This window comes from Leucoraja erinacea, unplaced genomic scaffold (genome assembly GCF_028641065.1).
Source record: "Leucoraja erinacea ecotype New England unplaced genomic scaffold, Leri_hhj_1 Leri_165S, whole genome shotgun sequence".
Taxonomy (NCBI): domain Eukaryota; kingdom Metazoa; phylum Chordata; class Chondrichthyes; order Rajiformes; family Rajidae; genus Leucoraja; species Leucoraja erinaceus.
In genome coordinates this window covers 169013-241101 of record NW_026575957.1, presented here as the reverse complement: position 1 = coordinate 241101, position 72089 = coordinate 169013, and the positions used below count along the sequence as shown (strand labels likewise).

At 46.5% G+C, this 72089-nt stretch overlaps 2 protein-coding genes across 4 annotated transcripts in view; both read left to right on the top strand.

Moving 5' to 3' along the window:
• The first annotated feature begins 19138 nt into the window (after positions 1 to 19138).
• LOC129716084 (CD166 antigen-like) lies at positions 19139 to 47623 on the top strand. The gene is made up of 9 exons (XM_055665964.1): positions 19139 to 19162; positions 22149 to 22251; positions 23931 to 24113; positions 27214 to 27341; positions 30636 to 30768; positions 33981 to 34019; positions 37974 to 38009; positions 41064 to 41193; positions 43993 to 47623. Exons 1-9 carry the CDS (start codon positions 19139 to 19141, stop codon positions 44069 to 44071), a joined length of 855 nt encoding a protein of 284 aa, XP_055521939.1. The 3' UTR covers positions 44072 to 47623.
• Positions 47624 to 53608: 5985 nt separating this feature from the next.
• Positions 53609 to 72089, top strand: part of LOC129716085 (zinc-binding protein A33-like) — a 19427-nt gene continuing 946 nt past the window's right edge. Inside the window, exons 1-6 of one of the 3 annotated variants that reach the window (XM_055665967.1) lie at positions 53609 to 54116; positions 60073 to 60270; positions 65046 to 65068; positions 65179 to 65288; positions 70580 to 71220; positions 71751 to 72089. The exon at positions 71751 to 72089 is cut by the window's right edge and continues 946 nt beyond it. In XM_055665967.1, coding sequence (XP_055521942.1) covers positions 53766 to 54116; positions 60073 to 60270; positions 65046 to 65068; positions 65179 to 65288; positions 70580 to 71133 — 1236 coding nt within the window. In that variant the 5' untranslated portion in view covers positions 53609 to 53765 and the 3' untranslated portion in view covers positions 71134 to 71220; positions 71751 to 72089. Of the gene's footprint in view, positions 54117 to 60072; positions 60271 to 65045; positions 65069 to 65172; positions 65289 to 70579 lie in introns of all 3 variants that reach the window. The other 2 variants (XM_055665965.1, XM_055665966.1) reach the window with 2 other exon arrangements.

Genomic DNA, 72089 nt, shown 5'->3' with positions numbered 1-72089 from the left:
CAGACATGATTTACCTTTCATAAATCCATGCTGACTTTGTCCAATGATTTCACCACTTTCCAAATGTGCTGCTATCCCATCTTTAATAACTGACTAGCATTTTCCCCACCACCGATGTTAGACTAACTGGTCTGTAATTCCCCAGTTTCTCTCTCCCTCCCTTCTTAAAAAGTGGGGTTACATTAGCCACCCTCAAATCCTCAGCAACTACTGCAGAATCTAAAGAGTTTTGAAAAATTATCACTAATGCATCCACTATTTCTGGGGCTACTTTCTTAAGTTCTCTGGGATGCAGCCTATCTGGCCCTGGGATTTATCGGCCTTTAATCCATTCAATTTACCCAACACCACTTCCCGGCTAACCTGGATTTCACTCAATTCCTCCATCTCATTTGACCCCCGGTTCCTTGCTATTTCAAGCAGATTATTTATGCCTTCCTTAGTGAAGACAGAACCAAAGTAGTTATTCAATTGGCCTGCCATGCCCTTGTTCCCCATGATCAATTCACCTGTTTCTGGCTGCAAGGGGGATGATCAGCCATGATGACATTGAATGGTGGTGCTGGCTCGAAGGGCCGAATGGCCTACTCCTGCACCTATTGTCTAATGTCTATTGCCTCCAGCATTATTCTATACTTCGATTTTTCCAGCATCTGCAGTTCCTTCTTAGTAAGTGTTCAGATCTTGTTCTGGTGCATGCAGACTTGAAACGCAGCGTCTCAACTCGAAAACGCGACCATTCTTCTGCTTCCACAGATGCTGCCTGACCCACAGCATTCTTCCAGCAGTTTAACTTTTGCTCGGGATTCCAGCATCTGCAGTCGCCACAGTCAGGCTCAGCTGCAGATCCACACTCTGAAACTGCACGACACCGCCATCACTTGCTTAGATAGCAGTACTACAAGCAGGATAGAACCAGTGGCCCAGATAATAAATATCACACTCTCAATGTTGATAAATAGAAACATAGAAATTAGGTGCAGGAGTAGGCCATTCGGCCCTTCGAGCCTGCACCGCCATTCACTATGATCATGGCTGATCATCCAACTCAGTATCCCGTACCTGCCTTCTCTCCATACTTCCTGATCCCCTTAGATTCAGATTCAGATTCAATTTTAATTGTCATTGTCAGTGTACAGTACAGAGACAACGAAATGCATTGTCACAAGGGCCACATCTAACTCCCTCTTAAATATAGCCAATGAACTGTGGCCTCAACTACCCTCTGTGGCAGAGAGTTCCAGAGATTCACCACTCTCTGTGTGAAAAAAGTTCTTCTCATCTCGGTTTTAAAGGATTTCCCTCTTATCCTTAAGCTGTGGCCCCTTGTCCTGGACTTCCCCAACATCGGGAACAATCTTCCTGCATCTAGCCTGTCCAACCCCTTAAGAATTTTGTAAGTTTCTATAAGATCCCCCTCTCAATCTCCTAAATTCTAGAGAGTATAAACTAGAGAGAGCCATGATCATATTGAATGGCGGTGCAAGCTCGAAGGGCCGAATGGCCTACTCCTCCACCTAATTTCTATGTTTCTATGTCAAGATGGGAGGGAATACATCGGAGTCCCTCACCCTGAGCACAGGATCGCCCCAGGGTTGCGTCCTCAGCCCCCTATTGTACTCCCTGTACACACATGACTGTGTGGCTAGTTTCAGCTCCAATTCAATAATTAAGTTTGCTGATGACACTGTGGTGGTGGGCCTGATCTCAGACAACGATGAGAGGGCCTACCGGGAGGAGGTGGCTGATCTAGCACTCTGGTGCCAGGAGAACAGCCTCCTCTTGAACATCAAAAAAACAAAGGAGCTGATCATGGACTTTAGGAGGGCACATCATCCGAGGACGTACACTCCATTGAGGATAAATGGGGATCCTGTGGATAGGGTGAACTGTTTTAAATATCTGGGAGTCCACATCTCTGAGGATATGACATGTGCATCACACGCCTCAGCACTCGTGAGTAAGGCAAGGCAGCGCCTTTACCACCTCAGGCAATTGAGGAAATTCAGAGTGTCTCCGAGGATCCTCCAGTGCTTCTACGCAGCGGTGGTGGAAAGCATCTTGTCCGGGAACATTACCATCTGGTTTGGGAATTGCTCTGCCCAGGACAAGAAGGCTCTGCAGAGAGTAGTGCGTTCGGCCGAACGCACTATGGGAACTTCACTCACCCCCCTGCAGGAACTATACAACAGGAGGTGCAACTCCAGAGCCATGGGAGACCCCTTCCACCCCTGCAACGGACTGTTCCAGCTGCTACGGTCAGGCAAACGCCTCCGTTGCCATGCGGTGAGAACGGAGAGGTTGAGAAGGAGTTTCTTCCCAGAGGCAATTCGGACTGTAAACGCCTATCTCACCAGGGACTAACTCTACTGAACGTTTTTTCCTTCCATTATTTATTATGTAAAAGAATATGTGTGTTATGATTGTGTTTATAATTTGTTTGGTTGTTTTGTTGTTTGTCTTTTGCACAAAAGTCCGCGAGCATTGCCACTTTCATTTCACTGCACATCTCGTATGTGTATGTGACAAATAAACTTGACTGACTGACTGACTGACTGACTTTATGTACGTATTGTTAGATCTATGTACCATTGTATGTAGCATGTTAGTACCTGCACTGATATAAAGCACTTTGATTAACGAGAGTTGATTTTAAATGTGCTATAGAAATTAAATTGACTTGTCTTGACTTGACTACAGATACATGATAAGGGAATAATGTTTAGTGCAAGGTAAAGTCAGTAAAGTCTGATCAAGGATAGTCCGAGGGTCACCAATGAGGTAGATAGTAGTTTTAAACCTGGGTTTTAGGATGGACGGTGATTTTGAATTAGATAAACAAATAGGCGCAGTGGTTAAGTCCAGCTTCTTTCACCTAAGGAAGCTGGCAAAGGTGAAGCCCATTCTCGAGCGGCAGCATTTTGAAACAGTAATCCATGCCTTTATTTCATCTCGGCTGGATTACTGTAACGTGCTCTACTCTGGAGTCTCACGAGCTTCGTTGGCTCGTCTCCAGTTGGTCCAAAATGCTGCCGCTCGCCTTTTAACCGGAACTCGCAAGAGGGAGCACATTACGCCAATTTTGGCCTCCCTTCACTGGCTCCCAGTGCACTTTCGAGTTCATTTTAAAATTATTTTATTTGTTTTTAAATCATTGAATGGCCTCGCCCCGCCTTACCTCTCTGAGCTGCTCCACCTATATGCTCCTACCTCAGGTCAGCTGCTCCTTGAGGTACCAAGGTCTAAGCGGAAGCTCAGAGGGGATAGAGCCTTTTCTGTTGCTGCTCCGGCACTCTGGAACACCTTGCCGCTACAGATCAGACAGGCCCCTTCACTGTCCATCTTTAAATCCTCCCTAAAAACTCACTTTTATTCACTGGCTTTCGACACTGGCTGAGACATTGTTCCTGTTTTAGTGCTTTTAATGTCTTTTAATTTTTACTGTTTTTATAGTCCTGTCGTCTTAATGGTTTTAGTAGTTTGTAATAACTTTTTGTTGACTTCCCATGTACAGCACTTTGTGGTAACTGATGTTGTCTAAAAGCGCTTTATAAATAAAGTTGTTATTATTATTATTATTATTATTATTATTCAGGACTGCTCTCTGGTTGTGGTAGGATGGTTCAGTTCCCTGATAACAGCTGGGAAGAAACTGTCCCCGAATCTGGAGGTGTGCGTTTGTTTTCACACCAAACTAAACTGTGAATGGCCTAATTCTGCTCCTATCACTTATGACCGAATACACCTCCGATCCCAAAGCTGAGTAAATCGGTTTTATTAATGATCTGGATGAGGGAATTGAAGGCAATATCTCCAAGTTTGCGGATGACACTAAGCTGGGGGGCAGTGTTAGCTGTGAGGAGGATGCTAGGAGACTGCAAGGTGACTTGGATAGGCTGGGTGAGTGGGCAAATGTTTGGCAGATGCAGTTTAATGTGGATAAATGTGAGGTTATCCATTTTGGTGGCAAAACGGGAAAGCAGATTATTATCTAAATGGTGGCCGATTGGGAAAGGGGGAGATGCAGCGAGACCTGGGTGTCATGGTACACCAGTCATTGAAGGTAGGCATGCAGGTGCAGCAGGCAGTAAAGAAAGCGAATGGTATGTTGGCTTTCATAGCAAGAGGATTTGAGTATAGGAGCAGGGAGGTTCTACTGCAATTGTACAGGGTCTTGGTGAGACCACACCTGGAGTATTGCGTGCAGTTTTGGTCTCCAAATCTGAGGAAGGACATTATTGCCATAGAGGGAGTACAGAGACGGTTCACCAGACTGATTCCTGGGATGTCAGGACTGTCTTATGAAGAAAGACTGGATAGACTTGGTTTATACTCTCTAGAATTTAGGAGATTGAGAGGGGATCTTATAGAAACTTACAAAATTCTTAAGGGGTTGGACAGGCTAGATGCAGGAAGATTGTTCCCGATGTTGGGGAAGTCCAGGACAAGGGGTCACAGCTTAAGGATAAGGGGGAAATCCTTTAAAACCGAGATGAGGAGAACTTTTTTCACACAGAGAGTGGTAAATCTCTGGAACTCTCTGCCACAGAGGGTAGTTGAGGCCACAGTTCATTGGCTATATTTAAGAGGGAGTTAGATGTGGCCCTTGTGGCCAAGGGGATCAGAGGGTATGGAGAGAAGGCAGGTACGGGATACTGAGTGGATGATCAGCCATGATCATATTGAATGGCGGTGCAGGCTCGAAGGGCCGAATGGCCTACTCCTGCACCTAATTTCTATGTTTCTATTTTTCTATGGTATTGATCAACTTTTAGTCACTGGAGTTTCAGTCAAAATTGAGATAATCTTCCCAAAACATTCACCACATTCATTCACTGTAAACTTATCTCTTTGATTAATCTTTGGCCTTTCATCTTTTATGACCGTCATATTTGCTCAGTTACCTTACATCAAATGTCCTTTGATCATTTTATGATGTGGAGGGTGAATCAGAAATTCACAGCAATTTTACTTATCGGTTCCGTTTGTGCCCGGCTTTGTCGAAGATCTTTGCAGACTTCATCAACGTCACTCCAACTTTGATATTTGCAGAGATAACATAATCTTCTTCATCTGCAACAACTAACATAGAGTGATACAGTGTGGAAACAGGCCCTTCGGCCCAACTTGCCTACACCGTCCCAACATGTCCCAGCTACACTAGTCCCACCTGCCTGCGTTTACATAGAAACATAGAAATTAGGTGCAGGAGTAGGCCATTCGGCCCTTCGAGCCTGCACCGCCATTCAATATGATCATGGCTGATCATCCAACTCAGTATCCCGTACCTGCCTTCTCTCCATACCCCCTGATCCCCTTAGCCACAAGGGCCACATCTAACTCCCTCTTAAATATAGCCAATGAACTGTGGCCTCGACTACCCTCTGTGGCAGAGAGTTCCAGAGATTCACCGCTCTCTGTGTGAAAAAAGTTCTCCTCATCTCGGTTTTAAAGGATTTCCCCCTTATCCTTAAGCTGTGACCCCTTGTCCTGGACTTTCCCAACATCGGGAACAATCTTCCTGCATCTAGCCTGTCCAACCCCTTAAGAATTTTGTAAGTTTCTATAAGATCCCCTCTCAATCTCCTAAATTCTAGAGAGTATAAACCAAGTCTATCCAGTCTTTCTTCATAAGACAGTCCTGACATCCCAGGAATCAGTTTGGTTCACATCCCTTCAAACCTGTCCTATCCATGTACCTGTCTAACTGTTTCTTAAATGTTGGGATAGTCCCAGCCTCAACTACCTCCTCTGGTAGCTTGTTCCATACACCCACCACCCTTTGTGTGAAAAGTTACCCCTCAGATTCCTATTAAATCTTTTCCTCTTCACCTTAAACCTGTGTCCTCTGGTCCTCGATTCCCCTACTCTGGGCAAGAGACTCTACCTGATCTATTCCTCTTGTGATTTTTCACCTTTATAAGATCACCCCTCATCCTCCTGCGCTCCATGGAATAGAGTCCCAGCCTACTAAACATCCCCCTATAGCTCACACCTTATAGTCCTGGCAACATCCTCGGAAATCTTCTCTATCTTTCCAACTAATGAAAGGATGACACACATCAGTGCTGCAAAGATGGAAAATTCTCAAAATCAGAAATTGAGAGAATGACGAAGGGCATGGTGGCGTAGTGGTAGACTTACTGCCTCAAACACCAGAGACCTGGGTTCGATCCTGACTACGGGTGCTTGTCTATAAGGTGTTTGTAGATTCTTCCCTTGACCAGCGTGGATTTTATCCGAGATCTTCGGTTTCCTCCCACACTCCAAAGACGTGCATTCCATTGAGGATAAATGGGGATCCTGTGGATAGGGTGAACTGTTTTAAATATCTGGGAGTCCACATCTCCGAGGATATGACATGGGCATCACACGCCTCAGCACTCGTGAGTAAGGCAAGGCAACGCCTTTACCACCTCAGGCAATTGAGGAAATTCAGAGTGTCTCCGAGGATCCTCCAGTGCTTCTACGCAGCGGCGGTGGAAAGCATCTTGTCCGGGAACATTACCATCTGGTTTGGGAATTGCTCTGCCAAGGACAAGAAGGCTCTGCAGAGAGTAGTGCGTTCATGCTTTAGCCTCCATAGTACCCCATTCCTGCCTTCTCCCCATATCGCCATATCTCCCCATTATATATTTGGTTGGGTTAATCCATAAATGGTGTGACAATCATATTACAACAACATAAAAAGAACTGGATGAAAAGAAAATTTACCTCCAGGATTAATCATTAAAATCACTAGTATATTCACTCTTTGATCCAAAGTTCATACCAACACCTGTACAATTACAATTACGTGGTTTCCCAGCCGAGGCCAATGAAATGTTAATCATTATTAGTTTAGTTTAGTTTTGAGATACAGCGTGAAAACAGGCCCTTCGGCCCACCGAGTCCGTGCCGACCAGCGATCCCCGCACACTAACACTATCCTACACACACAGACACACACACACACACACACACACACACACACACACACACACACACACACACACACACACACACACACACACACACACACACACACACACACACACACACACACACACACGAGGGAAAATCTTACATTTCTACCAAGCCAATTCACCTACAAACCTGCAAGTCAAGTCAAGTCAAGTCAAGTTTATTTGTCACATACACATACGAGATGTGCAGTGAAATGAAAGTGGCAATGCTCGCGGACTTTTGTGCAAAAGACAAACAACAAAACAACCAAACAAATTATAAACACAATCATAACACACATATTCTTTTACATAATAAATAATGGAAGGAAAAACGTTCAGTAGAGTTAGTCCCTGGTGAGAAAGGCGTTTACAGTCCGAATTGCCTCTGGGAAGAAACTCCTTCTCAACCTCTCCGTTCTCACCGCATGGCAACGGAGGCGTTTGCCTGACCGTAGCAGCTGGAACAGTCCGTTGCAGGGGTGGAAGAGGTCTCTCATGATTTTGTTTGCTCTGGAGTTGCACCTCCTGTTGTATAGTTCCTGCAGGGGGGTGAGTGAAGTTCCCATAGTGCGTTCGGCCGAACGCACTACTCTCTGCAGAGCCTTCTTGTCCTTGGCAGAGCAATTCCCAAACCAGATGGTAATGTTCCCGGACAAGATGCTTTCCACCGCCGCTGCGTAGAAGCACTGGAGGATCCTCGGAGACACTGAATTTCCTCAATTGCCTGAGGTGGTAAAGGCGCTGCCTTGCCTTACTCACCAGTGCTGAGGCGTGTGATGCCCATGTCATATCCTCGGAGATGAGGACTCCCAGATATTTAAAACAGTTCACCCTATCCACAGGATCCCCATTTATCCTCAATGGAGTGTACGTCCTCGGATGATGTGCCCTCCTAAAGTCCATGATCAGCTCCTTTGTTTTTTTGATGTTCAAGAGGAGGCTGTTCTCCTGGCACCAGAGTGCTAGATCAGCCACCTCCTCCCGGTAGGCCTTCTCATCGTTGTCAATAAATGTCCACTCGTATGGGCGGGAGTCGATGATGAGTGCAAGGGTCCGCGTACCGTACGTTCGGATGTCGCTACCATTAACGGCAGTGAGCACGAGGCCTCGCTTACCAGCACGAATGTCCCTTAATTCTGTCCCTTAATTCTGAAGTCATGTCCTCTTGTTTGAATCTTCCCTATTCTCAAAGGGAAAAGCTGATTCACATCAACTCTCATCATTTTGGAGTCTATCCCTCTCATCATTTTAAAGACCTCTATCAAGTCCCCCCTTAACCTTCTGCGCTCCAGAGAATAAAGACCTAACTTATTCAACCTATCTCTGTAACTTAGTTGCTGAAGCCCAGTCAACATTCTAGTAAATCTCCTCTGTACTCTCTCTATTTTGTTGACATCCTTCCTATAATTGGGCGACCAAAATTGTACACCATACTCCAGATTTGGTCTCACCAATGCCTTGTACAATTTTAACATTACATCCCAGCTTCTATACTCAATGCTCTGATTTATAAAGGCTAGCATACCAAAAGCTTTCTTTACCACCCTATCTATATGAGATTCCACCTTCAAGGAACTATGCACGGTTATACCCAGATCCCTCTGTTCAACTGTATTCTTCAATTCCCTACCATTTACCATGTACGTCCTATTTTGATTTGTCCTGCCAAGGTGTAGCACCTCACATTTATCAGCATTAAGCTACCATTAACGGCAGTGAGCACGAGGCCTCGCTTACCAGCACGAATGTCACGCCCAGTCAGAGAGAGGACGCTGACGATTGCACCGTGGTCCGCTAGGAAGCGGCGGCCGGATTGACAGTCGCGTACGTGGCGGCGGTTGTTTGGGCCGTTGGTGATTGCCGCTACAGACGATCGGCCGAGGCATTTCCCTGAAACGTACAGGGTTTGCAGCAGCGCCGGGCCTCCGCGCCATAGCGGAGGTGATAGTAACACCAACGGTTCCTACCGCGAGTCCCGGACATGTACATCAATGATCTGGATGATGGGGTGGTAAATTGGATTAGTAAGTATGCAGATGATACCAAGATAGGGGGTGTTGTGGATAATGAAGAGGATTTCCAAAGTCTACAGAGTGATTTAGGCCATTTGGAAAAATGGCTTGAAAGATGGCAGATGGAGGTTAATGCTGATAAATGTGAGGTGCTACACCTTGGCAGGACAAATCAAAATAGGACGTACATGGTAAATGGTAGGGAATTGAAGAATACAGTTGAACAGAGGGATCTGGGTATAACCGTGCATAGTTCCTTGAAGGTGGAATCTCATATAGATAGGGTGGTAAAGTAAGCTTTTGGTATGCTAGCCTTTATAAATCGGAGCATTGACTATAGAAGTTGGGATGTAATGTTAAAATTGTACAAGGCATTGGTGAGACCAAATCTGGAGTATGGTGTACAATTTTGGTCGCCCAATTATAGGAAGGATGTCAACAAAATAGAGAGAGTACAGAGGAGATTTACTAGAATGTTGCCTGGTTTTCAACAACTAAGTTACAGAGATAGGTTGAATAAGTTAGGTCTTTATTCTCTGGAGCGCAGAAGGTTAAGGGGGGACTTGATAGAGGTCTTTAAAATGATGAGAGGGATAGACAGAGTTGACGTGGAAAAGTTTTTCCCACTGAGAGTAGGGAAGATTCAAACAAGGGGACATGACTTGAGAATTAAGGGACTGCAGTTTAGGGGTAACATGAGGGGGAACTTCTTTACTCAGAGAGTGGTAGCGGTGTGGAATGAGCTTCCAGTGAAGGTGGTGGGGGCAGGTTCGTTTTTATCATTTAAAAATAAATTGGATAGTTATATGGATGGGAGGGGAATGGAGGGTTATGGTCTGAGCGCAGGTATATGGGACTAGGGGAGATTATGTGTTCGGCACGGACTAGAAGGGTCGAGATGGCCTGTTTCCGTGCTGTAATTGTTATATATATGGTTATATGGTTATATGGTTTATATGGTTAATGGCACCACCATCTTGATGCTTTTGTCGGCCAGATTTCGTCGGCCCTTTCGGCGAGCTGCAGCGGATTAGTGATATCCGCAACCACGAGCATGAGGTGGACATCGTCCGGCATTTGTTCGAGGGACACCTGCTCGAAAAGCAGGCACTGGCGGTGGCCGTCCATTAACGCGAGCATCTGGGTCATAACCATATAACCATATAACAATTACAGCACGGAAACAGGCCATCTCGACCCTACAAGTCCGTGCCGAACACAACGTTTTTTCCCCTTAGTCCCACCTGCCTGCACTCGTACCATAACCCTCCATTCCCTTCTCATCCATATGCCTATCCAATTTATTTTTAAATGATACCAATGAACCTGCCTCCACCACTTCCACTGGAAGCTCATTCCACACCGCTACCACTCTCTGCGTAAAGAAGTTCCCCCTCATATTACCCCTAAACTTCTGTCCCTTAATTCTGAAGTCATGTCCTCTTGTTTGAATCTTCCCTATTCTCAAAGGGAAAAGCTTGTCCACATCAACTCTGTCTATCCCTCTCATCATTTTAAAGACCTCTATCAGGTCCCCCCTTAACCTTCTGCGCTCCAGAGAATAAAGACCTAACTTATTCAACCTATCTCTGTAACTTAGTTGCTGAAACCCAGGAAACATTCTAGTAAATCTCCTCTGTACTCTCTCTATTTTGTTGACATCCTTCCTATAATTGGGTGACCAAAATTGTACACCATACTCCAGAATTGGTCTCACCAATGCCTTGTACAATTTTAACATTACATCCCAGCTTCTATACCTATGACCTCTGGTTCTTGACTCCCCTACTTTCGGTAAAAGACCCGATCTATTCCTCATAATAGGTGCAGGAGTAGGCCATTCGGCCGTTCGAGCCAGCACCGCCATTCAATTTGATCATGGCTGATCATCCAGAATCAGTTCCCCGTTCCTGCTTTCTCCCCGTATCCCGTCATTCCGTTAGCCCTAAGAACTATATCTCTGTAACTTAGAGGAATCTCATCTCTTCCAGATGTAATGTTTCAAACATATTTGATATCCACATTTTTATTGTTGGTGTCGGCGCATTTTTCCAAAATTTAAGTATAAGCTTTTTTCCCCATTATTAGCCCGTAATTAAATAAATTCTTCTGAAACACGTTTAGTTCAGGGTTACCTTCCGATATTCCAAAAATAATCCATTCTGGTTTTGGTACCAGTTTTATTTTGATTAATTTTGAAAAAATATCAAATATTTCATACCAGAATTTTTGGATTTTTGTACAAAAAATCTTTCAGACTTTAAAAAAAATTGTTTACCGTTTTTTGGAAAGGTGTATGCGTGTTCAGTAAGATTAAATTGTTTATATTTTCAAAGGACGGCATGTGGGATAGGAATGAGACTGCATCACGTCTGCCATGAACCATGCGATTTGTAGAACAGGATCCAACACGTTGAGACAACCCGCATGGTGAAACACACAAACACTAGGACAAAATGAGCAAACAAGATTGTACCCGCTAGCAGACCCAGTGATTCACTTGAATTAAATTGTTGTCTTGGCTTAGTTTACAGATACAGTTTACAGTGGATAAATGTGAGGTTATCCATTTTGGTGGCAAAAACGGAAAGCAGACTATTATCTAAATGGTGGCCGATTGGGAAAGGGGGAGATGCAGCGAGACCTGGGTGTCATGGTACACCAGTCATTGAAGGTAGGCATGCAGGTGCAGCAGGCAGTAAAAGAAAGCGAATGGTATGTTAGCTTTCATTGCAAAAGGATTTGAGTATAGGAGCAGGGAGGTTCTACTGCAGTTGTACAGGGTCTTGGTGAGACCACACCTGGAGTATTGCGTACAGTTTTGGTCTCGAAATCTGAGGAAGGACATTATTGCCATAGAGGGAGTGCAGAGAAGGTTCACCAGACTGATTCCTGGGATGTCAGGTTACACAAAAAAGCTGGAGAAACTCAGCGGGTGCAGCAGCATCTATGGAGCGAAGGAAATAGGCAACGTTTCGGGCCGAAACCCTTCTTCAAACTGATCGGGGGCGGGGGTGGGTGGGCTGTCTTATGAAGAAAGACTGGATAGACTTAGTTTATACTCTCTAGAATTTAGGAGATTGAGAGGGGATCTTATAGAAACTTACAAAATTCTTAAGGGGTTGGACAGGCTAGATGCAGGAAGATTGTTCCCGATGTTGGGGAAGTCCAGGACAAGGGGTCACAGCTTAAGGATAAGGGGGAAATCCTTTAAAACCGAGATGAGGAGAACTTTTTTCACACAGAGAGTGGTGAATCTCTGGAACTCTCTGCCACAGAGGGTAGTTGAGGCCACACAGTTCATTGGCTATATTTAAGAGGGAGTTAGATGTGGCCCTTGTGGCTAAGGGGATCAGGGGGTATGGAGAGAAGGCAGGTACGGGATACTGAGTTGGATGATCAGCCATGATCATATTGAATGGCAGTGCAGGCTCGAAGGGCCGAATGGCCTACTCCTGCACCTAATTTCTATGTTTCTATGTAACAGGCCCTTCAGTCACCGAGTCTGCCCCGACCAGCAATCACGCACTCTAAAACTATCCCACACAAACTAAGGACAATTTTACATTGATGCCTAACCAATTAACCTGCAAACCTGTACGTCATTGGAATGTGGGAGCAAAGGCATGCAGGTAACAGGGGAAGAAAGTACACCCAGAGATCTACCGACTGACCAAATGGTGCCAGCACAACAACCTGGCCCTCAACACCAGCAAAACCAAGGAACTGAGTGTGGACTTTTTTTTTTTTTTTTTTTTTTTTTTTTTAATCAAAAAAATTATTCAATTATTAAAAAATAATATTTACACTACAATAAAACAAGCCAGAACCCACCACCATAAATACAATACAAACATATATCCATACTAAACTATTATACAATTATGATACAATCCTTATTGAGGATACATTCTCAACACCCTGCGGAGCCCAGCGGTCCCGGAACTCCCTCAGGGTTGAGTGTGGACTTTGGAAGGGGTAGGATGGGGACCCACAGTCCTGTTTATATCAACGGGTCGATGGTGGAAAGGGTCAAGTGTTGTACTTCCGGTGGCGCTGGTGCCAGCAGCCTCCACCTACAGCCCGGTATCTTGTTGTTTGTTTGTTTATTTAGTTATGTTGATGTGTGTTTTTTTGTGTGTCTTTATGTGGGGGAAGAGGGCACGGTGCGGGGGATACCGTCCTTCAGCCGCTTCCTGGTGAGGACGCGACTATTATTCGAGTCCCCCCCACAGCGGCCTACCTACCTGGATTGGCGCGGCCTTTCCTGCCGGGATCGACCGCAGCTCCAGCTCCAACGGGATCCCACCCCGAGCCACATTTTCCCATCTCCACCCCTTCTGCCTTTCCGCAGAGACCGTTCCCTACGTCACTCCCTGGTCAACTCGTCCCTTCCCACCCAAACCACCCCCTCCCTGGGTACTTTCCCCAGCAACCGCAGGAGATGCAACACCTGTCCCTTTACCTCCCCCCTCGACTCCATCCAAGGACCCCGACAGCCTTTCCAGGTGAGGCAAAGGTTCACTTGCACCTCCTCCAACCTCATCTACTGTATCCGCTGTTCAAGATGTGGACTCTTATACATCGGCGAGACCAAGCGCAGGCTCGGCGATCGTTTCACGGAGCACCTCCGCTCAGTCTGCCCAAACCTACCTGATCTCCCGGTGGCTCAGCACTTCAACTCCCCCTCCCATTCCCACACTGACCTTTCTGTCCTGGGCCTCCTCCACTGTCAGAGTGAGGCCCAGCGCTAATTGGAGGAACAGCATCTCATATTTCACTTGGGCAGCTTACACCCCAGTGGTATGAATATTGACTTCTCTAACTTCAGGTAACCCCGGCATTCCCTCTCTCTCCATCCCTCCCCCACCCAAGTCACACCAGCTTCTCGTTCTCACCCAGCAAACAGCTAACAACGGCCAGTTTCCTTCACCATCGTGACTTTTTTGCGTATCTTTCATTCAATGTTCCTTAACTCTCCACATCATCGTCTATATCTCTCATTTCCCTTATCCCTAAACAGTCTGAAGAAGGGTCTCGACCCGACACGTCACCCATTCCTTCTCTCCAGAGATGCTGCCTGTCCCACTGAGTTACTCCAGCTATTTGTGTCTATTTTTGGTTGAAACCAGCATCTGCTGTTCCTTCTAACCACAAAATCCTTGATTGGAACGGGTGTCAAGGGTTATGGGGAGAAGGCAGGAAAATGGGATGAGGAGTCAGAGATATAACTATATAGCATAGAATAATTACAGCACGGAAACAGGCCATCTCGGCCCTACAAGTCCGTGCCGAACAACTTTTTTTCCCTTAGTCCCACCTGCCTGCACTCATACCATAACCCTCCATTCCCTTCTCATCCATATGCCTATCCAATTTATTTTTAAATGATACCAATGGTCCTGCCTCCACCACTTCCACTGGAAGCTCATTCCACACCGCTACCACTCTCTGAGTAAAGAAGTTTCCCCTCATATTACCCCTAAACTTCTGTCCCTTAATTCTGAAGTCATGTCCTCTTGTTTGAATCTTCCCTATTCTCAAAGGGAAAAGCTTGTCCACATCAACTCTGTCTATCCCTCTCATCATTTTAAAGACCTCTATCAAGTCCCCCCTTAACCTTCTGCGTTCCAGAGAATAAAGACCTAACTTATTCAACCTATCTCTGTAACTTAGTTGTTGAAACCCAGGCAACATTCTAGTAAATCTCCTCTGTACTCTCTCTATTTTGTTGACATCCTTCCTATAATTGGGCGACCAAAATTGTACACCATACTCCAGATTTGGTCTCACCAATGCCTTGTACAATTTTAACATTACATCCCAGATCAGCCGTGATTGAATGGCGGAGTAGATTCGATGGGCCGAATGGCCTGACTCTACTCCTATAAGTTGTGAACTTGTGAAACTTTGAAAACCGCAGACTGGATGCTGGCTCTTGAAGTAACAGCATCAGCAGTGGCCTCGTAGATCAAAAAGCTATTTAAATATTTGGCCAAATTGCACTTCCTGAATCATGCTGTCACAGACATGGCTGAATAGTTAGCATTTTCATTTTACTGATTGCAGGGTCTAAAACAAAGACAGTCATTGTGGAAGTTGAAACATACTAGACGCAATAAAACTCGGCCATTAAACTCAGACTGAAGTACTTGTAAACATTTGATGCCTGGGTGAAAACAACACAATCATAAAACTATAAAGACCTTAACGACCTTAGAGGCTTGCCCTGGTAGGGAATTGAAGAATACAGTTGAACAGAGGGATCTGGGTATAACCGTGCATAGTTCCTTGAAGGTGGAATCTCATATAGATAGGGTGGTAAAGAAAGCTTTTGGTATGCTAGCCTTTATAAATCAGAGCATTGAGTATAGAAGCTGGGATGTAATGTTAAAATTGTACAAGGCATTGGTGAGGCCAATTCTAGAGTATGGTGTACAATTTTGGTCGCCCAATTATAGGAAGGATGTCAACAAAATAGAGAGAGTGCAGAGGAGATTTACTAGAATCTACAGGTGGACTTTCTGTGTTTGTGCTTTTTTTAAATTCAATTTCAATTTTATTTTTAATATGTTTTATTATTTATTTATTATTTATTTTTATTTTTTTGTGATTTTTTTTATGATACTGCCTGTAAGGGAAATTCATTTTGTTGTCTCAAATTGAGACAATGTCAATAAATTTGAATACAATACAATACAATACAATACAATACAATACAAGTATGTTGCCTGGGTTTCAACAACTAAGTTACAGAGAAAGGTTGAATAAGTTAGGTCTTTATTCTCTGGAGCGCAGAAGGTTAAGGGGGGGGGACTTGATAGAGGTCTTTAAAATGATGAGAGGGATAGACAGAGTTGATGTGGACAAGCTTTTCCCTTTGAGAATAGGGAAGATTCAAACAAGAGGACATGACTTCAGAATTAAGGGACAGAAGTTTAGGGGTAATATGAGGGGGAACTTCTTTACTCAGAGAGTGGTAGCGGTGTGGAATGAGCTTCCAGTGGAAGTGGTGGAGGCAGGTTCATTGGTATCATTTAAAAATAAATTGGATAGGCATATGGATGAGAAGGGAATGGAGGGTTATGGTATGAGTGCGGGCAGGTGGGACTAAGGGGAAAAAAAGTTGTTCGGCACGGACTTGTAGGGCCGAGATGGCCTGTTTCCGTGCTGTAATTGTTATATGGTTATATGGTTATAAGGTTTAGCACAAAGATCTTAGAGCTCTAAGATCTTTGGTTTAGCATTGTGTAGGAAGGAACTGCAGATGCTGGTTCAAACCGAAGGTAGACACAAAATGCTGGAGTAACTGAGAGGGACAGGCAGAATCTCTGGAGAGAAGGAATGGGTGACGTTTCGGGTCGAGACACTTCCTCAGACTGGTTAGGGGATAAGGGAAACGAGAGATATCGAGAGATATGTAGTTTTTGTTATTTTTTGTTATTTTTTGTTGACTCACTGTCACCGTCGCGGAGCTGGCCGAGTCCGGAGCGGGTGGAGCGGTGGTGGAGCGCTGCTGCTGCTGCTGCTGCTGCGGCCCGACCGGAGAGTCGGAGACCTCAACGGCAGGTCTGTGGACGGCGGCACCGGGAGCCCGCGGGTCCCTGGAGGGAGACCGCTTTTCAGGGCTCCTGCAACGGCGACTTCTCCCGCCCGAGTTGCGGGGTCGAAGAGCTCCTGGAGCGGGGCCTGACATCACCGCCCCGCGCGGCTTGGAATGGCCGCGGGACTCTGTGAGCGCACGCCGGGGGCTCTAACACCAAGACCCGGTGTGCGACCTCGCACCACCCGGCGTGGCTTTAATGGCCGCGGGACAATCGCCATCGCCAGCCGGGGGCTTTGACTTTGACTCTGACATCGGGGGGGGGAGAGAGAGTGCAGTGGAGAGATAAGTTTATTTGGCCTTCCATCACAGCGATGTGATGGATGTTTATGTAAACTATGTTGTGTCTTGGGTCTATTTGTTTGTAATGTATGGCTGCAGAAACGACATTTCGTTTGGACCTCAAGGGGTCCAAATGACAATTAAATGTATCTTGTATCTTGTATCTTGTATCTTGTGAAACTTCCATTATTTATTATGTAAAAGAATATGTGTGTTATGATTGTGTTTATAATTTGTTTGGTTGTTTTGTTGTTTGTCTTTTGCACAAAAGTCCGCGAGCATTGCCACTTTCATTTCACTGCACATCTCGTATGTGTATGTGACAAATAAACTTGACTTGACTTGACTGATGATGTAGAGGGGAAAAGGAACAATGAATGAAAGATATGCAAAAAAAGCAACGTGCAGGAAGGAACTGCAGGTGCTGGTTTAAACTGTAAATAGACACAAAATGCTGGAGTAACTCTGCGGGACTGACAGCATCTCTGGAGAGAAGGAATCGGCGACGTTTCGGGTCGAGACCCTTCTTCGGGGGGGCAGGAAAAAGAAAGGAAGAGGCGGAGGCAGTGGGCTGTGGGAGAGCTGGGAAGGGGAGGGGAAGGAGGGAGAAAGCAGGGACTACCTGAAATTGGAGAAGTCAATGTTCATACCGCTGGGGTGTAAACTACACAAGCGGAATATGAGGTGCTGCTCCTCCCATTTACGGTGGGACTCACTCTGGCCATGGAGGAGGCCCAGGACAGAAAGGTCGGATTTGGAATGGGAGGGGGAGTTGAAGTGCTGAGCCACCGGGAGATCAGGTTGGTTATTGTGAACCGAGCGGAGGTGTTGGGCGAAACGATCGCCAAGCCTACGCTTGGTCTCACCGATGTAGAGCAGCTGACACCTAGAGCAGCGGATGCAATAGATGAGGTTGGAGGAGGTGCAGGTGAATGAGCTCCTTGGTCTTCTTGGAGTTAAGGGCCAGGTTGTTGTCAGCGCACCATGCTGCTAAGTGCTGGACCTCCTCCCTGTAGGCCAGCTCATCGTTGTTGCTGATGAGGCCAATCACCGTTGTATCATCTGCATACATGTTGGACAGAGTCCAGAACCAGGGGGCCACACACAGTTTAAGATAAAGGGGTAAGCCATTTAGAACTGAGACGAGGAAACACTTTTTCTCACAGAGTGTGGTGAGTCTGTGGAATTCTCTGCCTCAGGAGGCGATGGAGGGCGGTTCTCTGGATGCTTTCAAGAGAGAGCTAGATAGGGCTCTTAAAGATAGAGGAGTCAGGGGATATGGGGAGAAGGCAGGAACAGGGTACTGATTGTGGATAACATAGAAACATAGAAATTAGGTGCAGGAGTAGGCCATTCGGCCCTTCGAGCCTGCACCGCCATTCAATATGATCATGGCTGATCATCCAACTCAGTATCCCATACCTGCCTTCTCTCCATACCCCCTGATCCCCTTAGCCACAAGGGCCACATCTAACTCCCTCTTAAATATAGCCAATGAACTGGCCTCAACTACCCTCTGTGGCAGAGAGTTCCAGAGATTCACCACTCTCTGCGTGAAAAAAAGTTCTTCTCATCTCGGTTTTTAAAGGATTTCCCCTTTATCCTTAAGCTGTGACCCCTTGTCCTGGACTTCCCCAACATCGGGAACAATCTTCCTGCATCTAGCCTGTCCAACCCCTTAAGAATTTTGTAAGTTTCTATAAGATCCCCTCTCAATCTTCTAAATTCTAGAGAGTATAAACCAAGTCTATCCAGTCTTTCTTCATAAGACAGTCCTGACATCCCAGGAATCAGTCTGGTGAACCGTCTCTGCACTCCCTCTATGGCAATAATGTCCTTCCTCAGATTTGGAGACCAAAACTGTACGCAATACTCCAGGTGTGGTCTCACCAAGACCCTGTACAACTGCAGTAGAACCTCCCTGCTCCTATACTCAAATCCTAGCCATGGTCACATTGAATGGCGGTGCTGGCTCGAAGGGCCGAATGGCCTCTACTCCTGCACCTATTGTCAATCTAGCTCTCTCTTGAAGGGACTACAGATGCTGGTTTACACAGACGGTAGTGAGGTGTAAAGGTGAGGGAGTTTGATTCGGAGTGGAAAGGGTTAACCTACTCAGGGCTGCCCTGCTAGTGCCAGGCTCGACAGTCTGCAGGAGTTCCGGCTGATAAGGAGCGGTGATCTCCAAGTGAAAATGCAAATTGCAACGCAGTGTAAACTCAAGGCAAGCTCCTCGGCTCCTGTCAGCATGGCCTCCGCTCCTGCTCTGCTCTGCGCAGTTCTCATCTCAGTTTATGCTCCTCCTGTCTCTGCCCAAGGTAAGCCCTTCATTGTCAATGTCCATCTCTTTCCCTTTGTGCTGGGCGCAACTTAGAGATGCTGGTTTTTCACCGCCACAGTAAGGCACAAAGTGCTGGTGTAACTCAGCGGGACAGGCAGCACCAAAGCTCATAGAGCGGAGATCTCTGTGCAGCATCTCTGGAGAGAAGGAACATATAACCATATAACAATTACAGCACGGAAACAGGCCATCTCGACCCTTCTAGTCCGTGCCGAACACATAATCTCCCCTAGTCCCATATACCTGCGCTCAGACCATAACCCTCCATTCCCTTCCCATCCATATAACTATCCAATTTATTTTTAAATGATAAAAACGAACCTACCTCCACCACCTTCACTGGAAGCTCATTCCACACAGCTACCACTCTCTGAGTAAAGAAGTTCCCCCTCATGTTACCCCTAAACTTCAGTCCCTTAATTCTCATGTCATGTCCCCTTGTTTGAATCTTCCCTACTCTCAGTGGGAAAAGCTTTTCCACGTCAACTCTGTCTATCCCTCTCATCATTTAAAAAACCTCTATCAAGTCCCCCCTTAACCATCTGCGCTCCAAAGAATAAAGACCTAACTTGTTCAACCTTTCTCTGTAACTTAGTTGCTGAAACCCAGGCAACATTCTAGTAAATCTCCTCTGTACTCTCTCTATTTTGTTGACAGCTGACATCTCAATAGACAATAGACAATAGGTGCAGGAGTAGGCCATTCAGCCCATTCAATTTGACCATGGCTGATCGTCCCCAATCAGTACCCCGTTCCTGCCTTCTCCCCATATCCCCTGACTCCACTATCTTTAAGAGCCCTATCTAGCTCTCTCTTAAAAGCATCCAGGGAACCTGCCTCCACCGCCCTCTGAGGCAGAGAATTCCATAGACTCACAACTTAAAACCGAGATGAGAATAACTTTTTTCACACAGAGAGTGGTGAATCTCTGGAACTCTCTGCCACAGAGGGTAGTTGAGGCCACAGTTCATTGGCTATATTTAAGAGGGAGTTAGATGTGGCCCTTGTGGCTAAGGGGATCAGGGGGTATGGAGAGAAGGCAGGTACGGGATACTGAGTTGGATGATCAGCCATGATCATATTGAATGGCGGTGCAGGCTCGAAGGGCCGAATGGCCTACTCCTGCACCTATTTTTCTATGTCTATGTATTTTCACATTCTGCTTGGAGTGTGTGGTGTACTGACCAGATTCCATTCAACTCCGACTATTATGCCCCCGTCCCACTTAGGAAACCTGAACGGAAACCTCTGGAGACTTTGCGCCCCACCCAAGGTTTCCGTGCGGTTCCCGGAGGTTTTGGTCAGTCTCCCTACCTGCTTCCACTACCTGCAACCTCTGGCAACCACCTGCAACCTCTGGCAACCACCTGCAACCTCCGGGTCAGGGATTGCCCATCAGGGATCGAAGGGCCGAATGGCCTTCTCCTGCACCTAATTTCTATGTTTCTATGTTTCTCGGTGAGAAAAAGTGTTTCCTCGTCTCCGTTCTAAATGGCTGACCCCTTATTCTGAAACTGTGGCCTCTGATTCTTGACTCCTGAGTCTTGACCTGCTGAGTTGCTCCAGAATTTTGTATCCTTTCGTGTTTTAATCCGAACTGCAGTTACATAGAAACATAGAAACATAGAAAATAGGTGCAGGAGGAGGCCATTCCGCCCTTCGAGCCTGCACCGCCATTCATTGTGATCATGGCTGATCGTCACCAATCAATAACCCGTGCCTGCCTTCTCCACATATCCCTTGACTCCATTAGCCCCTAGAGCTCTATCTAACTCTCTCTTAAATCCATCCAGTGAAAGTAAAAGACATCCACCCTGTCCCACTTGGGAAACCTGAACGGAAACCTCTGGAGACTTTGCGCCCCACCCAAGGTTTCCGTGCGGTTCCCGGAGGTTGCAGGTGGTTGCCAGAGGTTGCAGGGAGTGGAAGCAGGTAGGGAGACTGACGAAAACCTCCGGGAACCGCACGGAAACCTTGGGTGGGGCGCAAAGTCTCCAGAGGTTTCCGTTCAGGTTTCCTAAGTGGGACAGGGGCATAATAGTAATAGTCGGAGTTGAATGAAATGTAGTCAGCACACCACACACTCCAAGCAGAATGTGAAATTACATAGACATAGAAAATCTCACCAAGACCCCGTACAACTGCAGTAGAACCTCCCTGTTCTTATACTCAATTCCTTTTGCTATGAATGCTAACATACCATTCGCATTCTTCACTGCCTGCTGCACCTGCATGTCTACTTTCAATGACAGGTGTACCATGACACCCAGGTCTCGTTGCATCTCCCCTTTTCCTAATCGGCCACCATTCAGATAATAGTGTACTTTCCTGTTCTTGCCACCAAAGTGGATAACTTCACATTTATCCACATTATACTGCATTTGCCATGCATTTGCCCACTCACCCAGCCTATCCAAGTCACCTTGCAGCCTCCTAGCATCCTCCTCACAGCTAACACTGCCTCCCAGGAATCAGTCTGGCGAACTTTCTCTGTACTCCCGCTATGGCAAGAATGTCTTTTCTCAGATTAGGAGACCAAAACTGTACGCAATACTCCAGGTGTGGTCTCACCAAGACCCTGTACAACTGCAGTAGAACCTCCCTGCTCATATCCCCTGACTCCGCTATTTTTATGAGCCCCATCTAGCTCTCTCCTGAAAGTATCCAGAGAACCGGCCTCCACCGAATTCTCTGAGGCAGAGGTGGAGACGAGGAAACACTTTTTCTCACAGAGAGTGGTGAGTCTGTGGAATTCTCTGAGGCAGAGAATTCCACAGACTCGCCACTCTCTGTGAGAAAAAGTGTTTCCTCGTCTCCGCCATCCTATAACAACTACGGAGGCACAGCGGTAGAGTTGCTGCCTTACAGCGCTGGAGTACTAAGTTCAATTGTAAAGTTGGCGTGAAGATATGTTGAGCTTTCTCGACGGCCAGCCTCTGATTTTCCCATTTTTTTCCTCCCAGATTGGGACGTGCATCTCTGACGATGGCCACCCCATCAGTAACATTACTTGGTACAAGGATGGCAAAGAGGTGGTTGCCAGCAGGAACGGTGAGAAACCAGCTGGTGAGATCACTACCTTCATAGCAAAGAAAAGGCTTTCAGTTGCACCAGTCTTTCACAACCTCAGATATATCATAGAAACATAGACATAGAAATTAGGTGCAGGAGTAGGCCATTCGGCCCTTCGAGCCTGCACCGCCATTCAATATGATCATGGCTGATCATCCAACTCAGTATCCCGTACCTGCCTTCTCTCCATACCCCCTGATCCCCTTAGCCACAAGGGCCACATCTAACTCCCTCTTAACTATATACACAATGAACTGTGGCCTCAACTACCCTCTGTGGCAGAGAGTTCCAGAGATTCACCACTCTCTGTGTGAAAAAAGTTCTTCTCATCTCGGTTTTAAAGGATTTCCCCCTTATCCTTAAGCTGTGACCCCTTGTCCTGGACTTCCCTAACATCGGGAACAATCTTCCTGCATCTAGCCTGTCAAACCCCTTAAGAATTTTGTAAGTTTCTATAAGATCCCCCCTCAATCTTCTAAATTCTAGAGAGTATAAACCAAGTTTATCCAGTCTTTCTTCATAAGACAGTCCTGACATCCCAGGAATCAGTCTGGTGAACCGTCTCTGCACTCCCTCTATGGCAATAATGTCCTTCCGCAGATTTGGTTTATGTTTCATAACGTCCTACCCATGTACTTGTCGAATTGTTTCTTAAATGATGGGATAGTCCCAGCCTCCACTACCTCCCCTGACAGCTCGTTCCATACACCCGCCACCCTTTGTGTGGAAAAATTACCCCTCAGATTCCTACTGAATCTTTTCCCCCCTTCACCTTAAATCTGTGTGTCCTCTGGTCCTTGATTCCCCTACTCTGGGCAAGAGACCTATTCCTCTCGTGATGTTGTACACCTCTATAAGATCACCCCTCATCCTCCTGCGCACCATGGAATAGAGACCCAGGCCTGCTCAACCTCTCCCTCTGGCTCTGATGAAGTCGAATTTTAGTTAAAAATATAAGAAGATATTAAATTGGCTTCTGGGCTAGCTTACAGCTTATATGTAGTCTCAAATTAGGCTTGCCTTAGGTTGCGGGGTGTGTGAGATAATAAATCCTATAACATTGTCTCCCAAGTGACAGGCAGAGAGAAGGAGCTAGAGAGATATCTTTGAAGTAAGATGCCATAAACCAAATGACCAATGTTTATGGGGGAGGAGGTAATAAAGGAAGAGAGCAATAGCTAGTCACATCTTTGTAAACAAATGGCCTATGTTTATGAGGGACCAAGTGACATGAGGAAGCAGCGAACAAGCTAGGGTGGTCTATTTGGAGATAAAATGACCTAAAGCAAATGGCCAATGTTTTTAGTATATCTTGTACCATGTAAACCAAAGGTTTGATGTGATGCATTCTGTGGAAACCTTTTCCTGTACCTCTGACCATGACTAATGTCTGTGGAATGTGCTAAGGGGACAAAAAAACCCTATTTAAGGCAATATAATTCTGTTGTTCAGAGAAGGTGGCTGAGCACAGTCTAGTGTCTACATTGGTCACTTAGCTGGAATGCTCGCTCCCTTCCATCGGCCGATGTTAAGTAAAGTTTTGAACTGTTTGTGTGGTGTCTGTTTATTAAGAAGTGAACCTGGTTTAGTAGTTATAAAAGTAGCTTTTTTAGCTCAAGAGTGCTTTAAAACAATGTCATGCTTGTTGTAATGCTCTGCCTCTGTAATTTCAGAAGCGCAGGTCAAAGTCCACATTATAAAGAACCAGAACACACAGCTTTACACAACGGAGTCGACACTGTCCTATACTCTGACAAAGAAGGATGTCAGTGCGGTCTTTGAGTGTCTAGTGGTCTTTCCTTCCCAAGGAGGGTGCGTGGTGCAGAGGACCAGGTCCATTCGGGTCGACGTGCACTGTGAGTGTCTATTAGTTCCGGGACCGCTGGGCTCCGCAGGGTGTTGAATGTATCCTCAATAAGGATTGTATCATAATTGTATAATAGTTTATTATGGATATATGTTTGTATTGTATTTATGGTGGTGGGTTCTGGCTTGTTTTATTGTAGTGTCAATATTATTTTTTAATAATTGAATACATTTTTTTTTTTTTTTTTTGATTAAAAAAAAAAAAAAAAAAAAGTGAGTGTCAATTTTGCCCACCCCTTGTCAGTCCCAAGAACGCCCTTCCCCCTGGCAGACCAATTCCTGCACCTGCCTTCCACCAACTGTACACAACAGCTGACAATGGGTGGCACGGTGGCGCAGTGGTAGAGTTGCTGCCTCACAGCGCCAGAGACCCGTGTGTTTGCACCAGTTTGTACATTCCTCCCTCCCACTGTGACCTGCGTGGGTTTTCTCCGGGATCTCCGGTTTCCTCCCACACTCACATAGAAACATAGAAATTAGGTGCAGGAGTAGGCCATTCGGTGTTGGACCAGTTTTGAACGTGAGCCAGCACATTCAGGTAGACAATATCTTTGACACAGAATGCTGGAGTAACTCAGTGGGACAGGCAGCATCTCCGGAGAGAAGGAATGGGTAACGTTTTGGGTCGGGACCCTTCTACAGACCCACTTTGTACCATGGACAGTGTCACAAGCATGCTGCTGTGCCTGGTTTAGATAGTTTAGTTTATTGTCTCGTGTGACAAGGTACAGTGAAAAGCTTTTGTTGCGTGTTAACCAGTCAACAGAAAGACATTATATGATTACAGTTGAGCCATTCACAGTGTACAGATGCATGATGAGGGAACAGCATTTTTTTTTAATGTTATATATTATTTATTTATTTATTTATTAAAAGCATTGTACATACATAGAAACATAGAAATTAGGTGCAGGAGTAGGCCATTCGGCCCCTCGAGCCTGCACCGCCATTCGATATGATCATGGCTGATCATCCAACTCAGTATCCCGTACCTGCCTTCTCTCCATACCCCCTGATCCCTTAGCCACAAGGGCCACATCTAACTCCCTCTTAAATATAGCCAATGAATTGGCCTCAACTACCCTCTGTGGCAGAGAGTTCCAGAGATTCACCACTCTCTGTGTGAAAAAAGTTCTTCTCATCTCGGTTTTAAAGGATTTCCCCCTTATCCTTAAGCTGTGACCCCTTGTCCTGGACTTCCCCAACATCGGGAACAATCTTCCTGCATCTAGCCTGTCCAACCCCTTAAGAATTTTTGTAAGTTTCTATAAGATCCCCTCTCAATCTCCTAAATTCTAGAGAGTATAAACCAAGTCTATCCAGTCTTTCTTCATAAGACAGTCCTGACATCCCAGGAATCAGTCTGGTGAACCGTCTCTGCACTCCCTCTATGGCAATAATGTCCTTCCTCAGATTTGGAGACCAAAACTGTACGCAATACTCCAGGTGTGGTCTCACCAAGACCCTGTACAACTGCAGTAGAACCTCCCTGCTCCTATACTCAAATCTCACAGGACGTACAGGGCTGGTATAATTATATAAATGTAAACATTGTCCCTAGTGTGTGTGTGTAGGATAGTGTTAGTGTGCGGGGATCGCTGGTCGGCACGGACTCGGTGGGCCGAAGGGTCTGTTTCCGCGCTGCATCTCCAAACTAAACTAAACTAAACTAAACTAATGGCATGGGATTCTTTGAGCCCATCTCTGAAGGCAGAGAGGTCTTGCTTTAGTTTGTTAGCACAGCATTGAAGATTGACACAAAATGCTGGAGTAACTCAGCGGGACAGGCAGCATCTCTGGAGAGAAGGAATGGGTGACGTTTCAGGTCAAGACGATAGAAAAAGGGGCTTGACCGGAAACGTCACCCATTCCTTCTCCCCGGAGATGCTGCCTGTCCCGCTGAGTTACTCCAGCTTTTTGTGTCTATCTATGGTTTAAACCAGCATCTGCAGTTCCTTTCTCCACATTGAAGGACATGTCTAATTCCCCCACATTGAAGGACATTATCTAAACGGTGGCCGACTAGGAAAAGGGGAGATGCAGCGAGACCTGGGTGTCATGGTACACCAGTCATTGAAGGTAGGCATGCAGGTGCAGCAGGCAGTAAAGAAAGCGAATGGCATGTTAGCTTTCATTGCAAAAGGATTTGAGTATAGGAGCAGAGAGGTTCTACTGCAGTTGTACAGGGTCTTGGTGAGACCACCCCTGGAGTATTGCGTACAGTTTTGGTCTCCAAATCTGAGGAAGGACATTATTGCCATAGAGGGAGTGCAGAGACGGTTCACCAGACTGATTCCTGGGATGCCAGGACTGTCTTATGAAGAAAGACTGGATAGACTTGGTTTATACTCTCTAGAATTTAGGAGATTGAGAGGGGATCTTATAGAAACATACAAAATTCTTAAGGGGTTGGACAGGCTAGATGCAGGAAGATTGCTCCCGATGTTGGGGAAGTCCAGCACAAGGGGTCACAGCTTAAGGATAAGGGGGAAATCCTTTAAAACCGAGATGAGAAGAACTTTTTTCACACAGAGAGTGGTGAATCTCTGGAACTCTCTGCCACAGAGGGTAGTTGAGGCCACAGTTCATTGGCTATATTTAAGAGGGAGTTAGATGTGGCCCTTGTGGCTAAGGGGATCAGGGGGTATGGAGAGAAGGCAGGTATGGGATACTGAGTTGGATGATCGTTTAATGCAAGGTAAATGTGTGGGATGGAACTGCAGATGCTGGTTTAATCAGAAGATGGACACAGTGCTGGAGTAACTCAGCAGGGCAGGCATTTGGCTCTTAGGAGTAACAGAATCACGGGATATGAGGAGAAAGCAGGAACGGGGTTCTGATTGTGGATGATCAACCATGATCATATTGAATGGCGGTGTTGGCTCAAAGTGCTGAATGGCCTCCCCCTGCACCCATTTTTCAATGTTTCTAATGGTGTGTCCAATACACCAGTGGCTACAATATATTGTGGACAATGGGGACCATAATGGTGGGTCCACAGTGGATATAATGTACGGTGGGCAGTGCTGGGACTATGAGAGGTCGCCGCCATTCTGAGCCCTGGACGTCTTGCTCCTATTCACTCCACAGATGCGATCGAGAATGTTGAGATAGAGGTGGAACCTTCGGACGAATTGATCGATGAAGGGGAGAGTATCACGCTGAAATGCCGGGCTGACACCAACCCGCCACCGATTGAGTACATGTGGGAAAAGGATGTGAGTAGTGGAATCTTACTATTTTACTGCGGAGTCACGTGAGTGAATCTGTGAAGATTTCAAAGCTCTGCGATTTCATGCTGTGGAACAAATCCACACAAACACAACTGCATCAATTGACCACAGATGATAATGCATACAGACATGACATGGATTTAAAACATGTTGATGCTATTTAATGAACAAATAATAATAGACGAGCATGCGCACTGAGTGGGCGAGCCTGCCTGAATCCAATGCATAGAGGTGGGAGTGGTGTCTGTGTTGGTTCATAGTTCCAGAGAGTCCTCAGGATCATCTCCTCCCCTCCCTAGTTTCACCATTCTCTGGCTCCTAGTTCAGGGCATAGTGTGCAGGAAGGGGATTTCACATACTGGTTTACACCGAAGATAGACACAAAATGCTGGAGTAACTCATAGAAACATAGAAACATAGAAATTAGGTGCAGGAGTAGGCCATTCGGCCCTTCGAGCCTGCACCGCCATTCAATATGATCATGGCTGATCATCCAACTCAGTATCCCGTACCTGCCTTCTCTCCATACCCCCTGATCCCCTTAGCCACAAGGGCCACCTCTAACTCCCTCTTAAATATAGCCAATGAACTGTGGCCTCGACTACCCTCTGTGGCAGAGAGTTCCAGAGATTCACCACTCTCTGTGTGAAAAAAAAGTTCTTCTCATCTCGGTTTTAAAGGATTTCCCCCTTATTCTTAAGCTGTGACCCCTTGTCCTGGACTTCCCTAACATCGGGAACAATCTTCCTGCATCTAGCCTGTCCAACCCCTTAAGAATTTTGTAAGTTTCTATAAGATCCCCTCTCAATCTTCTAAATTCTAGAGGGTATAAACCAAGTCTATCCAGTCTTTCTTCATAAGACAGTCCTGACATCCCAGGAATCAGTCTGGTGAACCGTCTCTGCACTCCCTCTATGGCAATAATGTCCTTCCTCAGATTTGGAGACCAAAACTGTACGCAATACTCCAGGTGTGGTCTCACCAAGACCCTGTACAACTGCAGTAGAACTCAGCGGGACAGGCAGCATCTCTGGAGAGAAGGAATGGGTGACGTTTCTTGTCGAGACTCTTCCACACTCTAACTCCCTCTGGCTTTATATTTCACTCCTCTCCTCTATCTGACACTTTTTTCTGGTCCCCTAGTCATCTCTCACCTTTGTCCACCCATCTGCCATTCAACCCCTCCCTCCCCAGCCCCTCTCCTGTATCCACCTATCATTTGCCATATTTTGTCCCACGCCCCTACTGCGATCCGTCTGATGAAGGGTTCAGGGGTGTCACGGTGGCGCAGCGGTAGAGTTGCTGCCTCACAGCGCCAGAGACCCGGGTTCCATCCCGACTACGGGCGCTGTCTGTACGGAGTTTGCACGTTCTCCCCGTGACCTGCGTGGGTTTTCTCCGAGATCTCCGGTTTCCTCCCACACTCTGAAGGTAAGATACACACAGGCAGCGTCTCTGGAGAGAAGGAATGGGTGACGTTTCGGGTCAAGACCCTTCTACAGCAGTCCAAAGAAGGTCTCGACCCGAAACATCACCGACAGTCTGAAGCAGGGACCTCACTGACACTTAGCAAATAGTGAAAGGCCTGGGTAGAGTGGACGTGGAGAGGATGTTTCCACTGGTGGGAGAGTCTAGGACTAGAGGTCACAGCCTCAAAATTAAAGGACATTCCTTTCGGAACGAGATGAGGGGGAATTTATTTAACCAGAGAGTGATGAATCTGTGGAATTCTTTGCCACAGAAGGCTGTGGTGGACATCAATGTATATTTTTTCACACAGAGAGTGGTGAATCTCTGGAACTCTCTGCCGCAGAGGGTAGTCGAGGCCACAGTTCATTGGCTATATTTAAGAGGGAGTTAGATGTGGCCCTTGTGGCTAAGGAGATCAGAGGGTCTGGAGAGAAGGCAGGTACGGGATACTGAGTTAGATGATCAGCCATGATCATATTGAATGGCGGTGCAGGCTCGAAGGGCCGAATGGCCTACTCCTGCACCTAATTTCTATGTTTCTATGTTTAAGGCAGAGATAGTCAGGGGGAGAAGGCAGGAGAATGGGGTTAGGAGGGAGATATCGATCAGCCATGATTGAATGGCGGTTAGCCGATGGGCCGAATGGCCTAATTCTGCTCCGTACACTAATATAACCATATAACCATATAACAATTACAGCACGGAAACAGGCCATCTCGGCCCTACAAGTCCGTGCCGAACAACTTTTTTTCCCCCTTAGTCCCACCTGCCTGCACTCATACCATAACCCTCCATTCCCTTCTCATCCATATGCCTATCCAATTTATTTTTAAATGATACCAATTAACCTGCCTCCACCACTTCCACTGGAAGCTCATTCCACACCGCTACCACTCTCTGAGTAAAGAAATTCCCCCTCATATTACCCCTAAACTTCTGTCCCTTAATTCTGAAGTCATGTCCTCTTGTTTGAATCTTCCCTATTCTCAAAGGGAAAAGCTTGTCCACATCAACTCTGTCTATCCCTCTCATCATTTTAAAGACCTCTATCAGGTCCCCCCTTAACCTTCTGCGCTCCAGAGAATAAAGACCTAACTTATTCAACCTATCTCTGTAACTTAGTTGTTGAAACCCAGGCAACATTCTAGTAAATCTCCTCTGTACTCTCTCTATTTTGTTGAAATCCTTCCTATAATTGGGCGACCAAAATTGTACACCATACTCCAGATTTGGTCTCACCAATGCCTTGTACAATTTTAACATTACATCCCAGCTTCTATACTCAATGCTCTGATTTATAAAGGCTAGCATACCAAAAGCTTTCTTTACCACCCTATCTATAGTCGAATGGCCTACTCCTGCACATAATTTCTATGTTTCTATGTTTCTATATGAGATTCCACCTTCAAGGAACTATGCACGGTTATACCCAGATCCCTCTGTTCAACTGTATTCTTCAATTCCCTACCATTTACCATGTACGTCCTATTTTGATTTGTCCTGCCAAGGTGTAGCACCTCACATTTATCAGCATTAAACTCCATCTGCCATCTTTCAGCCCATTTTTCCAAATAATAATAATAATAATAATCTTTATTTATATAGCATTTTTCAACAAAACCAGTATTTGAACCAAAGTGCTTTACAGAGATTGATTAAATTAATTGAACAGATCATGGCCTGAATCACTCTGTAGACTCACCCCTCGCCCATCTAATGAACCAGCATCTGCAGTTTCTTCCTGTCGAGTGTTAAAGGGGATGGGTTGGCCATGCCAGGACATTGCTGACTCTTGGATCTGGGTCTCAGGGGCAGCAGTTAGGCACCTTGGACCAGTACACCATCCAGGCGGTGAGCAAGAGGGATGAAGGAGGTTACCAGTGCACCGTCTTTGACTTCAACTTCAACAAGCGATCGGCCCAGAAGGAGATCAGAGTGAAGGGTAAGTCCCAACTCACCCATCTAGTCCCTGTCTATCTCACCTGCCTAGTCCCTGTCTATCTCACCCATCTAATCCCAGTCCCCTCACCCATCTAATCCCAGTCCCAACTCACCCATCTATAACCATATAACCATATAACAATTACAGCATGGAAACAGGCCATCTCGACCCTTCTAGTCCGTGCCGAACACATAATCTCCCCTAGTCCCATATACCTGTGCTCAGACCATAACCCTCCATTCCCTTCCCATCCATATAACTATCCAATTTATTTTTAAATGATAAAAACTAACCTGCCTCCACCACCTTCACTGGAAGCTCATTCCACACAGCTACCACTCTCTGAGTAAAGAAGTTCCCCTCATGTTACCCCTAAACTTCAGTCCCTTAATTCTCATGTCATGTCCCCTTGTTTGAATCTTCCCTACTCTCAGTGGGAAAAGCTTTTCCACGTCAACTCTGTCTATCCCTCTCATCATTTTTAAAACCTCTATCAAGTCCCCCCTTAACCTTCTGCGCTCCAAAGAATAAAGCCCTAACTTGTTCAACCTTTGTCTGCAACTTAGTTGCTGAAAACCAGGCAACATTCTAGTAAATCTCCTCTGTACTCTCTCTATTTTGTTGACATCCTTCCTATAATTAGGCGACCCAAAACTGTACACCATACTCCAGAATTGGCCTCACCAATGCCTTGTACAATTTTAACATTACATCCCAACTTCTATACTCATCTATTCCCAGTCCCCTCACCCATCTAATCCCAGTCCCAACTCACCCATCTAATCCCAGACCCCTCACCCATCTAATCCCAGTCCCCTCACCCATCTAATCCCAGTCCCCTCACCCATCTAATCCCAGTCCCCTCACCCATCTAATCCCAGTCCCCTCACCCATCTAATCCCAGTCCCCTCACCCATCTAATCCCAGTCCCCTCACCCATCTAATCCCAGTCCCCTCATCCGTCTAATCCCAGTCCCCTCACTCATCTAATCCCAGTCCCCCTCACCCATCTAATCCCAGTCCCAACTCACCCATCTAATGCCAGACCCCTCACCCATCTAATCCCAGACCCAACTCACCCATCTACTCCCAGACCCAACTCACCCATCTACCCCCAGACCCAACTCACCCATCTAATCCCAGTCCCAACTCACCCATCTAATCCCAGTCCCAACTCACCCATCTAATCCCAGTCCCAACTCACCCATCTAATCCCAGTCCCAATCACCCATCTAATCCCAGTCCCAACTCACCCATCTAATCCCAGTCCCCTCACCCATCTAATCCCAGACCCAACTCACCCATCTAATCCCAGACCCCTCACCCATCTAATCCCAGTCCCCTCACCCATCTAATCCCAGACCCAACTCACCCATCTAATCCCAGTCCCCTCACCCATCTAATCCCAGACACAACTCATCCATCTAATCCCAGACCCAACTCACCCATCTAATCCCAGACACCCATCTAGTCCCTGAATATATCACCCAACTAGTCCCAATCCTTCTAACCCAACATCCTAGACCATCTCACCCTACTCATCCCAGTCCATCTCACCGACCCTTCTCACCCTCAATCCAGTCCATCCTACCCAACTTGTCCCTGTCCAATTCACCCAACCAGTCCCTGTCCCAACTAGTCCCACTCTATCTCACTAACTAGTCCTAGAACTTCCCACTCAACTAGTCCCAGTCCATCTCACCCAACTAGTCCAAGTCCTTCTTACCTAAGTAGTCCTAGTCGCAACTAGTCCCAGTCCATCTCATTCTATACCCAGTCCCAACTAGTCACAGTCCATCTCACCCAACTAGTCCCAATCCCAACTAGTCCCAGTCCATCTCACCCAACTAGTCCAAGTCCTTCTTACCTAAGTAGTCCTAGTCGCAACTAGTCCCAGTCCATATCATTCTATACCCAGTCCCAACTAGTCACAGTCCATCTCACCCAACTAGTCACAGTCCATCTCACCCAACTAGTCACAGTCCATCTCACCCAACTAGTCCCAGTCCATCCCACCCAACTAGTCCCAATCCATCTCATTCTATACCCAGTCCCAACTAGTCACAGTCCATCTCACCCAACTAGTCCCAGTCCCAACTAGTCCCAGTCCATCTCATTCTATACCCAGTCCCAACTAGTCACAGTCCATCCCACCCAACTAGTCCTAGTCCCAACTAGTCACAGTCCATCTCACCCAACTAGTCACAGTCCATCCCACCCAACTAGTCCCAGTCCCAACTAGTCACTGTCCATCTCACCCCACTCGTCCCCGTCCCAACTAGTCCCAGTCCATCTCATTCTATACCCAGTCCCAACTAGTCCCAGTCCCAATCAGTCCTAGTCCCAACTAGTCCCAGTCCATCTCATTCCAGTCCCAGTCCCAACCAGTCCCAGTCCATCTCACCCAACTAGTCCCAGTCCCAACTAGTCCCAGTCCATCTCATTCCAGTCCCAGTCCCAACCAGTCCCAGTCCATCTCACCCAACTAGTCCCAGCCCCAACTAGTCCCAGTCCATCTCATTCCAGTACCAGTCCTAACCAGTCACAGTCCATCTCACCCAACCAGTCCCAGACCCAACTAGTCCCAGTCCATCTCATTCCAGTCCCAGTCCCAACCAGTCCCAGTCCATCTCACCCAACTAGTCCCAGCCCCAACTAGTCCCAGTCCATCTCATTCCAGTCCCAGTCCCAACTAGTCCCAATCCATCTCACCCAACTAGTCCCAGTCCCAACTAGTCCCAGTCCATCTCATTCTATACCCAGTCCCAACTAGTCACAGTCCATCCCACCCAACTAGTCCTAGTCCCAACTAGTCCCAGTCCATCTCATTCCAGTCCCAGTCCCAACTAGTCACAGTCCATCTCACCCAACTAGTCCCAGTCCCAACCAGTCCCAGTCCCAATCAATCCCAGCCCCAACTAGTCCCAGTCCATCTCACCCAACTAGTCCCAGTCCCAACCAGTCTAGTCCCAGCCCCACAGTCCATCTCACCCAACTAGTCCCAGTCCCAACTAGTCCCAGTCCCAATCAGTCCCAGCCCCAACTAGTCCCAGTCCATCTCATTCCAGTCCCAGTCCCAACTAGTCACAGTCCATCTCACCCAAGTAGTCCCATCTCAACCGTAACTTACCTGAGAAGCTCTGTAGATGAACAGAGACATGTTTACAACCTGGTGTTCTGAATATTTTCTTCTTTCCTTTCCTCCATCGCAGCGAGAGAGAATAACAACGCGTTAGACAGTGTCGGACGAGGTGAGGATTACTCAGGAGGTTCCCGCGGTGTTGCGATGGTTCAATGGGCCAACATTTAGATCGGAGCGAGGAGTGAGTTCCTGGCACAACTCACCAACTGACTTTGATTGGACTTTACCGAAATTTATCTAGCACAAAACTTTATTCCCCTGCTGGAGTAACTCAGTGAGTCAGGCAGCATCTATTGAAGATAAGAAAGAGGTGACGTTTCAGATCGAGACCTGATGTTGCCTGACCCGCTGAGTTACTCCAGCATTTTGTGTCCATCTTAGTTATTCCCTCTATCCTGTATCTGTAGACTGTGGATGGCTTGATTGTAATCATATACAGTCTTTTTCCGGTGGGCGGCGCGACTCTCGTCAGCAGCGGCCTCTGCAGCCCGTCCACGCTTTTTATTATTTTCTGTCTGTGTTTTTGTGTAGTTTTTGTTATTTTTTGTTGGGGTGTGTGTGTGGGGGGGTGGGGGTGGGATGGGAGGGAGGGGGTAACTTTTTAAATCTCTCCCTGCACGGGAGACCCGACCTTTTCTTGTCGGGTCTCCGTTGTCGTTGGGGCTGCAACGAGGAGCGGCCTCCAACAGGAGAAGACCGGGGACTCTGGTGCCGACGACTCACCTCACCGTCGCGGGGCTGGCCGAGTCCGGAGCGGGTGGAGCGGTGGTGGAGCGCTGCTGCTGCTGCTGCTGCAGCCAACCTCCGGAGATTCGGAGGCTGCTACTGCGGGTCTGGCGGACGGCGGCACCGGGAGCCCGCGGGTCCCTGGAGGGAGACCGCTTTTCAGGGCTCCCGTAACGGCGACTTCTCCCGCCCGAGTTGCGGGGTCGAAGAGCTCCTGGAGCGGGGCCTGACATCACCTTTGAATGGCCGCGGGACTCTGCGAGAGCACGCCAGGGGCTCTAACATCAAGACCCGGTGTGCGACCTCGCACCACCCGGCGTGGCTTTAATGGCCGCGGGACAATCGCCATCGCCAGCTGGGGGCTTTGACTTTGACTCTGACATCGGGGGGGGGGGAGAGTGCAGTGGAGAGATAAGTTTTTTTGGCCTTCCATCACAGCAATGTGATGGATGTTTATGTAAATTGTGTTGTGTCTTGGGTCTATTTGTTTGTAATGTATGGCTGCAGAAACGGCATTTCGTTTGGACCTCAAGGGGTCCAAATGACAATTAAATGTGTCTTGTATCTTTTATCTTTCCGCTGACTGGTTAGCACGCAAAACAAAGACATTTTCAGAGTGGCACGTTGGCGCAGCGGTAGAGTTGCTGCCTTACAGCGCCAGAGATCTGGGTTCGATCCTGACTATGGGTGACAATAGACAATAGGCGCAGGGGTAGGCCATTCGGCCCTTCGAGCCAGCACCACCATTCAATGTGATCATGGCTGATCATTCCCAATCAGTACCCCGTTCCTGCCTTCCCCCCATATCCCCTGACTCCGCTATTTTAAAGAGCCTCTCTCTTGAAAGCATCTGGAGAACCTGCCTCCGGGCAGAGAATTCCACAGACTCATCACTTTCCGTGAGAAAAAGTGTTTCCTCGTCTCCGTTCTAAATGGCTGACCCCTTATTCTTAAACTGTGTGTGGCCCCTGGTTCTGGACTCCCCCAACATCGGGAACATGTTTCCTGCCTCTAGTGTGTCCAAGCCCTTAACAATCTTATATGTTTCACTGAGATACCCTCTCATCCTTCTAAACTCCAGAGTGTACAAGCCCAGCTGCTCCATTCTCTCAGGATATGGCAGTCCCACCATCCCATCATAAGAGCAGCTCTATGCCATTGTGCCTGCTTTGACATTCAATGTCATTGGTTCAGATTCAGATTCAATTTTAATTGTCATTGTCAGTGTACAGTACAGAGACAACGAAATGGATTGGGCCCCGTATCATATAACCATATAACCATATAACAATTACAGCACGGAAACAGGCCATCTCGGCCCTACAAGTCCATGCCGAACAAATTTTTTTCCCCTTAGTCCCACCTGCCTGCACTCATACCATAACCCTCCATTCCCTTCTCATCCATATGCCTATCCAATTTATTTTTAAATGATACCAATGAACCTGCCTCCACCACTTCCACTGGGAGCTCATTCCACACCGCCACCACTCTCTGCGTAAAGAAGTTCCCCCTCATATTACCCCTAAACTTCTGTCCCTTAATTCTGAAGTCATGTCCTCTTGTTTAATCTTCCCTATTCTCAAAGGGAAAAGCTTGTCCACATCAACTCTGTCTATCCCTCTCATCATTTTAAAGACCTCTATCAGGTCCCCCCTTAACCTTCTGCGCTCCAGAGAATAAAGACCTAACTTATTCAACCTATCTCTGTAACTTAGTTGTTGAAACCCAGGCAACATTCTCGTCAATTTCCCTAGTAACCTCTTCAAAAAATTCAAGAAGATTAGTCAAACATGACCTTCCAGGCACAAATCCATGTTGACTGTTCCTGCATCTGAGGAAGGATGTGCCGGCTCTGGAGAGGGTCCAGAGGAGGTTTTACAAGAATGATCCCAGGAATGAGTGGGTTAACCTATGATGAGCGTTTGTCGGCACTGGGCCTGTACTCGCTGGAGTTTAGAAGAATGAAGGGGGACCTCATTGAAACATATGGAATTGTGAATGGCTTGGATAGAGTGGATGTGGAGAGGATGTTTCCACTAGTGGGAGAGTCTAGGACCAGAGCTCACAGCCTCAGAATTCAAGGACGTTCCTTTAGGAAGGAGATGAGGAGGAATTTCATTAGTCAGAGGGTGGTGAATGTGTGGAATTCTTTGCCACAGACGGCTGTGGAGACCCAAGTCAATGGATACTTTAAAAGCAGAAATAGATAGATTCTTGATTAGTGCGGGTGTCAGGGGTTATGGGGAGAAGGCAGGAGAATGGGAGTGAGAGGGAGAGAGAGACAGGTCTTGGTGAGACCACACCTGGAGTATTGCGTACAGTTTTGGTCTCCAAATCTGAGGAAGGACATTATGCCATAGAGGGAGTGCAGAGACGGTTCACCAGACTGATTCCTGGGATGTCAGGACTGTCTTATGAAGAAAGACTGGATAGACTTGGTTTATACTCTCTAGAATTTAGAAGATTGAGAGGGGATCTTATAGAAACTTACAAAATTCTTAAGGGGTTGGACAGGCTAGATGCAGGAAGATTGTTTCCCGATGTTGGGGAAGTCCAGGACAAGGGGTCACAGCTTAAGGATAAAGGGGAAATCCTTTAGAACCGAGATGAGAAGAACTTTTTTCACACAGAGAGTGGTGAATCTCTGGAACTCTCTGCCACAGAGGTTAGTTGAGGCCACTTCATTGGCTATATTTAAGAGGGAGTTAGATGTGGCCCTTGTGGCTAAGGGGATCAGGGGGTATGGAGAGAAGGCAGGTACGGGATACTGAGTTGGATGATCAGCCATGATCATATTGAATGGCGGTGCAGGCTCGAAGGGCCGAATGGCCTACTCCTGCACCTAATTTCTATGTTTCTAGATAGATCAGCCATGATCGGGAAGATTCAATAGGGATTGAATAGGGAAGATTCAAACAAGAGGACATGACTTCAGAATTAAGGGACAGAAGTTTAGGGGTAATATGAGGGGGAACTTCTTTACTCAGAGAGTGGTAGCGGTGTGGAATGAGCTTCCAGTGGAAGCAGGTTCATTGGTATCATTTAAAAATAAATTGGATAGGCATATGGATGAGAAGGGAATGGAGGGTTATGGTATGAGTGCAGGCAGGTGGGACTAAGGGGAAAAAACATTAGTTCGGCACGGACTTGTAGGGCCGAGATGGCCTGTTTCCGTGCTGTAATTGTTATATGGTTATATGGTTATGATTGACTTGTTGGGCCGAATGGCCTAATTCTGCTCCTATCACATGACCTTATAAGTTATGAGTGACACAGTGGGTTGGGGAGGAGAAGGGGCTCAGTGTAACGTTTTATTTTCTCTTTCATTCTGCAGGTAACTCGATTTTCACTGCGGGGAGTCACTCAAAAGGTAAGAAGCAAGTGGTGGAGAGCTACGATCTTCAGTGAAACCCTTACGTAAGTCAGGGTTTTACCTACATGGGAATCACCCTCCTCACATCCCTGCACGAGATACCTCACTGAGAGTACTAACCGTCTCCGCGGCGACCTGCTGCATCCAGGGCCCTTTCTGCACCGCGCGGCCTTCTGGGTAAGCAGGGCCGCCATTGCCGGCTTGCGTCCGATGTAAACTTGAGAGATGGTACAGTGTTGTGGAAATTACCAACTGCGTGTGCGTGATTTACCGAAAAACAGCCGAAACGATACACGATAGTGCTACAATTTTTGGCCCACCTTACTCACCATTGTCATGTGGTATTGTCCACCTTATTCACCATTGTCACCAGACTGATTCCTGGGATGTCAGGACTGTCTTATGAAGAAAGACTGGATAGACTTGGTTTATACTCTAGAATTTAGAAGATTGAGAGGGGATCTTATAGAAACTTACAAAATTCTTAAGGGGTTGGACAGGCTAGATGCAGGAAGATTGTTCCCGATGTTAGGGAAGTCCAGGACAAGGGGTCACAGCTTAAGGATAAGGGGGGAATCCTTTAAACCGAGATGAGAAGAACTTCTTTCACACAGAGAGTGGTGAATCTCTGGAACTCTCTGCCACAGAGGGTAGTTGAGGCCACAGTTCATTGGCTATATTTAAGAGGGAGTTAGATGTGGCCCTTGTGGCTAAGGGGATCAGGGGGTATGGAGAGAAGGCAGGTACGGGATACTGAGTTGGATGATCAGCCATGATCATATTGAACGGTGCAGGCTCGAAGGGCCGAATGGCCTACTCCTGCACCTAATTTCTATGTTTCTATGTCTATGATAGGGGGGAAGTTTCATTAAAATTGTGATTTTCATTGTGGGGGGGTGGGATGGGGGGAGGTGAGGCGTGGGGGAGCAAGGGGATGGAGGGAGAGGAGGGGGGTAGGGAGGGGAGTGGGGTTATGGAGGGAGGAAGGGAGGGAGTGACTGAGGGTAGGGGAAAGGAGAGGTGAGGGAGAGAATTGGGGAGGGGAGGAGGAGAGGGGAAAGAAGAGGGAGGGTGAAGAGGAGGGGGAGGGAGTGCTGGGGGATGAGGGGGAATGGAGGAGGATAGGGATTGGAAGAGGGATGGCGTGGTAACGGAGGCGGGAAGGTGGGGGTGATATTTTACAGGTTATTGACATTTTGAACTTTGAAAACGTCGCAGTCGTGTTGCTACTTGCCGTCCGCGCCTGCGCAGTTGGGGGAGGGTTTGCTGTGACTCCAGTCACAACGGGGAACTCTGGCGCCATAATGGGAACCCGTCAGCCGTGCCTGTGCAATTGGGGGCTATGGGTGAGTGGTGGAATATTTCCTTGGGAGACGTGCCCAACAGGTCCGAACCTGGTCTAGTATATATATATATATATACATGAGGATAGACATTCTTCCCATAGAGGGAGTACAGAGAAGGTTCACCAGACTGATTCCTGGGATGTCAGGACTTTCATATGAAGAAAGGCTGGATAGACTCGGCTTGTACTCGCTAGAATTTAGATGACTGAAACTTATAGAAACTTACAAAATTCTTAAGGGGTTGGACAGGCTAGATGCAGGAAGATTATTCCCGATGTTGGGGAAGTCCAGAACAAGGGGTCACACAGTTTAAGGATAAGAGGGAAGTCTTTTAGGACCAAGATGAGAAAAACATTTTTCACACAGAGAGTGGTGAATCTGTGGAATTCTCTGCCACAGAAGGTAGTTGAGGCCACAGTTCATTGGCTGGATTTAAGAGGGAGTTAGATGTGGCCCTTGTGGCTAAAGGGATCAGGGGGTATGGAGAGAAGGCAGGTACGGGATACTGAGTTGGATGATCGGCCATGATCATATTGAATGGCGGTGCAGGCTCGAAGGGCCGAATGGCCTACTCCTGCACCTATTTTCTATGTTTCTATGCATACACACCACACAAGCACACATATATATATCTATATATATATATATATACAAACACCGATGATACCAATACCAATACCTCCAAAACCAATACCCCCGTCATTAGTCTCAAGAAGGGTCTCGACCCGAAACGTCACCCATTCCTTCTCTCCATAGATGCTGCCTCACCCGCTGAGTTACTCCAGCATTTTGTGCCTACCTTCAATACCAATGATGGTATTGATGGTAGGCACATGATGCAACCACTCGATAACATTGGAAGCCATGGTGGTCATGAAGACATGGACCAAGGACTCAATAACAATACCTCCAATACCAACACCACCATGATGCAACTACTCAATATGAATGGTAGCCTTGGAAGGGTTTGGGAGCCGTGGGGACATGGAGGACCAAGGCTGGATGAAACATAGAAACATAGAAAATTAGTGCAGGAGTAGGCCATTCGGCCCTTCGAACCTGCACCGCCATTCAATATGATCATGGCTAATCATCCAACTCAGTATCCTGTACCTGCCTTCTCTCCATACCCCCTGATCCCTTTAGCCACAAGGGCCACATCTAACTCCTTCTTAAATATAGCCAATGAACTGTGGGCTCAACTACCTTCTGTGGCAGAGAGTTCCCCAGATTCACCACTCTCTGTGTGAAAAATGTTTTCTTCATCTCGGTCCTAAAAGATTTCCCCCTTATCCTTAAACTGTGTGACCTCTTGTTCTGGACTTCCCCAACATCAGGAACAATCTTCCTGCATCTAGCCTGTCCAACCCCTTAAGGATTTTGTAAGTTTCTATAAGATCCCCCGTCAATCTTCTAAATTCTAGCGAGTACAAGCCGAGTCTATCCACAGTCTTTCTTCATATGAAAGTCCTGACATCCCTGGAATCAGTCTGGTGAACCTTCTCTGCACTCCCTCTGTGGGAAGAATGTCTTTCCTCAGATTAGGAGACCAAAACTGTACGCAATACTCCAGGTGTGGTCTCACCAAGACCCTGTACAACTGCAGTAGAACCTCCCTGCTCTGATGAGGGAGACGTTGTTCAGTACGATCAGTATGGATCTAGCCCGGTGGATCTACTGAAGTAGCTGTGTGATCTGTTTACAGATGGTCACGTTGGGCCTGGGAACCTGAACCGAGTTGGCATGGTGATTGGGATCATCGTCACATTGTCTCTGGTGGCCTTCTTCATCTCCATCGCCTACTACATCTGCTACCATCGACAGAAGAAGGAAAGGTGAGTCCTTTCCCCAAACCTCACTCCGTTTCCCACCATGGCGGATCTACCACTGCAGATGGCTCCTTACCAGGTAGATCCGCTGGCTCACAGCGCCAGAGAGCTGACCGCGGGCATGGTCTGTGTGCAGTTTGTACCGACTCCCCCTTACCTGCGTGGGTTTTGTCCGGGAGCTTAGAATAAAGGGGTGGTCATTTACGACTGAGGTGAGAAAAAACTTTTTCACCCAGAGAGTTTTGAATTTGTGGAATTCCCTCCCACAGAGGGCAGTGGAGGCCAAGTCTCTGGATGGATTTAAGAGAGAGTTAGATAGAGCTCTAGGGGCCAGTGGAGTCAAAGGATATGGGGAGAAGGCAGGCACGGGTTATTGATAGGGGACGATCAGCCATGATCACAATGAATGGCGGTGCTGGCTGGAAGGGCTGAATGGCCTCCTCCTTCAACTATTTTCTATGTTTCTACACCATCCTACACACACTAGGGATAATTTGCAATTTCTTGATTTCACCAAAGCTAATATAACCATATAACCATATAACAGTTACAGCACGGAAACAGGCCATCTCGACCCTTCTAGTCCGTGCCGAACACATAATCTCCCCTAGTCCCATATACCTGCGCTCAGACCATAACCCTCCATTCCCTTCCCATCCATAACTATCCAATAACTATCCAATTTATTTTTAAATGATAAAAACGAACCTGCCTCCACCACCTTCACTGGAAGCTCATTCCACACAGCTACCACTCTCTGAGTAAAGAAGTTCCCCCTCATGTTACCCCTAAACTTCAGTCCCTTAATTCTCAAGTCATGTCCCCTTGTTTGAATCTTCCCTACTCTCAGTGGGAAAAGCTTTTCCACGTCAACTCTGTCTATCCCTCTCATCATTTTAAAAACCTCTATCAAGTCCCCCCTTAACCTTCTGCGCTCCAAAGAATAAAGCCCTAACTTGTTCAACCTTTCTCTGTAACTGTTCAACCTTTCTCTGTAACTATCACGTTTGGAGTCTTTATTGTCACGTGTGCCGAGGTACAGTGAAATGCCTTTGTTGCATGCTAACCAGTCAGCGGGAAGACTGGGCATGATTACAATTGAGCCGTTTACAGTGTATAGATACATGATAAGGGAATAACGTTTAGTGCAAGGTTAAGCACTAAAGTCCGATCGAAGATAGTCACCGAGGGTCACCAATGCTATATATTGTCCCTGGTGTGTCGGGAGTGGATGAGAAAGTGGGATGACATAGAACTCGTGTGTGAGTGGATGCAGGTTCTTGGTGTGAGGGGGTGAGGATGGTGGGACAGAGAGAGGACAGTGGGATCAGAACATTCCCCGTGTGACCCGAGATTCCATAACATTTGAGTATAGAAGTTGGGATGTAATGTTAAAATTGTACAAGGCATTGGTGAGGCCAATTCTGGAGTATGGTGTACAATTTTGGTCACCTAATTATAGGAAGGATGTCAACAAAAATAGAGAGAGTACAGAGGAGATTTACTAGAATGTTGCCTGGGTTTCAGCAACTAAGTTACAGAGAAAGGTTGAACAAGTTAGGGCTTTATTCTTTGGAACGCAGAAGGTTAAGGGGGGACTTGATAGAGGTTTTTAAAATGATGAGAGGGATAGACAGAGTTGACGTGGAAAAGCTTTTCCCACTGAGAGTAGGGAAGATTCAAACAAGGGGACATGACTTGAGAATTAAGGGACTGAAGTTTAGGGGTAACATGAGGAGGAACTTCTTTACTCAGAGAGTGGTAGCTGTGTGGAATGAGCTTCCAGTGAAGGTGGTGGAGGCAGGTTCGTTTTTATCATTTAAAAATAAATTGGATAGTTATATGGATGGGAAGGGAATGGAGGGTTATGGTCTGAGCGCAGGTATATGGGACTAGGGGAGATTATGTGTTCGGCACGGACTAGAAGGGTCGAGATGGCCTGTTTCCGTGCTGTAATTGTTATATGGTTATATGGTTACATGGTATATGGAAGATAGTCACCGAGGGTCACCAATGCTATATATTGTCCCTGGTGTGTCGGGAGTGAATGAGAAAGTGGGATGACAAAGAACTCGTGTGTGAGTGGATGCAGGTTCTTGGTGTGAGGGGGTGGGGATGGTGGGACAGAGAGAGGACAGTGGGATCAGAACATTCCCCGTGTGACCAGAGATTCCATAACATTCCCATCTTTGCCACATTTCTACCTCTTTAAGTTGTACAGGGTCTTGGTGAGACCACACCTGGAGTATTGCGTACAGTTTTGGTCTCCAAATCTGAGGAAGGACATTATTGCCATAGAGGGAGTGCAGAGACGGTTCACCAGACTGATTCCTGGGATGTCAGGACTGTCTTATGAGGAAAGACTGGATAGACTTGGTTTATACTCTAGAATTTAGGAGATTGAGAGGGGATCTTATAGAAACTTACAAAATTCTTAAGGGGTTGGACAGGCTAGATGCAGGAAGATTGTTCCTGATGTTAGGGAAGTCCAGGACAAGGGGTCACAGCTTAAGGATAAGGGGGAAATCCTTTAAAACCGAGATGAGAAAAACTTTTTTCACACAGAGAGTGGTGAATCTCTGGAATTCTCTGCCACAGAGGGTAGTTGAGGCCACAGTTCATTGGCTATATTTAAGAGGGAGTTAGATGTGGCCCTTGTGGCTAAGGGGATCAGGGGGTATGGAGAGAAGGCAGGTACGGGATACTGAGTTGGATGATCAGCCATGATCATATTGAATTGCGGTGCAGGCTCGAAGGGCCGAATGGCCTACTCCTGCACCTAATTTCTATGTTTCTATGTTTAAGGAAACGATTGGAGGATTTCGAGGAGACAAGAGCCATGGATCCAGAGAAGGCCCCTCCGACAGCAGAGACACTCGCGTGAGAGGTGGGTCAACTGCGTCAAGATTCACCAGGGTTTAATTGTTAAATGGTGGCAAATTTTCATTTTTTTTTTTTTTTTTTTTTTAAATCAAAAAATGTATTCAATTATTAAAAAATAATATTTACACTACAATAAAACAAGCCAGAACCCACTAATAAACTATTATACAATTATGATACAATCCTTATTGAGGATACATTCAACACCCTGCGGAGCCCAGCGGTCCCGGAAATCCCTCAGGGTAGGGGTGTCACAGTGGGTAGAGTTGCTGCCTCACAGCACCAGAGACCCAGGATCGAACCTGATTACGGGTGCTGTCTGTACGGCGTTTGTACGTTCTCCCTGTGATCGCGTGCGCTTTCACCGGCTGCTCCGGTTTCCTCCCACGTCCCAAAAACGTGCAGGCCTGTAGCTTAAATTATAACCATATAACCATATAACAATTACAGCACGGAAACAGGCCATATCGACCCTTCTAGTCCGTGCCGAACACATAATCTCCCCTAGTCCCATATACCTGCGCTCAGACCATAACCCTCCATTCCTTTCCCGTCCATATAACTATCCAATTTATTTTTAAATGATAAAAACGAACCTGCCTCCACCACTTCCACTGGAAGCTCATTCCACACAGCTACCACTCTCTGAGTAAAGAAGTTCCCCCTCATGTTACCCCTAAACTTCAGTCCCTTAATTCTCAAGTCATGTCCCCTTGTTTGAATCTTCCCTACTCTCAGTGGGAAAAGCTTTTCCACGTCAACTCTGTCTATCCCTCTCATCATTTAAAAAACCTCTATCAAGTCCCCCCTTAACCTTCTGCGCTCCAGAGAATAAAGCCCTAACTTGTTCAACCTTTCTCTGTAACTTAGTTGCTGAAACCCAGGCAACATTCTAGTAAATCTCCTCTGTACTCTCCCTATTTTGTTGACATCCTTCCTATAATTAGGCGACCAAAATTGTACACCATACTCCAGAATTGGCCTCACCAATGCCTTGTACAATTTTAACATTACGTCCCAACTTCTATACTCAATGCTCTGATTTATAAAGGCCAGCACACCAAAAGCTTTCTTTACCACCCTATCTACATGAGATTCCACTTTCAGGGAACTGTGCACAGTTATTCCCAGATCCCTCTGTTCACCTACATTCTTCAATTCCCTACCATTTGCCATGTACGTCCTATTTTGATTTGTCCTGCCAAGATGTAGCACTTGGTAAATTAGCCTTGGTAAAGATTGTAAATTGTCCCTAGTGTGTCGATTAGTGCTATTGTACGGGGATCGCTGGTTGGCGCGGACTCGGTGGGCTAGAGTCCGTTTCCATGCTGTATCTCTAAATAGACAATAGACAATAGGTGCAGGAGGAGGCCATTTGGCCCTTCCAGCCAACACCGCCATGCAATGTGATCACCCCCAATCAGTACCCCGTTCCTGCCTTCTCCCCATATCCCCTGACTCCGCTATTTTTAAGAAGCCCTATCTAGCTCTCTCTTGAAAGCATCCAGAGAACCTGCCTCCACCGCCCTCTGAGGCAGCGAATTCCACAGACTCAACACTCTCTGTGAGAAAAAGTGTTTCCACGTCTCCGTTCTAAATGGCTTACTCCTTATTTACACTTACAAAGTACTTACAAAATTCTTAAGGGGTTGGACAGGCTAGATGCAGGAAGATTGTTCCCGATGTTAGGGAAGTCCGGGACAAGGGGTCACAGCTTAAGGATAAGGGGGGAATCCTTTAAAACCGAGATGAGAAGAACTCTTTTCACACAGAGAGTGGTGAATCTCTGGAACTCTCTGCCACAGAGGGTAGTTGAGGCCACAGTTCATTGGCTATATTTAAGAGGGAGTTAGATGTGGCCCTTGTGGCTAAGGGGATCAGGGGCTATGGAGAGAAGGCAGGTACGGGATACTGAGTTGGATGATCAGCCATGATCATATTGAATGGCGGTGCAGGCTCGAAGGGCCGAATGGCCTACTCCTGCACCTAATTTCTATGTTTCTATTCTTAAACTGTGTGGCCCCTCTGGACTCCCCCAACATCGGGAACATGTTTCCTGCCTCCAGCTTGTCCAAGCCCTTAAGTATCTGTGTTCTGGTGGATGCCCTGTACAATCTTCCATTCTTTCTTAGCAGGAACAGTGAGCACTGAGGAAGAACACCCAACCTCGCTGATGAATCCCGAGAGGAACATCCTACCAAAGACCGAGCTAGCTTGTCTATCTTAAACATTGGCCTTTGGTGCATCTTAAAGCATTTACAACCTGTCCATAGAGTTATACAGCATGGAAACAGGCCCTTCAGCCCAACTTGCCCACACCGGCCAACATGTCCCATCTACACTTGTCCCACCTGCCCGCTTTTGGTCCATATCCCTTCAAACCTGTCTTATTCATGTACCTGTCCAACTGTTTCTTAAACGTCGGGATAGTCCCAGCCTCAACTATAGAAACATAGAAATTAGGTGCAAGAGTAGGCCATTCGGCCCTTCGAGCCTGCACCGCCATTTAATATGATCATGGCTGATCATCCAACTCAGTATCCCGTACCTGCCTTCTCTCCATACCCTCTGATCCCCTTGGCCACAAGGGCCACATCTAACTCCCTCTTAAATATAGCCAATGAACTGGCCTCAACTACCCTCTGTGGCAGAGAGTTCCAGAGATTCACCACTCTCTGTGTGAAAAAAGTTCTCCTCATCTCGGTTTTAAAGGATTTCCCCCTTATCCTTAAGCTGTGACCCCTTGTCCTGGACTTCCCCAACATCGGGAACAATCTTCCTGCATCTAGCCTGTCCAACCCCTATCTCCTCTGGCAGCTTGTTCCATACACCCACCACCCTTTGTGTGAAAAAGTTACCCCTCAGATTCCTATTAAATGTTTTCCCCTTCACCTTGAGCCTGTGTCCTCTGGTCCTCGATTCCCCTACTCTGGGCAAGAGATGGTGCGTCTACCCGATCTATTCCTCTCATGATTTTATACACCTCTATAAGATCACCCCTCATCCTCCTGCGCTCCAAGGAATAGAATCCCGGCCTGCACAACCTCTCCCTAAAGCTCAGGCCCTCAAGTCCTGGCAATATCCTTGTAAAGGTATTTCCTTGAGAAATAAAATAGCGATTTAATATTTTGCGACTGACTTCAAGCCCGTGTGCCCTGTGGTTTTGTAAGTTGCCCATTCTGATGACATAAAGAGAGGTAGAAATATAGTAACATAGAAATTAGGTGCAGGAGTAGGCCATTCGGCCCTTCGAGCCTGCACCGCCATTCAATATGATCATGGCTGATCATCCAACTCAGTATCCCGTACCTGCCTTCTCTCCATACCCCCTGATCCCCTTAGCCACAAGGGCCACATCCAACTCCCTCTTAAATATAGCCAATGAACTGTGGCCTCAACTACCCTCTGTGGCAGAGAGTTCCAGAGATTCACCACTCTCTGTGTGAAAAAAGTTCTTCTCATCTCGGTTTTAAAGGATTTCCCCCTTATCCTTAAGCTGTGACCCCTTGTCCTGGACTTCCCTAACATCGGGAACAATCTTCCTGCATCTAGCCTGTCCAACCCCTTAAGAATTTTGTAAGTTTCTATAAGATCCCCTCTCAATCTCCTAAATTCTAGAGAGTATAAACCAAGTCTATCCAGTCTTTCTTCATAAGACAGTCCTGACATCCCAGGAATCAGTCTGGTGAACCGTCTCTGCATTCCCTCTATGGCAATAATGTCCTTCCTCAGATTTGGAGACCAAAACTGTACGCAATACTCCAGGTGTGGTCTCACCAAGACCCTGTACAACTGCAGTAGAACCTCTCTGCTCCTATACTCAAATCCTTTTGCAATGAAAGCTAAACATACCATTCGCTTTCTTTACTGCCTGCTTTCTTTATTTCCTTTTGATTCCAAAGACAGATACAAAATGCTGGAGTTACTCAGCGGGACAGGCAGCATCTCTGGCGTAAACAAGCATCTTCAGTTCCTTCCTGCACAGTTCCTTTTGATTTCCTGGACTGCCTTTGGTTCGCACCTGGTTTGTGTGTGGTGGCTTTTAAAGGGTAAGAGACTGGGTAGAAATTGAGCAGAGATAGAAACATAGAAACATAAAAATGAGGTGCAGAAGTAGGCCATTCGGCCCTTCGAGCCAGCACCGCCATTCAACATGATTATGGCTGATCATCCAACTCAGTATCCCCGTACCTGCCTTCTCTCCATACCCCCTGATCCCCTTAGCCACAAGGGCCACATCTAACTCCCTCTTAAATATAGCCCAATGAACTGGCCTCAACTACCCTCTGTGGCAGAGAGTTCCAGAGATTCACCACTCTCTGTGTGAAAAAAGTTCTTCTCATCTCGGTTTTAAAGGATTTCCCCCTTATCCTTAAGCTGTGACCCCTTGTCCTGGACTTCCCTAACATCGGGAACAATCTTCCTGCATCTAGCCTGTCCAACCCCTTAAGAATTTTGTACGTTTCTATAAGATCCCCTCTCAATCTCCTAAATTCTAGAGAGTATAAACCAAGTCTATCCAGTCTTTATTCATAAGACAGTCCTGACATCCCAGGAATCAGTCTGGTGAACCGTCTCTGCACTCCCTCTATGGCAATAATGTCCTTCCTCAGATTTGGAGACCAAAACTGTACGCAATACTCCAGGTGTGGCCTCACCAAGACCCTGTACAACTGCAGTAGAACCTCCCTGCTCCTATACTCAAATCCTTTTGCAATGAAAGCCAACATACTATTCGCTTTCTTTACTGCCTGCTGCACTATCCTATGCACACAAAAGCCAATTTACAATTTTTAACCGAAGCCAATTAACCTACAAACCTGTACGACTTTGGAGTGTGGGAGGAAACCGGAGCTCCAGGAGAAAACCCACGCAGTCACAGGGAGAACGTGCAAACTCCGTACAGACAGCACTTGCGTGGTTCAGTCACTGTTGGAGCACTCCAAAGACGTACAGGTTTGTAGGTTAATTGGCTTTGGTAAAATTGTAAATTGTCCATATTTGTGTATGAGTGTTAGTATAGAATAGAATATAGAATAGTATAGAATAGAATAGTTTCTTTATTGTCATTGTAACATGAACCATGTACAACAAAATTTAAAAATGTCAGCCAGTCAGTGCACCATTCAAACATTTCTAAAAGCTAACGATACATACAAGATAAAATATTAAAAGATAAACAACTAAAATAAATATCATGAAAATAGCTCCACGCATAAACACCCAACCCTCCATCCTTCTGTCGATTTCACAGTGTACCACAGTCCCTTAGTCTGTATCGCCCCTGCGTTCCTTGGCGGCTACATTTAGTGCTTTTATAGCAGTGGGGTAAAAACTGTTTTTTAGTCTGTTCGTCCTTGTCCTTGTAGATCTGTACCGTCTGCCTGACGGCAACAGTTCAAACAGGGAGTGTCCGGGGTGGGAAATGTCCTTTATGATGCTCTGGGATTTTTTGGTGCAGCGGGAACTGTGTAAGTCTTCCAAGGTAAGGAGAGGGCAGCCGACAATCCTCTGGTATGTGGGGAGGATCGCTGGTCAGCACGGGCTTGGTGGGCGGAAGGATCTGTTTCCATGCTGTATCTCTAAAGTTAAGTCTAAAGTGCCTCCCTCTAACCAGACTTAAGTGTTAATTCCCAAGAGACCATCTGAGCATCTTGAGTAAATGGGATACTGGTTTGAAGAACTCCCCGGTCTCACGCTGGTAGTCTAGAGAGTCATAGAATGAAACAGTGTGGAAACAGGCCCGTTGACCCAACCCACACGGGCCAACATGTCCCAGCTACACTAGTCCTACCTGCCTGCGCTTGGTCCATATCCCTCCAAACCTGTCCTATCCATGCACAATCTGCCACAATCAGGCAATGATGGTCCAATTCTACACGCCCATCGTAGAGTCTGTCCTCACCTTCTCCATCATGGTCTGGTTTGGCTCGGCCACCAAGCACGACACCTGGAGGCTGCAGCGAATCGTCCGATCAGCAGAGAAGGTTATTGGCTGCAACCTTCCCTCCATTGATGAACTGTACACTGCAAGGGCCAGGAAGCGAGCGGGCAAGATCATCTCTGACCCCTCTCACCCTGGCCACAAACTCTTTGAATCACTTCCCTCTGGAAGGCGACTCCGGACTGTCAAAGCTGCCACAGCCCAGACATAAAAACAGTTTTTATCCACGAGTAGTTGCTCTACTCAACAGCCAAAAATCTGTTGCCTCCCTTTGATCTGGTATTTTGTTGGTTCACATGCTTGATCAATGGTGTTTTATCATTAATGTTTGATTATTATTAATGTTTCGTGTTTTCTGAGTCATTTGTAACTGTCACTGTATGTCATGTTGTTACTTGTGGGCGGAGCATCAAGGCAAATTCCTTGTATGTGAATACTTGCCCAATAAACTTACTTACTTACCTGTTTAACTGTTTCTTAAACATATTCTTGAACATTTAGAAACATAGAAACATAGAAATTAGGTGCAGGAGTAGGCCATTCGGCCCTTCGAGCCTGCACCGCCATTCAATATGATCATGGCTGATCATCCAACTCAGTATCCCGTACCTGCCTTCTCTCCATACCCCCTGATCCCCTTAGCCACAAGGGCCACATCTAACTCCCTCTTAAATATAGCCAATGAACTGTGGCCTCAACTACCTTCTGTGGCAGAGAGTTCCAGAGATTCACCACTCTCTGTGTGAAAAAAAGTCCGTCTCATCTCGGTTTTAAAGGATTTCCCCCTTATCCTTAAGCTGTGACCCCTTGTCCTGGACTTCCCTAACATCGGGAACAATCTTCCTGCATCTAGCCTGTCCAACCCCTTAGAATTTTGTAAGTTTCTATAAGATCCCCTCTCAATCTTCTAAATTCTAGAGAGTATAAACCAAGTCTATCCAGTCTTTCTTCATAAGACAGTCCTGACATCCCAGGAATCAGTCTGGTGAACCGTCTCTGCACTCCCTCTATGGCAATAATGTCCTTCCTCAGATCCTGACATAAACACTGTTTTTATCCACGAGTAGTTGCTCTACTCAACAGCCAAAAATCTGTTGCCATCTTTTGATCTGGTATTTTGTTGGTTCACATGCTTGATCAATGGTGTTTTATCATTCATGTTTGATTATTATTAATGTTTCGTGTTTTCTGAGTCATTTGTAACTGTCACTGTAGGTCATGTTGTTACTTGTGGGCAGAGCACCAAGGCAAATTCCTTGTATGTGAATACTTGGCCAATAAACTTACTTACTTACCTGTTTAACTGTTTCTTAAACATATTCTTGAACATTTGGTAGTGTTTGTGTTGTGTTCTCCAATTCCTTCCAGGAATCTCACCCTTGTTGAAAGACATCTCTTTCATCTTGCCTACAGTGAAACTGTGGTGACATTTCTTGCTCGATGGTCTGGCAATACATTTCTATTTTAAGAAGGCATTCAACAGTCTGGTCATATTTTACTATATATATTTTACTGCCTTTTAACAGGGACTCGAAAGAGGGAGCACATATCGCCAATTCTGGCCTCCCTACACTGGCTCCCGGTGCACTTTCGGGTTCATTTTAAGATACTGTTATTTGTTTTTAAATCTCTGAATGGGCTCGCCCCGCCTTACCTCTCTGAGCTGCTCCACCCATACGCTCCTGCCCGGTCCCTCAGGTCAGCTGGTCAGCTGCTCCTGGAGGTACCGAGGTCTAGTCGGAGGCTCAGAGGGGATAGAGCCTTCTCTGTTGCTGCTCCGGCACTCTGGAACACCCTGCCGTTGCACATCAGACAGGCCCCCTCACTGTCCATCTTCAAATCCAGTGTTAAAACACATTTGTACTCCCTGGCTTTTGACCATGCCTGAGGCTTTGCTTCTGTTTGTGGTATTTTTGATGTTTCTTTATTTCACATGTCTTTTCCTACTATTTCTTTTGATTGTTATTTTTGGTGTGTATTAACTTTTTTGTCAATGATTAGTGATGTACAGCACTTTGTTGCAGCTATGTTTGTTTTTAAAGCGCTCTATAAATAAAATTATTATTATTATTATTATTATATTAAAGGCACAAATGCTAATTATATGGGTGAAAGATTGTTTCAAATCATAGATTATTTGAGTGTCAAGGTACGCACATGTGTTCTGGTGAACATCAACATTCACACACTGTAAACATAGAAACATAGACAATAGGTGCAGAGTAGGCCATTCGGCCCTTCAAGCCTGCACCGCCATTCAATATGACCATGGCAGATCATCCAAAATCAGTACCCCGTTCCTGCTTTCTCCCCATATCCCTTGATTCCGTTAGCCCTAAGAGCTCTATCTTATGCCCCTGTCCCACTTAGGAAACCTGAACGGAAACCTCTGGAGACTTTGTGCTCCACCCAAGGTTTCCGTGCGGTTCCCGGAGGTTTTTGTCAGTCTCCCTACCTGCAACTCCACTACCTGCAACCTCCGGCAACCACCTGCAACCTCCGGGAACCGCACGGAAACCTTGGGTGGGGCGCAAAGTCTCCAGAGGTTTCCGTTCAGGTTTCCTAAGTGGGACGGGGGCATTACTCTCCCTTGAAAACATCCAGTGAATCGGCCTCCACTGCCTTCTGTGGCAGAGAATTCCACAGATTCACAACTCTCTGGGTGAAAAATCTTTTCCTAATCTCAGTCCTAAGTGGCCAACCCCTTATTCTTAAAATTCCAGTGAATATAAACCCAGTCAATCCATTCTGTAGATGAACACAAAAGGCTGGATTAACTCAGCGGATCAGGCAGCATCTCTGGAGAAAAGGATTAGATGATGTTTCGGGTCGAGACCCTTCTTCAGGGGAAAGGGAAACTATATGGGAAACCTATGCTCCAAAGACAGGTTTGTAGGTTAAACGACCATTGATCAGAGTTGACCCTAGTTCTATGTTATCATAGTTTCTCATCCACTTTCCCCTAAACACAAGTGACAATTTACAGAGGGACGAGTAACATACAAACCTTGCACGCCGATGTGGGAGGAATTTAAACTTTGGGAATAAATTCCATCTGCCAACCCTCACTATTAAATCCATCCCCCATAACCTAAAACTATCCCCACTACCACCAGCTCCAGTCATTTGAAACTTAATTCATGTTAGAGAGAGTACAGAGGAGATTTACTAGAATGTTGCCTGGGTTTCAGCAACTAAGTTACAGAGAAAGGTTGAACAAGTTAGGGCTTTATTCTCTGGAGCGCAGAAGGTTAAGGGGGGACTTGATAGAGGTTTTTAAAATGATGAGAGGGATAGACAGAGTTGACGTGGAAAAGCTTTTCCCACTGAGAGTAGGGAAGATTCAAACAAGGGGACATGACTTGAGAATTAAGGGACTGAAGTTTAGGGGTAACATGAGGGGGAACTTCTTTACTCAGAGAGTGGTAGCTGTGTGGAATGAGCTTCTAGTGAAGGTGGTGGAGGCATTTAACCCAGCCTCATCATCTCACTTGGGCCACTTCCAAAGATTGCATTGTGAATCAGTACTTTGGTTTGAGGGAAAGGGCACTCGGCTGAACATTATTCTGAAGTCTGAAGAAGGGTTTCGGAACGAAACGTTGCCTATTTCCTTCGCTCCATAGATGCTGCTGCGCCCGCTGAGTTTCTCCAGCATTTTTGTCTACCTATTATTCTGAACCCGCCTCCTGGATCACATTGAAGAAATCGAAAGCAAGAATAATTAAGGAAGTGATCGGCTCTCCTGGCGACAATGGCGTCAACAGACCATCTCCTAAACCTAAACAAGGATATCTCCTGCTCGATTTGCCTGCAGTTTTTCCGGGACCCCGTGTTCCTGGACTGCGGGCACAACTTCTGCCAAGACTGCATCTCCTCCTTTTGGCAGAACGGGGAGTGTTCGTGTCCCGAGTGTCGATGTTGTTTCCCGGATAGAACATTGAAGCCCAACAGACTACTGGCGAGTATAGTGGGGAACGTGAGATCCGTCCAGGAAAGCGCTTGGGATACAGAGTGGAAAAAGGTCTGGCGTGGAACTGGGACCTCGAGTCGGGATCAGATCAGCTCCGGTCGCCGCCACTCCCCCGAAGCGCCAGATCTCAAGGTTAATCCACCAGTTGCTACCCGAATGTTAAACTGCATCCATCTCACAAAGTGCTGGAGTAACTCAAAATGTCTCAAGGTGCTGGAGTAACTCAGCAGGTCAGGCACTCTTATCGACCCGAAATGTCACCTATCCATGTTCTCCAGAGATGCTGCCTCCCACAGGTAGAAACATAGAAACATAGCCAATTAGCCTACAAACTATAGAGAGAGTATAAAGTACAATGGAGAGAGTATAAACTACAAGCCTATAGAGAGAGTACAGAGGAGATTTCCTAGAATGTTGCCTGGGTTTAGAAACATACATAGACATAGAAACATAGAAATTAGGTGCAGGAGTAGGCCATTCGGCCCTTCGAGCCCGCACCGCCATTCAATATGATCATGGCTGATCATCCAACTCAGTATCCCGTACCTGCCTTCTCTCCATACCCCCTGATCCCCTTGGCCACAAGGGCCACATCTAACTCCCTCTTAAATATAGCCAGTGAACTGGCCTCAACTACCCTCTGTGGCAGAGAGTTCCAGAGATTCACCACTCTCTGTGTGAAAAAAGTTCTTCTCATCTCGGTTTTAAAGGATTTCCCCCTTATCCTTAAGCTGTGACCCCTTGTCCTGGACTTCCCTAACATCGGGAACAATCTTCCTGCATCTAGCCTGTCCAACCCCTTAAGAATTTTGTAAGTTTCTATAAGATCCCCTCTCAATCTCCTAAATTCTAGAGAGTATAAATCCAGTCTTTCTTCATAAGACAGTCCTGACATCCCATGATGTCTGAAGAAGGCTCTCGACCTGAAACGTCACCCATTCCTTCTCTCCAGAGATGCTGCCCGTCCCGCTGAGTTACTCCAGCATTTCGTGTCTATCCACAAGTGATGTTTCAGGTCTGGACCTTTCTTCAGCCTAATTCTGTACAAAGACGTCTCTCGACCCGAAATGTCACACATTCCTTCTCTCCAGAGACGCTGTCTGACCCGCTGAGTTTCTCCAGCACATTGTATCCCCTTGTGTGCATCAACAACCATCTGCACTTCTACAGTGTGTGACCGCCTTTTGTAGAATAATCACCATCCACTCAAATGTATCATCTGCATTTCCTTATCAACGTGCCCTTTTATCTGTTTTCACACCTTACCGCTCCATATCTCCCTCTCCCTTGACTCTCAATCAGAAGAAGGGTCGCCCATTCCTTCCCTCCAAAGATGTTGCCTGTCCCAGCATTTTGTTTCCACATTTTGACTGCTGGTGTAACTCAGCGGCTCTGACTCTGAGCATCTCTGGAGAACATGGATAGGACGTTTCAGGTCGGGCCACTTCTTCAGATTCGACACCCTTCGTTAGACTCAGACCCCAAACAATACCTATCCTTGTTCTCCAGAGATGCTGCCTGGGCCGCTGAGTTACTCCAGGACTTTATGCATTTTGTTGGGAGGTCATGTTGCAGTTATACAAGTCGTTGGTGTGTCGTTTGATTTGCAATCCGACAATTACAGTTCTTTGTGTCTACACCAAACGCCTATAGACCTGTAGTTAAGTTTCGTTTTTGTTTCGTGTTCAGCAACGTGGCACAGCGGTAGAGGTGTTGTCTTACAGCGTTAACTGCGCCAGTGACCCCCCTCTCTCCTCCCTCTTCCCCTCCTCCCCTCTCCCCCCCCCCCGCCCCTGCCCCCTCCTCCCCCTCTACTACTCCCCCCCCCCCTATCTCCCCCCCTCTCTTTCCCCTCTCCCCCCTCACCCCCCTCTGCCCCCCCTCTCTCTCCTCTCCCCCCCTCCCCTCTCTCCCCCCCCCCTCTCCTCCCCCTTTACTCCTCCCCCTATCTCCCCCCTCTCTTCTCCCCCTCTCACCCCCCCTCTGCCCCCACTCTCCTCTCTCCTCCCTCCCCTCTCTCCCCCCCCTCTCCCCCCTCTCCCTCCCCCTTTACTTTCTCCTTTCCTCCCCCCCCTATCTCCCCCCTCTCTTTCCCCCTCTCACCCCCCTCTGCCCCCCCTCTCTCCCTCTCTCCTCCCCCCCTCCTCCTCCTCTCCTCCCTCCCCTCCCCCCTCTTACCCCCTCTCCTCCCTCTCCCCCCCCCTATCTCCCCCTCCTCTCCTCCCCTCTCCCCCTCTCACCGCCCTCTCCCCCCCTCCTCCCCCTCCCTCTCCCTCTCCACCCCCTCTCCTCCCTCCCCCCTCCCCCCTCTCCCCCCTCCTCTCCCCCCTCTCCCTCTCCCCCCCTCTCCACCCCCTCTCCCCCTCCTCTCCCCCCCTCTCCCCCCTCTCTCTCCACCCCTCTCCTCTCCCTCTCCTCCCCTCTCCCTCCCTCCTCTCCTCTCCTCCTCCCCTCTCCCTCTCCTTTGCTCTCCCTCCTCCCCCTCCCTCCCCCTCCCCTTCCCTCCTCTTCTCTCTTCCCCTCTCCTCCCCTCCCCCCTCCCCCCCCCCCTCTCCTCCCCCCCCCCTCTCCTCTCTCTCTCACCCACTCCCCCCACCTCTTCTCCCACCTCTTCTCCCACTACGGGTTCTTCTCACTGTGGTGTTTGTAGGCTAAATGGAAGGAATTTAATGTTTAACTCCCATAAATTAATCCAGACACATCCACTCTCAAGATAACCAAAATCATTATTTTTTGTACATCTGACTAAAATTGTACTCGAGATATTTAGTATGAAAATATTGATCATGGGTAGACAATAACACAAAATATAGATGATTGTCTCTAATGTGGTGTGTGTGATTAACAATAACACAAAATATAGATAATTGTCTCTAATGTGGTGTGTGTGGGTGTGTGTGTGAACCAACCAAGTTCTTTTTCCTCATGTCCACTTTTACTCTAGCCAAACTTAGATTATTTTCTCTGGAAGCTGAGGGAGACCCGATAGAAGTGTATACAATTAGTTTACATATAGAAAGGAGGAACAGATGCTGGTTTATACATTATACTCATTTATAACATTAATTTATATATTAGAAAGGAACTGCAGATGCTGGTTTATACCGAAGATAGATACAAAAAGCTGAAACAACTCAATGGAACAACAGAAAAGTCAAGACCATTCTTCAGACTAAAATAAGACTAAAAGTGGTTTCGTTTTGGGATACAGCGCAGAAGCAGGCCCTTCTGCTCCTCAGTGATTCCCGCACACTAACATTATCCTACACACACTAGGGTCAATTTACATTTATACCAAATGCCAATTGACCTGTATGGAGAGAAACCAAAGGTGTCGGAGAAAACCCACGCAGGTCACGGGGTGAACGTACAAACTCCGTAAAGACACCACCATGCAACCCGGGTCTCTGGCGCTGTGAGGCAGCAACTCTACCGCTGTGCCACCGTGCCACCCTAAAGCTGAATGTACAACATTTTGAGATTTTAAAAATCAAGTCTGCAATTTATCCCATCAGATAAAGCATAAAAATAACTTTAATTTGATACCTAATCCGCTTTCATATCTTCAGTATTAAAAAAAGTTATGGTCATTTTCATACTCAGAAATAGGGAAATTGTTCCCTATTGCTTTTCCATTGACTTAACACAAAAGCTGTGATCGAGGACAGTCGAAAGGCCAGAATTTTCTTAAAAATTGAAGAGAACTGAATGAAATTTTCAGATATTATAGATTGAAGCATTCTGAAACAAATATGAAACATCTTTCTTGGATGACCTGAAATTAAAGCATATAATTAGTTAATTACCCAATTGTAGCTAATTACAAAATTGACCGTTGTGACAGAAATAGAGGGAGTATAGAGAAGGATCACCAGACTGATTCCTGGGATGGTAGGACTTTCATATGAAGAAAGATTGGATAGACTCGGCTTCTACTCACTAGAATTTAGAAGATTATAGAAACTTACAAAATTCTTAAGGGGTTGGACAGGCTAGATGCAGGAAGATTCAATATGATCATGGCTGATCATCCAACTCAGTATCCCGTACCTGCTTTCTCTCCATACCCCCTGATCCCTTAGCCACAAGGGCCACATCTAACTCCCTCTTAAATATAAATGAACTGGCCTCAACTACCCTCTGTGGCAGAGAGTTCCAGAGATTCACCACTCTGTGTGTAAAAAACGTTCTTCTCATCTCGGTTTTAAAGGATTTCCCCCTTATCCTTAAGCTGTGACCCCTTGTCCTGGACTTCCCTAACATCGGGAACAATCTTCCTGCATCTAGCCTATCCAACCCCTTAAGAATTTTGTAAGTTTCTATAAGATCCCCTCTCAATCTCCTAAATTCTAGAGAGTATAAACCAAGTCTATCCGGTCTTTCTTCATAAGACAGTCCTGACATCCCAGGAATCAGTCTGGTGAACCGTCTCTGCACTCCCTCTATGGCAATAATGTCCTTCCTCAGATTTGGAGACCAAAACTGTACGCAATACTCCAAGTGTGGTCTCACCAAGACCCTGTACAACTGCAGTAGAACCTCCCTGCTCCTATACTCAAATCCTTTTGCAATGAAAGCTAACATACCATTTGCTTTCTTTACTGCCTGCTGCACCTGCATGCCTACCTTTAATGACTGGTGTACCATGACACCCAGGTCTCGCTGCATCTCCCCCTTTCCCAATCGGTCACCATTTAGATAATAATGTAAAATGTAATCCTCCAGCTACTGAATGAATGATACTTAATACTTTATTATCACATGGGACAAGTCACAATGAGATTCTTTATTTTGCACACAAGGTATGCAAAGAGTCGCCACAGAAGGGTGCTGACAATGTTACAAAACATTCCATTAATGGGAGAGTCTAGGACCAGAGTGCACAGCCTCACAATTAAAGGGCGTTCCTATATGAAGGAGATGAGGAGGAATTTCTTTCATCACAGGGTGGTGAATCTGTGGAATTCATTGCCACAGAAGGTTGTGGAGGCATCAATGGATATTTTTAAGGCAGTAATAGATAGATTCTTGATTAGTACGGGTGTCAGGGGAGAATGGGGTTAGGAGGGAGAGATGGTGGCCGATTGGGAAAGGGGGAGATGCAGCGAGACCTGGGTGTCATGGTACACCAGTCATTGAAGGTAGGCATGCAGGTGCAGCAGGCAGTAAAGAAAGCGAATGGTATGTTAGCTTTCATTGCAAAAGGATTTGAGTATAGGAGCAGGGAGGTTCTACTGCAGTTGTACAGGGTCTTGGTGAGACCACACCTGGAGTATTGCGTACAGTTTTTGGTCTCCAAATCTGAGGAAGGACATTATTGCCATAGAGGGAGTGCAGAGACGGTTCACCAGACTGATTCCTGGGATGTCAGGACTGTCTTATGAAGAAAGACTGGATAGACTGGGTTTATACTCTCTAGAATTTAGAAGATTGAGAGGGGATCTTATAGAAACTTACAAAATTCTTAAGGGGTTTGGACAGGCTAGATGCAGGAAGATTGTTCCCGATGTTAGGGAAGTCCAGGCACAAGGGGTCACAGCTTACGGATAAAGGGGAAATCCTTTAAAACCGAGATGAGAAGAACTTTTTTCACGCAGAGCGTGGTGAATCTCTGGAACTCTCTGCCACAGAAGGTAGTTGAGGCCACAGTTCATTGGCTATATTTAAGAGTGAGTTAGATGTGGCCCTTGTGGCTAAGGGGATCAGGGGGTATGGAGAGAAGGCAGGTACGGGGTACTGAGTTGGATGATCAGCCATGATCATATTGAATGGCGGTGCAGGCTCGAAGGGCCGAATGGCCTACTCCTGCACCTAATTTCTATGTTTCTATACATCAGCCATGATTGAATGGCGGAGTAGACTTGATGATTTAATGGCGGATAGACAATTGGCTAATTATGCTCCTTTCACTTATGACCTTATGATTTAGTCACCAATGGTCCCCCCTTTGTGCCTGGCAGCCCCCCATGCCAGGACCCCCTTTTTCTCAGCGACGCACCCGATCTTAGGCACCCTCGTGTTCCTTGTGATCACCCTCACGATCGCGTTCTTTGCATTTCCCATTCTAAATGTGCTACCACGCTTGCAGAGAAAGGTCTATGAGCTCACGCAACAGTTTGAGTGGGAGTTCGCTGAGCTGCACCAGATCCTTAACAAGGAAGAATACGAAATGAAACAAAGACTCAACAAGAGAGGGGAAGAACTACTGGACCGGTTGACATCCAACAGCAGGCTTGCCAATGATAATGATCGCACTGTGCTGCAAGTGATCTGGGATTTATTGAAGGTATGTGTTCAATTTATTGTTTCGTTTTGTTCAGAGATACGGCGCGGTTACAGGCCCTTCGGCCCCTCTGAGTCAGTTGAGTCCGAGCCAACCAACGATCATCCACGCACTTTAGCAGAGTTCAGAAATACAGAATGGAAACAGGCCCTTCGGTCCACCGAGTCCCCGCCGACCAGCGATCCCCTAATTTGAGGAAGGACATCCATGTGATTGAGGCAGTGCAGCGTAGGTTCACCAGATTGATCCCTGGGACGGCGGGACTGTCATATGAGGAAAGATTGAAAAGACTAGGCTAGGCCATTTGGAAAAATGGGCTGAAAGATGGCAGATGGAGTTTAATGCTGATAAATGTGAGGTGCTACACAGGATTCGGCATGGACTTGTAGGGCCGAGATTGCCTGTTTCCGTGCTGTAATTGTTATATGGTTATATGGATGGGAAGGGAATGGAGGGTTATGGTCTGAGCGCAGGTATATGGGACTAGGGGAGATTATGTGTTCGGCACGGACTAGAAGGGTCGAGATGGCCTGTTTCCGTGCTGTAATTGTTATATGGTTATATGGTTAAACGTGTAGATCTGTGGAGTGTTGGAGGAAACCGGAGCGCTGGGCCTGTACTCGCTGGAGTTTAGAAGGTTGAGGGGTGACCCTCATTGAAACTTACAGGATAATGAAAGGTATAGATAGAGTGGATGTGGAGAGGATGCTTCCACTGGTGGGAGAGTCTAAGTCCAGCGCCCATAGCCTCAGAATTAAAGGGCGCTCTTTTACCAAGGGGGTGAGAAGGAATTTCTTTAGTCAGAGGGCGGTGAATCTGTGGAACTCATTGCCACAGAAGGCTGTGGAGGCCATGCCAGTAGATATTTTTAAGGCAGAGATAGATGGATTCTTGATTGGAATAGGTAGGAGATAGGTTGAATAAGTTAGGTCTTTATTCTCTGGAGCGCAGAAGGTTAAGGGGGGACCTGATAGAGGTCTTTAAAATGATGAGAGGGATAGACAGAGTTGATGTGGACAAGCTTTTCCCTTTGAGAATAGGGAGGATTCAAACAAGAGGACATGACTTCAGAATTAAGGGACAGAAGTTTAGGGGTAATATGAGGGGGAACTTCTTTACTCAGAGAGTGGTAGCGGTGTGGAATGAGCTTCCAGTGGAAGTGGTGGAGGCAGGTTCATTGGTATGATTTAAAAATAAATTGGATAGGCATATGGATGAGAAGGGAATGGAGGGTTATGGTATGAGTGCAGGCAGGTGGGACTAAGGGGAAAAAAATTTGTTCGGCACGGACTTGTAGGGCCGAGATGGCCTGTTTCCGTGCTGTAATTGTTATATGGTTATATGGTATTCACTGGAGTTTAGAAGGATGAGGGGGGATTCTTAAAGAAACATATAAAATTATAAAAGGACTGGACAAGCTAGATGCAGGAAAAATGTTCCCAATGTTGGGCGAGTCCAGAACCAGGGGCCACACAGTCTTAAGACTGAGGTGAGAAAAAACGTTTTCACCCAGAGAGTTGTGAATTTATGGAATTCCCTGCCACAGAGGGCAGTGGAGGCCAAGTCACTGGATGGATTTAAGAGAGAGTTAGATAGAGCTCTAGGGGCTAGTGGAGTCAAGGCGACTTGGGGAGAAGGCAGGCACGGGTTACTGATAGGGGACGGGCAGCCATGATCACAATGAATGGCGGTGCTGGCTGGAAGGGCCGAATGGCCTCCTCCTGCAACTATTTTCTATGTTTCCACACCATCCTACACACACTAGGGACAATTTGCAATTTCTTGATTTCACCAAAGCTAATTAACCTGCAAACTTGTTCGTCTTTGGAGTGTGGGAGGAAACTGGGGCACCCGGAGGAAACCCACGCAGGTCACGAGGAGAACGTACAAAACTCCGTGCAGTCAGCACCCAGAGTCAGGATGGAACCCGGGTCTCTTGCGCTGTGAGGCAGCAACTCTACCGTTACGCCACCGTGCCCGCCACCCCACCCCAACAAAATGAACATTGCTGCCGGATCTCCTCCTCAGTAGAAGGGACAGAAAATAGTTGGAATTGTATCATGGCTTCTTGCTATCCTTTATCCCATTTAATCCATTATTCTAAAAAAAACAAGAATGTCACAAGTTTACTTGTTCACAAGTTCACAAGTTATAGGAGCAGAATTAGGCCATTCGGCCCATCGAGTCTACTCCGCCATTCAATCACGGCTGATCTTTGCCTACTAATCCCATTTTCCTGCCTTCTCCCCGTAACCTTTGACACCCGTTCCATATAACCATATAACCATATAACATATAACAATTACAGCACGGAAACAGGCCATCTCGGCCCTACAAGTCCGTGCCGAACAAATTTTTTTCCCCCCTTAGTCCCACCTGCCTGCACTCATACCATAACCCTCCATTCCCTTCTCATCCATATGCCTATCCAATTTATTTTTAAATGATACCAATGAACCTGCCTCCACCACTTCCACTGGGAGCTCATTCCACACCGCTACCACTCTCTGAGTAAAGAAGTTCCCCCTCATATTACCCCTAAACTTCTGTCCCTTAATTCTGAAGTCATGTCCTCTTGTTTGAATCCTCCCTATTCTCAAAGGGAAAAGCTTGTCCACATCAACTCATCTATCCCTCTCATCATTTTAAAGACCTCTATCAGGTCCCCCCTTAACCTTCTGCGCTCCAGAGAATAAAGACCTAACTTATTCAACCTATCTCCTACCTATTCCAATCAAGAATCCATCTATCTCTGCCCTAAAAATATCTACTGGCATGGCCTCCACAGCCTTCTGTGGCAATGAGTTCCACAGATTCACCGCCCTCTGACTAAAGAAATTCCTTCTCACCCCCTTGGTAAAAGAGCGCCCTTTAATTCTGAGGCTATGGGCGCTGGACTTAGACTCTCCCACCAGTGGAAACATCCTCTCCACATCCACTCTATCTATACCTTTCATTATCCTGTAAGTTTCAATGAGGGTCACCCCCCAACCTTCTAAACTCCAGCGAGTACAGGCCCAGCGCTCATCATATGCTAACCCGCTCATTCCTGGGATCATTCTCGTAAACCTCCTCTGGACCCTCTCCAGAGCCGGCACATCCTTCCTCAAATATGGGGCCCACATTTTCTCACAGTACAGCCTCAGACATTATATTTCAGATTCATATCCCATCACCCATTAAACACATCACACAAGTAAAATGTTGAACTCTCTCCCTAGAGTGGTGTTATAGGTGATGAAATATCACAGATCGGTTGTGCAGGTAGAGTTGCTGCCTCACAGCACCAGAGACTCGGGGTCGATCCTGACTAAGGGTGCTGTCTGTACAGAGTTTGCACGTTCTCCGGGTTTGCGTGGGTTTTCTCCGGGTGCTCCGGGTTCCTCCAACACTCCACAGATCTACAGTTTAACCCATATAACCATATAACAATTACAGCACGGAAACAGGCCATCTCGACCCTTCTAGTCCGTGCCGAACACATAATCTCCCCTAGTCCCATATACCTGCGCTCAGACCATAACCCTCCATTCCCTTCCCATCCATATAACTATCCAATTTATTTTTAAATGATAAAAACGAACCTGCCTCCACCACCTTCACTGGAAGCTCATTCCACACAGCTACCACTCTCTGAGTAAAGATTAGATTAGATTAGATTTGTTTATTGTCATTCAGACCAAATGGTGGCCGATTCAGACCTAAAGAAGTTCCCCCTCATGTTACCCCTAAACTTCAGTCCCTTAATTCTCAAATCATGTCCTCTTGTTTGAGTCTTCCCTACTCTCAGTGGGAAAAGCTTTTCCACGTCAATTCTGTCTATCCCTCTCATCATTTTAAAAACCTCTATCAAGTCCCTCCTTAACCTTCTGCGCTGCAAAGAATAAAGCCCTAACTTGTTCAACCTTTCTCTGTAACTTAGTTGCATGCAGTTTTGGTCTCCAAATCTGAGGAAGGACATTATTGCCATAGAGGGAGTGCAGAGACGGTTCACCAGACTGATTCCTGGGATGTCAGGACTGTCTTATGAAGAAAGACTGGATAGACTTGGTTTATACTCTCTAGAATTTAGGAGATTGAGAGGGGATCTTATAGAAACTTACAAAATTCTTAAGGGGTTGGACAGGCTAGATGCAGGAAGATTGTTCCCGATGTTAGGGAAGTCCAGGACAAGGGGTCACAGCTCAAGGATAAGGGGGAAATCCTTTAAAACCGAGATGAGAAGAACTTTTTTCACACAGAGAGTGGTGAATCTCTGGAACTCTCTGCCACGGAGGGTAGTTGAGGCCAGTTCATTGGCTATATTTAAGAGGGAGTTAGATGTGGCCCTTGTGGCTAAGGGGATCAGGGGGTATGGAGAGAAGGCAGGTACGGGATACTGAGTTGGATGATCAGCCATGATCATATTGAATGGCAGTGCAGGCTCGAAGGGCCGAATGGCCTACTCCTGCACCTAATTTCTATGTTTCTATGTCTATGTTTCTAAACCCAGGCAACATTCTAGTAAATCTCCTCTGTACTCTCTCTATATGCTTGTAGTTTATACTCTCTCCATTGTACTTTATACTCTCTCTATAGTTTGTAGGCTAATTGGCTTTGTAAATTGTCCCCAGTGTATATCGACTAGTGTTAGTGTGTGGATATCGCTGGTCGGCACGGACTCGGAGGGCCGAAAGACTTGTTTCCACCCTGCATGAACAAGCTACAAATGAAATATAAATGGAACTGAAAATTGCCGATTGAAACATCAAATTCATATCTTATATATTTTATTTTAGGTGATGATGTTACCTCCATCTATGTAAGTACTTGTGTTTTGTTCCTTGACTACTTTTGTGATACATTGTGGGGGACAGTGGGGGATGCTCAGATATCCATTTACAGGACTTACTGCTCTTTCTAAAAAAACAGCAAGGAAACCAGGCAAGAAAACAGAATCTTCAGTAACATACTGGCCGGTGAATTTGGTGGACCTGTTCAGCACATGGTGTGGAAGCAGATGAGGAAATCGGTGAACCCAGGTAGGCAGCAGTGTTGGCTGGATGCACCACTAGGCACTGACGTTAACATTCGAGTTCAGATCGGTTTAGTGTATTGTCACGTGTACAGAGAAAATCTATCCAGTCAGCGGAAAGACAAGGTTACACAAAAAAGCTGGAGAAACTCAGCGGGTGCAGCAGCATCTATGGAGCGAAGGAAATAGGCAACGTTTCGGGCCGAAACCCTTCTTCAGACTGATCGGGGGCGGGGGTGGGCGGGGACAAGAAAGGAAAAAGGAGGAGGAGCCCGAAGGCTGGGGGATGGGAGGAGACAGCAGGGGGACTGAGGAAGGGGAGGAGACAGCAAGGACTAACAAAATTGGGAGAATTCGATGTTCATGCCCCCAGGATGCAGACTCCCCAAACGGAATATGAGGTGCTGTTCCTCCAATTTCCGGTGCTGCTCGCTGTGGCCATGGAGGAGACCCAGGACAGAGAGGTCGGAGACGGAGTGGGAGGGGGAGTTGAAGTGCTGAGCCACCGGGAGGTCAGCTTGGTTATTGCGGACCGAGCGGAGGTGTTCGGCGAAACGATCGCCCAACCTCCGCTTGGTCTCACCGATATAGATCTGCTGACATCTAGAGCAGCGGACGCAATAGATGAGGTTGGAAGAGATGCAGGTGAACCTCTGTCGCACCTGGAACGATTGCTTGGGTCCTTGAACGGAGTCGAGGGGGGGAGGTAAAGGGACAGGTGTTGCATCTCTTGCGGTTGCAAGGGAAAGTGCCCGGGGAGGGGGTGGTACGAGAGGGAAGGGAAGAATTGACAAGGGAGTTATGGAGGGAGCGGTCTTTGCGGAAGGCAGATATGGGGGGAGATGGGAAGATGTGGCGAGTGGTGGGGTCACGTTGGAGGCGGCAAACTGACGGAGGATTACTTTTTGTTCCCGGGGAGGAAAGACAATACATGATTACAATCAAGAATGAGAATCCTTCCCATTCCCACACAGACCTTACTGGCCCAGGTCTCCTCCATTGTCAGACGGAGGCCAAATGCAAATTGGAGGAACAGAATCTCATATTTTGCATGGGCACCTTACAGCCCAGTATGGTATGAATATTGATTTCTCCAACCTCTAACCTCTCTCTCCATCCCTCCCCGCACCCAAGTCGCACAGCTTCTCGTTTTCACTCAACAAACAACTATCCCTCTCACCTTAAACCAGTGGTTCCCAACCTTTTTTTGGCTATGCCCCACCTAATCACCTCTAAAATGCTGATGCCCCCCCCCCCCCCCATGTGGTGATATATAATTCTTATCATTTAAAAAGTGAACTCCGTTTCAGCTGAAGAAGCTTAAAACGCCAATACCTTGGTTGTAATAACTACACAATAAAGACCCCCAAAAAATTATTTACTCAAAATAACATCTGAAACATAAACTTAGGTCTTTATTCTCTGGAGCGCAGAAGGTTAAGGGGGGACCTGATAGAGGTCTTTAAAATGATGACAGAGTTGATGTGGACAAGCTTTTCCCTTGGTGTACAATTTTGGTCGCCCAATTATAGGAAGGATGTCAACAAAATAGAGAGAGTACAGAGGAGATTTACTAGAATGTTGACTGGGCTTCAACAACTAAGTTACAGAGATAGGTTGAATAAGTTAGGTCTTTATTCTCTGGAGCGCAGAAGGTTAAGGGGGGACCTGATAGAGGTCTTTAAAATGATGAGAGGGATAGACAGAGTTGATGTGGACAAGCTTTTCCCTTTGAGAATAGGGAAGATTCAAACAAGAGGACATGACTTCAGAATTAAGGGACAGAAGTTTAGGGGTAATATGAGGGGGAACTTCTTTACTCAGAGAGTGGTAGCGGTGTGGAATGAGCTCCCAGTGGAAGTGGTGGAGGCAGGTTCATTGGTATCATTTAAAAATAAATTGGATAGGCATATGGATGAGAAGGGAATGGAGGGTTATGGTATGAGTGCAGGCAGGTGGGACTAAGGGGAAAAAACATTTGTTCGGCCCAGACTTGTAGGGCCGAGATGGCCTGTTTCCGTGCTGTAATTGTTATATGGTTATGGTTATAAACTACATATGTTTACCTGATGGAAAATCCTAAAAAATAAAAATCGAAAATTTGGACCCAGACCTCCTCAGTCGCGCTCAATTGCCCCCCTTAAAAATCAAATTGCCCCCCTGTGGGGCGTACGCCCCACGTTGGGAACCACTGCCTTAAACCAATGTCCTCTAGTTCTTGATTCCCCTACTCTGGAAAAAGAGTGTACATCAGCAGTCAGATGGAAAAGGTGGTTTACTCTGTTCTAAGACCCAGTTGCAGGAACATTGGATCGGCAAAAAGGGTATTGTGGACGCAGCCCAGACCATCACACAAAGCAACCTCCCTTCCATTGACTCCATCTACACCACACGCTCCCTCGGCAAGGCCAGCAACATAATCAAGGGCCAGTCTCACCCCCTCTTCTCCCCTCTCCCATCGGGTAAATGCTATAGAAGTGTGAAAACACACACCTCCAGATTCAGGGACGGTTTTATCCCCCAGCTGTTATCAGGCAACTGAACCATCCTACCAAGTCCAAGTCAAGTCAAGTCAAGTCAAGTCAAGTCAAGTTTATTTGTCACATACACATACGAGATGTGCAGTGAAATGCTCGCGGACTTTTGTGCAAAAGACAAACAACAAAACAACCAAACAAATTATAAACACAATCATAACACACATATTCTTTTACATAATAAATAATGGAAGGAAAAAACGTTCAGTAGAGTTAGTCCCTGGTGAAATAGGCGTTTACAGTCCGAATTGCCTCTGGGAAGAAACTCCTTCTCAACCTCTCCGTTCTCACCGCATGGCAACGGAGGCGTTTGCCTGACCGTAGCAGCTGGAACAGTCCGTTGCAGGGGTGGAAGGGGTCTCCCATGATTTTATTTGCTCTGGAGTTGCACCTCCAACCACAACCAGAGAGCAGTCCTGAACTACTATCTACATCCTTGGAGACCCCCGGACTACCTTTGATCGGATTTTACTGGCTCTATCTTGCACTAAATGGTTATGCCCTTTATACTGTATCTGTACACTGTGGACGGCTCGATTGTAAGCATGCATAGTCTTTCCGCTGACTGGTCGATTTGTTACTAACACCTATGAGAGAGAAGCGAGTGTCACCAAACTTCTGAATACTCTGAGGTGGAACCCTCTCCAAGACACACGTGAAACTCACCGTTTGACCTGTTTTTACAAAGTGTTAAATGGTCAGCTCGACATAGACTGCAAGACCTACACCAAACACAAACCAATTAGGAGCAGACGAGGGCATTCGATCCAATTTGTGATCCCAGCTACAAAGACATATGTGTACAGCAATTCGTTCTTCCCCCGCACAATTAAAGCATGGAATAATCTCCACCCAACTATAGTTACCCAACCAGATGCAACTCAATTTAAAGTAGCTCTTTCTTCCGAATAACAACTAAGTTACAGAGATAGGTTGAATAGGTTAGGTCTTTATTCTCTGGAGCGCAGAAGGTTAAGGGGGGACCTGATAGAGGTCTTTAAAATGATGAGAGGGATAGACAGAGTTGACGTGGACAAGCTTTTCCCTTTGAGAATAGGGAAGATTCAAACAAGAGGACATGACTTCAGAATTAAGGGACAGAAGTTTAGGGGTAATATGAGGGGGAACTTCTTTACGCAGAGAGTGGTAGCGGTGTGGAATGAGCTCCCAGTGAAGGTGGTGGAGGCAGGTTCGTTTTTATCATTTAAAAATAAATTGGATAGTTATATGGATGGGAAGGGAATGGAGGGTTATGGTCTGAGCGCAGGTATATATGGGACTAGGGGAGATTATGTGTTCGGCACGGACTAGAAGGGTCGAGATGGCCTGTTTCCCCCGCTGTAATTGTTATATGGTTATATGGTTAAACTATAGTTACCCAACCAGATGCAACTAAATTTAAAGTAGCTCTTTCTTCCCAATAACCCTTTCTGGCTTAAGCCCTCCCTTCACCACCTCCAGTTTAAATTCCATTTGGAATATTTTGGAGGACCAAGAAACCAAGAATCAAGAACAAATGCTTTTCACTGTACCTCGATACACATGACAATTAACTAAACTCAAACTCAGACTATACCGCCTCAAATCAAATTGAGGAACCTTATTTGATTAAAGACTAGTCGTGCTTGTATCATATAGGTCAAGTCGAATAGAACGAGTTGAGTTTTTGTCATAAGTACCGAGAGGTAGAGGCACATTGAAAATCTTGCTTGTACTGCATCTATTCTTGTATAAAACCATATGAAATATAACATTCAGAACTTAGTGCAGATGAATTATTTCAGACCTTGAAGATAATCTCGTAAGATTTAATATCTGAAGGTTTACGTATCAATTTTCACCCAGAGAGTTGCGAATCTGTGGAATTCTCTGCCACAGAAGGCAGTGGAGGTCAATTCACTGGATGTTTTCAAGAGAGAGTTGGATATAGCTCTTAGGGCTAACGGAATCAAGGGATTTTACTAGAATGTTGCATTTACTAGAATGTTGCCTGGGTTTCAACAACTAAGTTACAGAGATAGGTTGAATAAGTTAGGTCTTTATTCTCTGGAGCGCAGAAGGTTAAGGGGGGACCTGATAGAGGTCTTTAAAATGATGAGAGGGATAGACAGATTTGATGTGGACAAGCTTTTCCCTTTGAGAATAGGGAAGATTCAAACAAGAGGACATTACTTCAGAATTAAGGGACAGAAGTTTAGGGGTAATATGAGGGGGAACTTCTTTACGCAGAGAGTGGTAGCGGTGTGGAATGAGCTCCCAGTGGAAGTGGTGGAGGCAGGTTCATTGGTATCATTTAACAATAAATTGGATAGGCATATGGATGAGAAGGGAATGGAGGGTTATGGTATGAGTGCAGGCAGGTGGGACTAAGGGGAAAAAAAAAATTTGTTCGGCATGGACTTGTAGGGCCGAGATGGCCTGTTTCCGTGCTGTAATTGTTATATGGTTATATATTGAATGGGGCCGAATGGCCTACTCCTGCTCCTACTTTCTATGTTGCTAAAGGCAATGGACGCCAATTCATTGGATGTATTAAATAGAGCGTTAGATAGAGCTCTTAGGACTTGCAGACTTAGGGGATATGGGGAGAAGGCAGGAAGATTGTGGATAATCAGCCATGATCACACTGAATGGCAGTGCTGGCTCGAAGGGCTGAATGGCACCTATTGTCCATGTAGCTATATAAATGAATTCCAAATGCTGCTGTTTAGACTGGCTCCCCTCAGTGATATTGACATGAGATTTCCTTTCTGCCTTACAGTACTCTCGCCATTGACCCTAGATCTGAATTCAGCCCATCCCAGGCTCATTATTTCAAACTTGACCACGGTTTGCCTTGGATATGGAGAACAGCCGTTGCCGAAGAGCACAAAACGATTTGGAAACCGCGTGTGCGTGCTCGGAGCAAGAAGGATTACATGCGGGAAACATTATTGGGAGGTGGAGGTGGACCAGGGGGCAAAGTGGACGGTGGGGATCGCGAGAGAGTCGGTAGGCAGACAGGACCTGGCAGACATGACCGTACACAATGGCTACTGGGTGATAAGCCCTCATAGAAGCAACTGGATCCAAGCATTCTTTGATTTCTTTGCGCAGACAGACAGAAGTTCGACACACATGGAGCATCTTGAGCTCCAAGTCAATCCGACAAAGGTTGGCGTTTATCTGGACCACGAGGAAGGGCAGGTGTCATTTTATAATGCCAATACCATGTCTCATTTGTACACGCACCGCAGGCCAATGTCTGGCCCAGTCTTGCCTTTCTTTGGACCTGGGCTCTCAACAAATAATTGGATGAGACTCCCTCAGCCATGATAATAAAACTGATCTGCCTAATCGGTTATGTGAAATAATGTTACAAGGATGAATCATGAAATAATATAGTCTGCTCAGAGTTTGAGAGTTATAGAAACATAGAAATTAGGTGCAGGAGTAGGCCATTCGGCCCTTCGAGCCTGCACCGCCATTTAATATGATCATGGCTGATCATCCAACTCAGTATCCCGTACCTGCCTTCTCTCCATACCCTCTGATCCCCTTGGCCACAAGGGCCACATCTAACTCCCTCTTAAATATAGCCAATGAACTGGCCTCAACTACCCTCTGTGGCAGAGAGTTCCAGAGATTCACCACTCTCTGTGTGAAAAAAACGTTCTCCTCATCTCGGTTTTAAAGGATTTCCCCCTTATCCTTAAGCTGTGACCCCTTGTCCTGGACTTCCCCAACATCGGGAACAATCTTCCTGCATCTAGCCTGTCCAACCCCTTAAGAATTTTGTAAGTTTCTATAAGATCCCCTCTCAATCTCCTAAATTCTAGAGAGTATAAACCAAGTCTATCCAGTCTTTCTTCATAAGACAGTCCTGACATCCCAGGAATCAGTCTGGTGAACCTTCTCTGCACTCCCTCTATGGCAAGAATGTCCTTCCTCAGATTATGCCCCTGTCCCATTTAGGAAACCTGAACGGAAATCTCTGGAGACTTTGGGCCCACCCAAGGTTTCCGTGTGGTTCCCATGATGAAGCCGAATTTTAGTTAAAAAGATAAGAAGATATTAAATTGGTTTCTGGGCTAGCTTACAGCTTATATTTAGTCTCAAATTAGGCTTGCCTTAGGTTGCGGGTGTGTGAGATAATAAATCCTATAACATTGTCTCCCAAGTGACAGGCAGAGAGGAGAAGCTAGAGAGATATCTTTGAAGTAAGATGCCATAAACCAAATGGCCAATGTTTATGGGGGAGGAGGCAATAAAGGAAGAGAGAAATAGCTAGT

What these genes read in the sequence shown, in the direction of transcription:
- LOC129716084 (XM_055665964.1), top strand. Translation starts at nt 19,139, where the DNA reads ATGCTCCTCCTGTCTCTGCCCAAG. An exon ending in CATTCGGGTCGACGTGCACT is followed by an intron (nt 24,114 to 27,213) that starts GTGAGTGTCTAT and finishes TTCACTCCACAG; the next exon opens with ATGCGATCGAGAATGTTGAG. An exon ending in CATCGACAGAAGAAGGAAAG is followed by an intron (nt 41,194 to 43,992) that starts GTGAGTCCTTTC and finishes TCTATGTTTAAG; the next exon opens with GAAACGATTGGAGGATTTCG.